The sequence below is a fragment of the Marmota monax genome, unplaced genomic scaffold (genome assembly GCF_021218885.2).
Source record: "Marmota monax isolate L192 unplaced genomic scaffold, Marmota_monax_Labrador192_F-V1.1 WCK01_AAM20220418_F8-fsc01580, whole genome shotgun sequence".
Classification (NCBI taxonomy): Eukaryota; Metazoa; Chordata; class Mammalia; order Rodentia; family Sciuridae; genus Marmota; species Marmota monax.
This window is the reverse complement of record NW_026692784.1, coordinates 1-55,599: the sequence shown is the minus strand read 5'-3', so window position 1 is coordinate 55,599 and position 55,599 is coordinate 1. Positions and strand designations below refer to the sequence as shown.

The window sequence follows — 55,599 nt, the reverse complement described above, 5'->3', positions numbered from 1 at the left end:
TGTCATAAACAAACCTATAGAAGGGCATTTTGTAAAAGGAATGAACTAAGTGGTTAGATTGTGGGCATCAAAAATAAATAACCTCTTTTTGGGGGGGCCCTTGGGATTAAAAATAAAAACTTTCTAAAAAATTGTAATAGACATCTCTCCAAAGAAGACATACAAATACATGAAAAGAGGCTCAATATCATTAGTGATCAGGGAAACACAAGTGAAAATCATAATAGGATACACTTCATCCCCACTAAGATAGCTTTTTGACTAAAATCAAAATCACAGACAATAAAAAGCGTCAGCAGAAACGTGGAGAAATTGGACCCACGATGCACTGCTGGTGGAGATAGAAGATAATGCAAATGCCGTGGAAAATAGTTAGGTCATTACTCAATGATAAGCATGATAAGCACAGAGTTATTATGTGACCCAGCAACTCCACCCCTATGTATATAACTAAGAGAAATGAAAACAAAAAACCTTGCACATGATTGTTCATAGATGTATTATTTATAATGGTTAAAAAGAGGAAACAACACAAAAGTTCATCAGTGAATGAAAAGGTAAATTAAATGTGGCATATCCATACAATGGAATATTATTCATCAATGAAAAAGAGTGAGGTGCTGGTAAATACTATGACATGATACATAAAGAAGCCATTCACAAAAGGTCATTTACATGGAATGGCCAGAAAAGGTTTTTCCATAAAAATAGAAAGTAGATTAGTGTTGCCAGCGGCTGGAGAGACTGACTGCTAATGGGACAGAGTTTCTTTTGGAGTGATGAAACATTTTGCAATTAGTAATGGTGATGATTGCACAATCTGAAAAACCAATGAATTGTGCATTTTTACAGGGTAAAATTTATGGAATGTGAATTATTTCTCAAAAAGGCTGTTATTAAAAAATAAACACCTTCTGGATTAATAAGAAACAGCCAATTCTCCCTGGACTATAGGGATGGAGGTATGTGCAGAACCAAGAACTGATATAGGAGGACCCTAGTGTTGAGATGGATGCTGGCATCACAGACGGGCAAACTGCTCAAAGCCATCCATATCAGGGAGCATTGGGGAATGCAGTATTTTTAAGATAATGTATTGTTTTATATAGTATGTGATTTAAAAGGTCCGTCACTAAAATAATATAGAAAATATTATCCTAAAAGTTTACATATTCAAATTAATGTTTTTCTTTTTTTAAAAGCCCTCCTTATTAGGAGAACACTCAGGTGCATGCTGTATACATTGAATGACGCCCATGTGTCTGGCACCAGGCTGCATCCTGGGGCAGCGATCATGGCCATCAGAACAGTGTGGTTCTGTTGTCCACTGGGCTTTCAGCCTGGAATTAAAGAGGAGCCCAAGTTTATGGCCATGGGTATGAATGGTCTGTAATGCTGCTAACATCTCATAAGAGGCCTTCCTAATCTTTATGGGTCACATGCTCCTTGGAGAGTCAGATGAAAGCTATGAACTTTTGCATTTGCCCAGAGGTTCATGTATACAGTCTCCCAACAATATATACAAACCCCAATAATGGTATACCCCCAATAAAATAAACGATCTCTTAACAATGCATACAGCACCCCAAACATTACATACAACCTTCCAATGATGTACACTACTCCTAACAATGTATATAACCCCACTTCAACACCTATAGTCCCCCCATAATGAATGGAACCACTAACAATGTATACACCCCCCCTCAACATAGACCTCATAAGATGACCCCAGGGGCCACTATGGAGAGGAGCTGGGGCATCTCCCCTCCCCACTTCAGCTCTGGATGGGTCTATTCTCACCTGGTTTATATACTGGGATTCCACCTACCATCTGCTTTGAAGAAAGCTTTCCTCTTGTTAAAAAGTTCCCAACCCCCTTATCGAGTACAAAATGAGAATCCTAAGGCTCACTTAGGCTTTCTCAGGTGACCCATGCAGGAGCTTGTGGTAGGATGGCCAGAAAGCAGCCATTTACCCAGAGATCTCTGTCCCATGTCCCCAGGGGTCCTGGGTGAGAACACAGTGCGGGGTGGGGATTGAGCGTTCAGCACATGGGTGAAGGAGAGTCAGGTAAAGATAGAGGCAGAGGGCCCAGCGGTCACACTGGGGACAACGGAAGCCTCCTCTATAGATAAGGAAGTTAATGTACATGGAGTGTTTTCACCTCTTGGGAATGGAGGAGCTGAGGGCTCAGAGTCCAGGGACCATGGCAAGTCTGTGCACACTGCTAGGTCAAAGTCCAGGTCACTAAAACCTTGTTTCCCTACCCCCACGAGTCTCTCTCCTGTTTTCCCACTGCAATTTCACCCTCAGTTGGGGTGAATTTCACTCCCACCAGCTTCCTGTCTCCTGTCATTCACCAGGGCCCAGAAGGACTCAAAGCCAGAGGACAAAAGAGAAGAGAGAGCAGGACCTCACAGATGGGGAGACTTGGGGGCAGATCCATGACTCCTCTCTGGGCTACCGGAAATCTCCACCTTCAGGAGGGGTTAGGAGGGCATCCTATCCCTGGGGCGAGAACTCAAGAGGCTTGGGATACGGTCCTTGCCGGTCCTTGCCGTGTGGATGTCGAAACTGGCTGTTGTGACGCCCAGTGCAGGGAATGCGGAAGAGGCTGAGGGTGTCTGTGCAGGTGAGCAGGCATGAGTGTGCAGCGGGGGCGGGGTCCTACTTCTGGGCCCAGGGAAATGGAATCGCCTAGCCCGGCAATTTGAGGACAGAAGGAAGGAGAACAACACGAAAAGTGTTTCCCTGTCTTGGGGGAATTTGGCAGCAGGCTGAGTTGATATATGTTGGGAGTTCAGGGGACACAGAGAAGCCTGGAGGCGGCAGTGGAGCTCGGGTTTGAAGGGGTGGGCCTGCCACCGAGTCCTGAGGGATGAGTATGCAGGACTGGGGGCTGGGGCACACAGACAGGGCTGGTGCTCCAGGCAGGACCCAGGACTCTGCAGAGGTTTGATGGTCACCAGTGAGCACAGCAGGCTGGCTGGGGTGAAGGGCTTCCTTTGGAAAGTACAGGAACATTGGGTTAGAAGGGGATATTAAAGTCAGGGTAAATTTAAGGGAATCTAGATCTGACTAGAGGCACTGGGGAACTTTCGAGGGATCCAAAGAGAAGCCCTTAGGAACTATTTAGTAACATGAGGTAATAAGGCCTGGGCTTGAGTAAGGAAGGAAGGAATGAGAGGCATGAAGAAAGAATCTGTGGGACTTAGTGATGGGCAAGATATGAGCAGAGAAGAGCAAAGGCAGAGAGGTAGGGGAGAGACAGCCATGGTTTCCGACCCAGCCTGCGGGAGAACAAGCCCCGCAGAGGGAAAGGCAGATTGCAGGAGGAGGACATGCTCTGAGGAGAGAGAAAGACAGGTCTCATTTCCAAGCTGCAGCATTTAAGATGAGCTTCTCAAGTGAGGCCGAGGAGGGCCTGGGGGAGGCGGAACCTGGGAGTCATCAGCACCCAGCGCCTCCAAGGTGAGCCCCCCCCCCCTCCCCCGGAAAGGGACATAGGTGTGAATCGAGAACATGGAAGAAAGAGAGAATTCAGGAGAACTGGGAGATTACCTATAGAGCCTACACCGATTGATGTTCCCACGAGCCTATAGTTTTCTAATTCGTCAAAGAACCAACTTCGGCTCTGAGAAAGTAGAAGCTTCCAGGTGATACACAGAAACCATTCAGACCCCACGATCAACCCAAGCCACACAATGTATTCACTCTCAGGACCTGAGCCACTGCGAAGTCCCTTATCCAGCAAGCGTAAGCTCCCGACTCTCCAATCCACTCCGCACCACTTCCTGAATCTGACCGAGGCCCCTCCACCCAAGGCAACAGCTCCAACAGCTCCCCACCGCTTTCCCGATAAAATCCCATGGTGTCCCACACTCCTCCGCCTCCAGATCCAGGCCACCTGACTTCCACCCTCATTTTCTGTTGTCATTTGCCACCCTGGGCTCCGCCCCAAATGAGTCACTGAGACCAGGCCTTTCCACCTCTCTGCTTTTATTTACACTCTTCTTTGACCACATCACCCTCCCAAGTCCCCACAGCTGAATCCTACCTGTCCTTTCAGAGCTTTCCCAAATGCCACCCCTCATGAGGCTCTGTCACATTTCTTAACCAGTCTTCCTGTCGTCTAATCTCATAGCACCCTGTGCCCCTGTAATGGCACTGCAAATTCACATATTGCCAGTTATTCACCTCCACGCGCTGCTTCCCATGCCAGACTGTAAACCTGCGAGGACAGACAAACTCCTTCATATTTGGATGAAAAGATGGAACTCTGAGAGTGCAGGGAAGGGACACTCAATGAAGGCCCAGAATGAGTTTCCAGGAGGAGAGGACAGTTCAGAGCAGTTCCATTACCTGGAAAAATCAGTCAAGACTCAGGCCCGCACATCACTCTGTCCCCAAACTCTTTTCAATTCCCTGAGCCAACTCCCATGAGTTTTTTTGGAACATCATCACACAAGTAGTATATTTCTTTCAAGGACCCCATAAAAGAGGTGGGACAAAGTCTTCATTTTCAAACATGAAAGGGAGGCTTAGAAGAGTAGAGACACTCAAGGTCACACAGCTAGCAGGCAGAACAAGCCAGTGCCCAGGCTGTGAGCAGGACCCTCCTTCCATTTCCCAAGAAAGCCCCGCCTGTGGCTGCAGTCGAATATGGGGCTCAGGAATGGGAACTGTGGTGAGTCCCTTGCAAAGGCCTCAACTGACAGCTCTGTATATCAGCACCAACCACCTGTGCCACAGCAAGGGGACAGACCGGATGCTGCCAAGAGTGTCTGCACAGGTGCAGCAGAATCAGCTCTCTTGGAACCTGTAAGAAGCAGGCACTTGGGGTGGTGGGTGGTGAGGCCCCATGGAAAGATTCTAGAGCTACATACTCCTGCAGAACAAAGAGGAGCTTCGGGTGCCTGAGGAAGTGGTCAGGAGAACAAAGCACACTAACTAGAAACCAGGACAAGGCATGCTACCTCCTCAAGGGGCCAGGACTGCAACCTGGCCTTTCCCACACAGCTGGGACAGGAACCCCTGAAGATCAAAACCACCCTGGGTGCAATTCCCAGAGGGGCTGAGAGGAGCCTCCTGAACCCTGTGGGCACCAGAAGGACTGCCCTAGCTTGAGGAAGTCCCATAGAGTCAGGTGGAAGACCCTCCACAAGAGAAAGAGTGTGGAAAATGGGGAGCCCTAAGCCTGGGTGGGAGAGCTGGCCCACTGTGGAGGGAGACCTGTCCTGTGGTCAGTGAGTGATCTTCTTGTTGCCAGATTCTAGGGGTGGGGGCTCAGAACATTAAAGGAAGAGACAACTGGAGAGGGAGGAAATGTTAGTGACCCTAGACAAGATGCAAAACAGGAACCCTCTTCCTTCCATGGATGTTGGTGGCTGTGGATCTTGGCTCCAATCCCGCCCTTAACATGGGCAAAAGGGAAGAGCTGGAGAAGACCCCAAAACCTAGAGCAGTGCCCATCCCTGCAGCCCACCTGGAGAGTCTCTTAAAAATAAAACCATGCCGTTTTCTTCATCTGCCCATTGCATCTAGGTAAAAAGTGCATCAGAATATGCAGCCTGGAGTCTGCTCTCTTAATCAAACTGTCATCGTGAGTAATAATTATACCTTGGGAAACAGCAGAGTGACTCAAAAAGCCGTCCCCTCCCCCAACCCACCCCCTCACCCAGCTCAGAGCTTTGCACACAGTATGAAGAGGCCCAGAAAGGACAGGCACCATTTTCTCCTGTCAGCTCTCTGAATACTTTCAATGATCACTGGGCTCCAGTTCCTGATGGGCATCGCTGGACAGTGTCTTTGCTGGCTAAAGAGTCAATTAGGCCTGGCTATTCCCAAGGTGCAGTGGACTGGGAGGGGGACGGGCAGGAGTAAATACTGTGAAGTGCCTGATGTGTGCCCATGAGGCAGCTCCCAGGGAAGATGTCTTTGCCTCCAAGAAGGTGGCCCACAGCCTTAGGAACTAAATAACTAACTAACTAAATAAATAAATAAAGTGCTTCCCACAAGCTCAGATATAGCTACAACAGAACAGCTAACATTCACTCGGCACCCACCGTGTGCCTGTTACCGGACTGAATGTTTCATGTGCAGCTGAGGATATTAAACTGTGAATAGGCCCTCTGGGTGTCAAAATGTTGAAATAATAGTCTGTACTCATTGGTACATGTCACAGCCCCCTGAAGACCTGCCTCTTCCACCCCCATAGTCCCCCTGATCTGGCACTATTTGGTGATCCTGAAACAGCGGAGTGCCTGTCCCGTCTGCTTAAGGTCATGCTAGTGTCATCTCTGGTGTGTGCCCCCAGTGTATACTATCTCACCCCAGCCTTACCAAAGCCCCATAAGATAGGGATATCTTACAGATGAGGAAACTACAGCTAAACGACCTGCCCAGCGTCATACAGAGAGTCCCAGGGCTGGGCTTGGAACCCAGGCATGCTGATTCCTAGCCTGGGCTGTTGACCACTGGCCTGCTTAGGAGGGAAGCACACATGAGACTTGTAGAGACTGTGCCCCTGCTCTCGCTCCTGTGCCCTGCGACTGGTCTATTCTACGAGGAATGGTCATGAAGCCAGACTGCTCAGGACCATACCCTCAAACAGCTGACTTCTGCTCCTGTGCTTCTCTGCTCCCATCTCCCCTGTGTAACCACCATTCACCCGGGAGGCCAGGCCCACATGGGGAAAACTAGATCTGAGAGACCCCACACGCAGGTCCATGGGGGGACCACCATATCCCCTCCCCTAGCTTTATCAGCATCTTTAGGGATGTGGAAATACTGTTATCAGGGACAGGGACATAAGCTGCAGGGGAAGGGTTAGGACAACACAGGGAGAGTCTCTCAAGGGAGGATGTTGATGCCAGGAGAGTCGCACACAAGAGCTTGTTCCCCAACGATCTCTGAGGTGGACACAGCTAAGTCCAGGATGAGACAGGCTGGTCCTGGGTAGAGGAGGAACAATACCTTCAGAAGTCCTGTGTGACACCTGCCCTGTGCCCCCATCCACACTCACTTTAGAAATTTTCAAGGTTTCTAGGCTGCCTTCAATGAGTGCTTGCATAAAACCAGTGACGCGTACTTTACTCAGCAGCACTTACCATAACCTTGACCATGCCAGTATGAATGACACACCTCATTTGAATGTTTTGCCAATGGGGCACCTCTAACTATCTCATGGCACAGAGTCTTTCTGAACACTCCTGGCAAATGCTGCCCTAAAGGACTAGGGACAAAAATACTTATTGCTGGGCAGGGGGATGGGGAGATTTACCACTGGAAAGAGGGACACTTTATAACCCAGCAGTTCCCACAAGGTAGACACACTTTCCATTTCCTCTTTCTCTTAACAGACTCTAAGTCCCTCCAGGATCCATTTCAGGAAGCCCCTAATTTGTCCTTACAAATGGTCTTATTAAAGTCAAAGCCTGGTTTACAAGGCACCCTTCTTCCCTCCATCCCGGAGCTCCACTTTTCTAATAAGGAGCTCATAAAACTATGAATAATCAAAGCCTCATTTTATGAAGATTTTGTCAGCATCAGGCATTGTTAGGCATCTGATGTGGATTCTCCTTTAATTCATTCACAGTTCCCTTCAGCTAATTGGGCTTTGAGTCATTCCCACTTGGCCTACCTGCCACCCTCCAAGGACAAGCCTGGGTATCTCCTGTTCTTGAAACAGGCCATGTAGATGGGTATGGTAGCCCTGAGAAAATAACACCAGCCCCCTCCCTGCCCAGGGACTATCACCTCAATCAGGAACAACCCTACACATATTCCCCCAACACTTCTGAGGGCTTCATGGATGGGAATGAAAACCAGGGAGCTCCAAGCACTCTGTGGGTGCTGTTTTGGTCACCCTCTGTGAATGTGTCATAACAATTAATATGGACCACTTTTTCCATAGTGCAATATCACCCATCCTCCCCATAAGCAGGAGCTAAGGCTCAGAGAAGTTAACTGGTTTCCACGAATTTGAATCCAGCCCTAGAGGGCCCTGAAGCCCAGTTTCTTTCTGAGGCACCACCCTCCTCCAGCTCTATAGACAAATGAGCTGACCAAGGAATTGATTTTCTTCACTACCATCATCATCATTATCATCATAGGTCACTCAGCGATGGAACTCCAAAATGGAATCCGGGAGAATTTGGTTACAAGATAAATGTATCCTGAGACGGTCTCAGGGCACCAAGGCAGTTCCTAGTTTTGACTTCCCAGAAGAACTCCAACTTAGAGAAAGGTTGCCAGACAGATACGGGACACCCAGTTAGATTTGAATTGCAAATAAATGGTGAATAAGCATAAGTATGGGTATAAGTATGTCCCAAATTTTTGAATTGACATACTGAAAACAAATATTCAAATATGCTTATTTGAAATTAAATTCTGAGTGTCCCATGTTTTTATTTGCTAAATCTGGCACCTTCATCCCAGAGTTGAAGGCATGCTGGGAAGTCTCATGCTGGGCTCCAGGTCCCAAGCTTTGCTCCAACAAGAGTTGCCATGGCAGCCTGAGCATGCCTTCAGAGGCTCTGGGGAGCTGTCTCAATTTACCTCACAGCTTCCCCTCGCCCCTGTGCTCTCTAGGCTCCCAACTAACCAAGCTACTTTCAGTTCCACCATTTGTCAAGCTGCTTCTAACTTGCAGCTTTTGGCCTCTGGTATTTGCATTTCCCTCCTCTGTGCTGTCTTCTTCCCCCTCTTCCTCTTTCCTGGCAAATTCCTATAGATCCTTCAGTCTTGACTTACAGCCACTTGTGCCAGGAACCCTTCCTGGCCATCCCTGACTGGCTCTGCTTTCCCACCCAAGCACTGGATTGATTGCACTCTACCCCTTCTCATGGCATGCCCTGATCTTCCCCACTCTGTCCTGGCAAGCAAGGGACATGTCAGACTCACCTTGCCTTCCTGCGCCTAGCCTCAGTACCTGGTTGCAGGTGAGAAGCCAGTAAGAGAATGAATGAATGCAGACTGTCCTGCCAAAGTTGGGTCTTCTGAGTGACTGCTTCCTTTCTCTCTTCTGTCCTGAGTCACTTTTTCATTGCTGCATCCTACTCTCCCCTGCCCTCCTACCCCCAGCAGTGCTTAGGTCAGCAACAGCCCTTCAGGTGAGCAGAGAACAGCTAGGACATGGAGGAAACTCCTGGCACCCCTTACCCTGTTCATGCCCTCATTAGGCCAGCCTAGCTGCAGGTCTGCCTAAACCTCTTCTGCCTCTGTTTTCCAAGTCCTGCTGGCTAAGGCCACCCTAGGTCCCAACTTGGTTCCTTAAATGATCTAAGTTGGAGCTTGCCCCTTGGGAGTGGGGACATTCTGGTGTCATATGGCCCAGGGTTAGGGCAGGTGGCAGCGTTTGGTGGGTTTCAGAACGTCACCCATATGCTCCATATTCACCCACCCAAAGCTTTGCCCACGCACAGCCTGACAACAGGAGCAAGCAGCCCAGAGCTTAACCCTTGAGGGGTATTTGGAAGACAGCTTCAGAAAGAACCAAGCACACACACCCGGAGTTAGGAGTTAGGCTTGAGTCCCCCTTGCAGTGCCCAGCCTGCTTCCAGTCAGAGCTCTGGGTTCAGAAAACTGGGAGGGAGACCAGAAATACCTGGAAGAGTGGAGTGGGATGGGGTGGGTGAAGAATGTGACCCCAGGGGGTGCTGAAGGGCCAGGAGAATGGAGCAGGGCGGGGCAAGGGCCGAGGTCCCAGGCAGGATCTTAAGTTGGATTCCCAAGCCCCCAACTGGCTCTCTGCTCTGACTCTGACCTTTAGAGGCTCAAGCTTTCCGTTCCTTCGTGCCGGTGGCCCCAGCTCCCCTGTCTATGTCAAGAGCACAAAAAAGGGAAAACACCTTTGAGACTCAAATTAACTCCAAAAATAGAACCTCTGGCCCCCAGCGGAAGGCAGAGGGCTCGGGGCGTGCACCGCACCGCGACTCCCACTTTCTGGGTCAGTCGCGCGTCTTCCTGGAACCCCAGGTACCCCGATGCCGGAACTGCCGCCCGCTCTAGCCCCTTCCACCCGGTCAAGCCTCCGAGTCTCCACCCGGCGCTGAGCCGCGAATCGCGAGAGGAAGCTCACCGAGAGCGAGGCGCGGACTCCGGAGACCGCTTCTCGGGCGCCGCCAGGTGAGCCGGGGGCTGCGCAGGTTCAGGTGAGTCGGGGTCTGCGACAGGTACGGCGCGGCGGCTTCGGAGGCTGTGGCTGAGTAAGAGGGCTGACAGGTTGGTGTTTTCCCCCTCCTCCTCCCAGTCGTTAACCACACCCCTGCTGCTCTCCTCCCCACTTCCTTAAAGGGTGGGGTGTGCAGTCTGTGCCTGCTCCAGCCTCTTACCATAAACTCTGAAATAGACGCTGCCGCCAATTCCCCGAGCTGCCGGGCTGACCTGGGGCCATCTCTGCCGTCCCCCTGACCCAAATGGGCTCCTCAGGAGCCCCCGGTTCCTACCGCCTCTCCCTCCTCCTCCCACTCCTCCGGTGGCCTTTTGGAGGCCACACTTCTTTGGCTGGCTTTGCAGTGGAAGAGGGTTACCTGTCACGCTCTCAGCACCCGTGTCCCAGTCTCTGCATCCACACTAGGCTCAGCCCCCTTGCAGGAAGGACATCAGGTGAATACCCAGGGCGCTGTCAAAACTGGTTCAGTTCCTACCTAAATGCTAAGGACCAAGTGCCTGAGCTGAGACTAGCAGACTCAGAGGCCGGAGGGGGAAGCGTCAGAGGAGCCAGACAGTTTTCTGCTGGGGTCCCTCCCCATGCCAGTTCACTTGGATAACTAAAGAAAGGGTATGGTCACCTGGTTACTCGGGACAGTGAGATTTGAAGCAGGGACTCAAGGGCAACTTGCAACACTTCTTTCATACCTCTGGAAAGATCCCAAACTTTCTCCAGAGTGGGGGGAAGTGAACTGGACTCTGCAGAAGGTCAAAATGCAGGCATGCACTCATTGTCACCCACAGTTTCAGAGTTCTTCTTCAGAGTCCCTTCCCCACGACTCCAGAAGTTGTGTCATGCTGCTCAGCCACCTGTGACAGCCAGGCATATATGGCTACTTCAAAGACATTTCCTCCCTGAACTAAGTAGATCAGACATCCCAGGAGAGCAAATGGAAAACTGGCTTTTGGCAAACATGTCCGGGATGTGACCACTGTGCTAAGGAAGCACTCATGCCATATGATTGCCTTGAATTCTCCCCATTTTCTGAGACTAAAAGGCAGACTTGATTGTTTACAAAACCAGAAAGTCAACATTTTTTTCAAAGCATATCAGTGGACAACCAGTGGCTTTTCCCTGGATGCTACTCTGCATCAACTGGATATCGGGTGCCTGAACAATGTGCCCCATGGTGGCACTCAAAACCCATTGTATGCAGCTGCTAGATTCCTCTCCTTGGTCATTATGCTCACAGATTTGTCACACTCTTTGCAGTCTTAAAGATAAAGCTATGGCTGCCAGTGGTCAAAAGCTTGTCAGGTCGGAGACTTTGACTAGGACTTGGAGAGACAAGGCAGGTGTATAGGGCAAGCTGAAAGTAGGAAGGAAGGTGCTGGGATGTTGAGGTGGTAACTGACAACACGGCCCGGAGACTCCAGAGGGCATCGGGAGGTAGATGGCCCTCCCATCCTAGCATACAAGGATGAAGGCTGAAGGCCAGGTGCTAAGAAAGTTAGATCCCTGAGTGAGGCTCTGAGCGTCTGCGGGAGGGTAGATGGTGCAGTGGGAATAAGACCAAAGCCAATGGGACCACTTCATGAAGAGGTGCGTTTGTGTGTGCTGCCCCTATGTGGCCATGTGGGTTAACTACAACTTCATCTCTACTGGACCTAATTCAGGGAGATTTCAGATTGCTTTCAGCAGTTGTTCAATTCTTCAGAACTTCTTTGTAGCTCCAAACCTAGCTCCAAGAAGCATAGGAGTATAGGGTTTTTTAAAATATAGAGACTTTGAGAAACTCCCAAGATGATCAGTTCTTCCTTCAGGTCTCCTTAGGTTCTGTCCTGTGTAGCCACAAGGTTCAAAGGTGACAGGTCACACATTTCCACCTGTCCCCTATCCTTTAAACAACCTGTCAGGAACTCTATGATTTTATATTGGTGCTCTAAAATACACTACCATGGCTCCTTGTAGATGTGATAATGACCTACGTCATGGAGAAGCAACATTTCTCCTTCTATCCACTCTGCTGCCAATGTGGGAGGCCCTGGTGGGGAGAGGACGGTGCCTGCATCACTAGGCAGAGAAAATGTAAGGAAAAGGATTCCGAGCAAACATTCCTTAGCCACTGGGCTTTCCGTTTAGATGTCCCTCCCTCGCTGCAGGCTCAGTTCTACAACCTTCATTAGACACGCCCCAATAGCTTCCCCTGCAGTCCTATCCCTGAGTGTCTCCCAAGCACCCTCTGTTAGAATCCATGACTCCCTCAGAATCCCAAAGCCATGTAGTCTCCACATCATGGGAATCTTTCCAAGCATCATTGTTTTTTAAAATTTTTTTTTCCTAATTCCGTCATCCCCACCTTGGCTCAGATCCTCTTTGTCGTCTGGACTTCTGTGAAAGGGCTCTCCTAACCTGCTCCCACCCCTGACCTGGGAGTCATCAAGACCAGAGGAGCCTGCACAGGTGACAAACTTTGGGGATGGCATTTGGAAACACAGGAATGGATAATTGTTGAGGGCAAGAGTCAGAAGGAACAGAGAGCTTGAGGCCAGACAGGCTTTATCCAGGAGCAATTGTGCAGAGGCACAAGTCAAATGGGGCGGGCTGATGAGAATCAGAAAGAGGACATGGAAGTAGCACATGCTGGCAACTCTTGTGAAGAGCTTGGCTGTCATGGGGAAATTGAGGGGAGGATTGAGAGAGGGCTGCTTTGTGATTGGTTTAAGGTAACAGCCCGTGGAGCAGGTATAGTGCACATGGGAAGGACCCAGCAAGAGGGAAGAGGCTGCAACCTTGAGCAATTGAATCCAACTCTCTGAGCTTGTGCACATTGTGCCCCTTATCTGCACTTTCCAATAAAAGAAGCATGAGTAGGATAAGATTAAATATTCTGAGAGACCATAACTCTCTCCTTCATAGCTTTTCTAATAGTGTTGTTATAATTATTCTATTTTATTATTAGTTATTGTTAATCTCTCACCTAACTAATGTGTATATTAAAGTTTCTCACATATGTATCATGTATGTATGGATAGGAAGAAAGGTTATATAGGGTTTAGCACTATTTGTGATTTCAGGCATCCACTGGGGATCTTGGAACATGTCCTCCTTGGATAAGGGGGGCCTACTGTACTTAGTAATCTAGAAGATGAGAAGAATAGTATTATCTGTTCTACTGTTATGGTTTGGATAGGAAGTGTCCCCCAAAGGCTCCTGTGTTGAAGGCTTGATCCCTAATGCAGCAATCTCCAGGGGTGGAAGTTTGGGGAAGTGATTGGCTCGTGAGGGCCTGGATCTCATCAATGCACCAATCCACGAAGGGATTCCTAGCTGAAGGGACTGCTGGGAGGTGATGGAAACTGTAAAAAGTGGAACCTAAATGGAGGGAGTAGGTCCTTGGAGGAGGACCTTTGTTCCCAGTCCCCTCCTTCCCTCTTTCTGTGCTTCCCAGCTCCCATGAGGTGAGCAGCTTTCCTCCAACAGACCCTCCTGCCATGATGTTCTGCCTCACTTCAGGTCCAAAGTAATGGAGCCAGCTGACCACGGACTGAAGCCTCTGAAACCATGAGCCCAAATAAATCTTTCCTCCTCTAAGTTGTTTTTCTCAGGCATTCTGTCACAGTGATGGGAAGCTTACTAACACATCTACCTATTTCATAGGTATTATAAAGCACAAATTAAATGATAGCTGTGAAAATGCTAAAAAATGCTATAGTTATTATTTTTAGAAATGATAGGAATTAAACAGCATAGAGTTACTGGGAGAGATTATACACATATCTGAACACAGATAAAACTTACCGAATGTTCACTGTGTGCTAAGAACCTTCATTTATCCTCTGTTGACCTCTACAACCATAGCTGAGGTAGATGGAATTATTTGCAGAAAGGAAAAGGAGGCTTGGAGAAGGGAAATGTGTCCTCGGCCATGAAAGTAGGAAAGAGCAGAGCTGAATCTAAAACCATCATTGGAGGGGCTGTTACTATGTAACTGGAGCCTCTCCAGTGAGAGTGAGAGAATTTAATTTACATAATGTAAATTTACTATTAGAATAAATTTTATTCTAAAAGGAAAGTATAGTTATAAATGTTCTGAACAGAAATGCACAAAGCAAATATTCATGGAGACAAGGGCAAAATGATTTAAGTCCCTAATCGAGGGATGTCTATCTCCAGTTTAACCAGAAACCACTGAGTTTAGTAAAATGGGCCACAATTGAGTCCAAAATAAAGAACTCAAAAACACATTCTGAACTTGAAAAGAACCCTTTTATCCCACCCATGAAAGTACTGCTTGCTAATCCCCATTATCCATTTTCTTTCCCTTCCCTTTAATAATTGAATTTTAAATTTTTGTTAGGTCACAGCCTACCCCAAATCTGGACTACATTTCCCAGTCTCCCTCACAGGTGTGATCATGAGATGAAATGCAGGACAGTGGTTGGTGAGTAGAAACTATGCATGAAACCTAAGGATTATGCCCTTCAAGAGAATGGGCACACTGTCCAATATTCCCTTCTCCACCTCCAGCTGACAAGAAAACCTGGAGCAGCCATCTTGGTCTATGATGTTGAGAATGGCTGAGTGATGTGAGATGAGATCTGGGTCCCTACCTAGCCACATGCTCACTCTGGGCAAGATCTGGACCTAGGTGAACTTTTAAAGGAGAGAAACATTTAACGTGCTCAGGATACTACATTTGGGACCTTTCTGTTATATAGCCGGAACTGCATCTGTGATACTGTGAAGTAAGAAATACATATTTCGCATCCCAGGGGTTCCTGGCTCATAGCTCCTAAAACCATTGGAATCTCCAAAGTAATAAGTGTCTTTTGTATACAAATGGGACAATTAGTGGTAGGAGGCTATATCCAGAAAGACTGAGGCAGGATAGAGGGATGGACATTGGGTGCCCTCCCCCAGCCTCTAGATAGGAGAGAAAAGTTGAGGTGATCACCTGGGGCCGTTGTAATTGGTTGATGGAATTGATCATGCCTATGAAGCTCCCTAAACACTCAAAAAGACAGAGAGCCTCCAGGTAGGTGAACACACAGAGGTGCTGGAGGGTGGCATCCCAAAGAGGGCCTAGAATGTCCACACTTCTTTCTCATGCCTCTTCACATCTCTTTCATCTGGCTGTTCATCTGTATTCTTGGTATTATCTTTTACAATAAATGGGCAAATGGAAGTCAAGTGTTTCCCTGGGTCCTGTGAGCTCCTCTAGCAAATTAATGGAACACATGGAGGAGGATCATAGAAGCCCTGGTCTACAGTCAGAATCATGGGCCACAACCTGGGACTTGCAGCTGGGCATCTGAAGTAGGGGCAGTCTTGCATGTCTCAGAGCTCAACCTTCAGGATCTGGTTTTATCTCCAGGTAGTGAGCATCAACATTGGGTTGAACTAGAGGACATCCAGTTGGTGTCCTACATCAGAGAATTGGTTGTTGGTAGGGAGACTTAACACCTGCTGTCCAAAGTGACTGTTGAATGGGGTGTGAGAGTAGAAAGAAGAAAACAATGTTGTTGCTTTTTCCTTCAGAGTTTCCCAACTAATATACCATCATGTAGCCGTTGTTCTAGCCTCACATTAAGGCAGAACCTCAATGTCCTCGTCTACTAAAAGGGGATTTACCTTTGAGGGTTGTTAAAAGGACGAGAAGTGGTGCATGTACATTTCCTTGCTAGTACTATAACTCATACATGACAATCCATGGAGATTATGGCCTATTGTTAAAATGGGTTCCTGAAAACAAAACAATGTTATTTTAAAATGTTCTACCTCTCTGGCTTCAGGGGGACGAAATAAAAAGGTGGAGGGGGGAGACGAAAGAAAACAGCAAAGTTGAAAATGAATGATGGGAATTTGGGGTTAATTATCCTGGTCTTTTCCAAATATTGAATGTATTTTAAAATGTTCACAATGAAATATCTAAAATAAATGAACAAAACAAAAATCTTCCTACAGAGCAATGAAGGGGAGGGGGTACCTCATGGACGTAATCCAAAATGAAATTCCTTGGGAAAAGTGAAAATGTATTTAAGCTGCTGAGCTGTTGATTTGGGCCCCCAAGAGGGAGAGGGATACAGAAAAGGCAGAAGTGTTTTTTATTTTTCCATTAAAGAACAGACAGAGTGCGCTCAGTGCCAAGAGGTCAAGTGCCTCCCATAGATGGGCAGTGCCTCCAGCCCTGTGGCTCCCCAGGTGGCCAGAGGACTGTAGCTGCAGGGGAGAGGCACCTGCCCTGTGGTCCTGCCTGCTCCAAGTCAGCTCTATGACTTCTATGGCTTTGGTCTTCTTGACTATCAGTCCCTTATCTCATCTGTGGGTGGGCTCTTCTGTTACCCCACCTCATGGATAAGCTGTGAAGCAATGATGAGACTAGGGGAAACTTGTTTTGCCACTTTTGACTCTGACAGTTCTAGTAAACCTTGCTGCCTGGTCCCAGCCCACAGTGTGCTGAAAGCATCAGCTACCAAGCGGAGGCAGACTGCTACAGGCAGATGTACTGCTGGTAGCAAGAACCTCTAGGAAGGGAAGAAAAACAAAAATTCCCTAGCAAATGCAAGAGCCTGGAAACACACACGTCTGTGGCCATTTACGAGACAATGATAAACAACTCTACATAGTTCACTAACTCCTGAGGGAGTTTCTTTATCACCCAGCACAGGATGGGGTCATTACTGTCTATTTTGTTAAATCACAAAGAATAGTTTTGTATTCTGCATCCTGTTGTACAGAAAAACACACAATATGTTGCTGAAGTTTTTCTATTCTGAATGGTTGCAATAAATTAATTGGGTGTTTACAAATCATTTCAGGAGCATGGAAAATCAGATTTGATTTTGTTTTGTTCAGTTGTCAAGGTGCCTGCCTGTTCCAGAGTGTTCTACCATTCTAGCTCCTTCCTAATGGATAGCAGCAGTGTGTACCCACCGCTGTGGATGATCTAAATAAGGGGTAGAAGGCACAAATGCCTGCAGGGGGCAGGCAGGGAATGTGAGGGGAAGCTGGCCAGACAGGGGCTGTAGCAAACTGGAGAACAAATGTCCTCCTACAAGGAGCAGCTGCTGTTCAGCTCAAAACCTGCTGCCATGCAGGAAAGTCAGCTGATGGAGCCAGATTTTCTTCTTATTTTTAAATAAAAGCAAAAGTGGACAATGAACTATCTGAAAAGGAAATTATGAAAATAATTTCATTTACAATAGCATCAAAAAGAACAAAATACTTAAAAATAAACTTATCCAAGGAAGTGAAAGACTTGTGCTCTGAGTACAATAAAACACTGCTGAAAGAAATTCTAGAAAAATGGGATGACATACTGTGTTTGTAGACTGGAGACTTAATATGGTTAAGAGGTCAGCATTGCTCAAAGCAAAACTAATAGACTGAATGCAGTCCTTTGCAGGACCCTATACGCTGGTAAAATCTCAGTAGCATTTTAAGCAAAGATCAAAAAATAACCCTACAATTTATATGGAATATCAAGGGGTCCCAAATAGACAAAACAATCTATAAAACCCAAACACCACTGAAGCCCTCACACTTCCAGATTTCAAAAATTACTATAAAGTTACAGCAATCAAAACTATATACTCCTGGAATGAGGTCAGATATACAAACCAACGGCAAAGGATAAGGAGCCCAGAAATAAACACTTGTAATCTGTGTGGTCACGTGATTCTAACTAAGGTGCTAAGACCACACAATGGGGAAAGGATGATCTCTCTGACAATGTGAATGTTAACCCACAACAAGGAAGAGTAGGGAGGGGAAAAATGGAAGTTCATTGGATTAGACAAAGGGGAATGAAGGTAGGGGACAGAGAATAGGAAATACAGTAGAATGAATCGGACATAACTTTCCTATGGTCATATATGAATACATGATCAGTATTAACTCCATATCATGTAAAGCCACAAGAATGGGATTCTAATTAGAATAAGTTGTACTCCTTGCATGTATAATATGTCAAAATATACTCATATATATCTAAAAAGAACAAATTTTTAAAAAGAAAACTGGATAGCTATATGCAAAGGAATTAATTTGTGTATCTTCCTTACTCCAAATACAAAATATAACTCAAAATGGATCAAAAATCTAAACATAAGATGTCAAACTATAAAACTCTTAGAAGGAAATGGAGGGGGAAAATCTCATGACAATGGATTTGGCAATGTTTTCTTAGATATGACATCAAAAGCAGAGGCAATAAAATAAAAAAGATAAATTGGAGTACATCAAACTTAAAAATGTTCATCAAAGGACACAAGTATCAGACTAAAAAGACAACCAATGGAATGGGAGAATATATTTGATGTGGAGTTAATATGGGATCATATATCTGACATGGGGTTAAAATCCAGAATACATAAAGATCTCTTACTCAACAACAGACTACCATCTTGGCCCTTGTGGGACCTCATACCCTGGAGCCTTAGGGTGGCAGGAATTGCCATTGGTGGCTTTGAAGGTGCCTTGGTGGACACCATTGCTAAGGGCACTGCTGGAGATGGGGGTCGTGCCCAAGAGATGGATGAGACTGTTGCCCAGTTTATCAGGAGGACCATCTTGAAAATCCCCATGTATGAAATGATGAGAACCTTAAAAGCCTGGGATTTTTTTTTTTAATCTGCAGACCATAAGTTCCATCAGAGAAAGGAATGTCTTGTTCAGGACTTGGTTCTGCTGTGTGAGAAGTATTTGAGTCTCATGGACGCAGCCCTTGCAGATGTCATTTATACTCAAGTTCATTGGCACCAAAAAGTTTGGGATGTACTCAAACTCAGATGAGTACAGAACCAGATGAAGACATTGATCTTTTTGATGTGGAACAATTCAAACATTCATTCAAGAAAATTCTTCAGAGAGCATTGAAAAATGTGACGGTCAGCTTCAGAGATGCTGAGGAGAATGTAGTCTGAATCCGAATTGCCTGGGGAACAAGATGTACAAAGCCAAACCAATACCAACCCACAAATGTGCTGCGTTACCCCCAGACTCTCTACGCCTTCCCCTCCTCCCTGCTAAAGAACATTTTGCCCTCTGGGTCAGGCACTGGCAGTTGCTAGCAAATACCATTAGATGGTGAAAGTGGACCTGAGAAGTCGATACCTGGACTCTCTCAGGCTATTGTTTTTAACAGTATAATAAGAACTTTGAAAATCACAACTCTACAACATCTCTACAGGAAAGATGACTGGGACTAGATGTAAATATGGATTCAAGGATCATTCAGGAAAACACAGTAGAAAAAGACAGATTCCAAAGAATTACTCAACCACAACTATAATTTGCATAATATAAGCTTGAAACGGAGTTCAAAAGTGACTTAAATGGGGGCATCTTGGCTTAGAGGAAAGAACCTGTCTGGTGCCTAATAAATTTCTCTAGGCCACATTTTTGGAAGCACTGAAATCCTTAGCACCAGCTGGTATTGCAGATGTACCACTTTCTCCACTGCTTACCTGCATACCCAACAAGGGAATGGATTATTTTAAAATCAGAGACAAATAAGATGTATATGGTTTTGTAAGCCCAAAGGCTCCTTGGCGATGATGCACATGCATTCCAGTTAATGGCTAACTGGACAGCTTCTGGTTATAAGCTTATACTTCAGAAATTAATCCTTGGTATTGAAAATTTAGAAGTGTTCATATGATTGTTGGGACTGATTCTTCCTTGGGCCCCCTCTCTCATTTTCCTGATAAATATAGCAGTTGTGGGCATTTGAGAGGTGACAGTATATGTATAGGCTCTGGATTGACCTTGAGTGCAGAGAATGCTCTGAAGCCAAGCAGATGGCATCATCCTGTTGGCATCATATCTAGTGTCCTTTTCCCCCACTCTTACCTCTACTCCATCCTAAGGAGGTCTAGTTCCAATTATTGGTTTCTAGGGATTTTCTTTTAAGCTTTGATCACTTGAAATGAACACCAAGGAACTATGCCCAACTCAAAACTTCCAGGAGAATCAAAAAATTGGTCCATTTAGAGAGTAGAATTGGGTCCACTAAGTTGTTACTGAAGGAAGTTACATATCCAATGACTCACTTATTTAAAACAATTGTTTTATTGTAAATACGATACTTTTCATAATTATTTTATCATAGGTATTATATCCAAACTGACCATTATAATACTGATTTGTGATTAAAGATACTGAAAATCTGGTAAAAAAAAAATCAAATAATCCAATTAAAAAATGGGCAAAACACTCAAATAGACATTTCTCTAAATATGATTTCTAAATGCCAAGAAGTATTTGAAAAGATATTCAGAATCACTAATAACTAGGAAAATGCAACTCAAAACCACAATGAAATATCACCTTATTCTCATTAAAAGATGGCTACTATGGAAAAAAACTGCAAAGTAATATATGTTGGCAAGGATGTGAAGCAATTGGAATGAAAAATAAGGCAGTCACTATGGAAAACAGGATGGTGGTTACTCAAAAAAGTAAAAATAGAATTACTGTATGATTTAGTAATTCCACTTCTGGGCATATACCCAAAAGAATTGAGAACTGGGTCCTAAAGAGACATCTATATACCCAAACACATAGCAGCATTAATCACAATGGGTAGCAACCCAAGTGTCCATCAACAGATGAGTGGATAAACTGCATGTGGAAGTCTGATTTCCTATATCATACAACAGAATATTATTCAGTCTATGATAAAACAATAGGGGCTACAGCATGGATGAACTTTGAGGACATTGTGCTAAGTGAAATAAACCAGCCACAAAAAAACAAATAACATGATTCCACTTACGTGAGTTACAGTAGTCAAATTCTTAGAGACAAAAAGTAGAATGGTTGTTTCTGGGTGCTGTGGGAAAGGGAAATTGGGGAGTTGATTAATGGGTTTTGGTGAAAAATTTTGCAAGGTGAAAAGTTCTGGAGACCAGTTGCAAAGAATGAGAAAATAATACCACCAAACTACATACTTAAAAATGATTAAGATGATAAATTTTTGCTGCTTTATCTCAATTAAAAATCTAAAAATGAAAAAAAAAACAGCAAAGGTGCAAAGGTAGAACTATAAATTTTTATGTGAAATCTTCCAATTTGTAAACATTGGCAACTGTCCTGAGCCTGTAGTTGCCTGCTGTGTTAGTTAGCCTTTTCATCACTGTGACCAAAAACCTGACAAGACCAACTTAGAGGAGGAAATGTTTATTTTGGCTCAGGGTTTCAGAGGTTCAGTCAATGGTTAGCTTACTCCATTGCTGTGGGCCCCAGGTGAGGCAGAACATTATGGCAAAAGAGCATGGCCGAGGGAAGCAGCTTAGGATATGATATGACACCAAGGAAGAAAGAGCTGTGCTCACAAAATATAAACTCCAGAGGCGTACACTCAGTGACCTACTTCCTCCAGCCATACCTACCTTCTTGTAGTGACCATCTAGTTAATCCATGTTAGTGGAGTAATACACTAATTAGGTTATACCTTTCATAATCTAATCATTTCACCTCTGAAGATTCATGTATTGTCTCACACATGAACTTTTGGGGGATACCTCATATCACAATCATGACATTACACCCCCATACCCCCCAAACTTATGCCCATCTCACAATGCAAAACACATTTAGACTATTTCCAAGAGTCTCCATAGTCTTGAGAGTTCCAGAAATACTCCAAAGTCCAAGTCCAAAATCTCATCCGAGACTCAAGGCAAACTCATGGATGTTTTCCCCTATAAAGAACAAATTGGATATTATATATATCCAATATAGTGGCACAGAGTAAACATTTCTGTTTTAGTTAGCTTCTCTTTTGCTGCTGCGACTATAAACCTGACAAGAATAATTTTAGTGTAGGAAAAGTTGATTTGGGGGCTCACAGATTCAGAGGTCTTGGAATACAGACAGCCAAATCCATTCCTCAGGGCTCGAGGTGAGGCAGGACATCATGGTGGAAGAGTGGCAGAGATAAGCAGCTTATATGATGATCAGAGAGGGGAGAGAGAGAGAGAGAGAGAGAGACTGACTCTGACTCCACTCACCAGATACAAAATATGTAACCCCAAAGTTACACCCCTAGTGCCCACCTCCTCCAGCCACACCCTTCCTGCCTTCAGTTACCACTCAGCTAATCCATTAGGGGATCAATTCACTGGGTTAAAGCTCTCATAACCCAATTATTTCTCCTCTGAACCTTCTCAAATTGTCTCATGAGCTTTGGGGGGGGGACACCTCACATCCAAACCATAATAATCTCCATTCCACAAGAGAGAAATAGAGGTATAGAAGGAAGGGACGGGACTGAAGCAAGATCGAAATCTAAACAAAAGCTGAACAAACAAGTCCTATTGCTCCACATCCAGCATCTGGGGACATGGTGCTTTACTGTTTCTCCAAAGGGCTTATGTAACTTCACCACATGGCCTTGCTGGTTGTGCCCACGTGGCCTTTCTCTTGGCTTGTTTCTGCTTGATTCCTGCAGCTCCCTTCAGTAGGTGTCCTGTGTTGCTGGCATCTCTTAATCCCAAGGGTCTTCACTGCAGCTTTGGCTTCCTTCTCACATCTTTATGCATCACCTCCTCAGGGGCAGCCCACAGGGATATGACCCTGCTACACTTTGCCTGGCTTCCCGGGCCTTCCTTTGAAATCCCAGCAGAAGCTCCTAAACTCCAGCATCCTGCATTCCTGCAGAACCAGCACCACATGGATGATGCCAAGGTCCACCATCATCTCAAGTAGGAGCCATGGCTGCAGCATCCTCTGAGGGCCTGGGTGGCTGACTATGGTGAAAACATTTCCTAGGCCCTCATACAAGCAGGGTGCCTCATCGTCTTTATCAAAACGATTTTATACTTTTATACTCTTGAGCCTGAGATGGCTGTGGTCTTATCAATTCCGGAGTTGTCCTCAAGCCACCTTTCCAATTGTTTCTGGATAAAGTACTTGGTATTTCTTTAATGGTTATGTTCTCTTTAACAAACACACTTTCATTAGCCCCAATTTTACTCACATGGTCAAACTGCAAGATTTTTCAATCTTTCTGTTCCTGATTATCATAGTAACTTGGCTAAAAGCCAACAGCAATGTTCATGCTACCCCTGAAGGACTTGCTACTACTGAGGACTTGAAATTTAATAAGTACCTCTGAATGAAGTGTTTCTACTGAAAGAAAAGTTGGTGACAGACTGTTATAGTCACCAAAATTTCTTTTCCCTGATCTCTAGATAAATCTTTGTCACTCCTTCCTGAAATTATGTAAAGAATTAGACAGTTTCAGTGTCTGATCTGGTATACACTTGGAATTTTCTCTGCCAGATTAATTAGTTGATCACCTTTAAATTCAGCTTTATAGAAAGTCTCAAGACATGGGCAAAATGTAGACAAGTTTTTTGCCAGAATGCAACATGAATGGTTTCCAGCCCAATTTCCAATAGAGTTCTCTTCTCTGAAACATCATGAGCTCAGTATATATAGTCCTATCAACATTCTAAGCTTCTACCAGAATAACCCATTAAGCTCCATTTACAACATTCTAAAGCATCTCTAGCTTGCATCTCAAAATGTTTCAAAGTTCCCCCACCTGCAAACCAGTTCCAAAGGCTTTTCAAACATTTAGTCAGGTTAGTCATAGCATGACCCCACTTCTTGGTACCAATTTCTATTTTAGTTAGCTTTTCATTACTGAGACCAAAAGACCTGACAAGAACATAGAGGAGAAAGTTTATTTTGGCTCATGGTTTCAGAAGTTCAGTTCATGGTCAGCTGAATCCATAGCTTTGGGCCCAACATGAGGCAGAACATCATGGCATAAGGGCATGGTGGAGGAAAGCAGCTCAGGACATATCAACTAGGGAGCAGAAAGAAAGGACACCAAGGATAAATGTAATCCCCCAGGGGCATTTCCCAGTGGCCTACCTCCTCTAGTCACCTGCCTACAGTTAATATTTAGTTAATCCATATTAGTTGATTTATTCACTGATTAGGTCACAATCATAATCTAATCAATTCACCTCTGAAAATTCTTGCATTGTTTTTCACATGAGCTTTTAGGGAAATGCCTCTTAAGTAAATACTAAAACCTGCATAAAAGTGATTTTTCTCTCTTTCATAGTAAATAAACACTTTTCAATGACCATCTCCTCATCGTGTTGTCACCATAAGGGGGTTCAAAGAGGTCTATCCAGGGGCAGAGATGCCTATTCGAACCTTCTAGGTTCTTGACACATCACCTAAAAGTATTGAAGGACACATCAGGTTTTAGTAAAGAGGAAGAGCTTTATTTGAAAGGCAAAGGGAAAGACACACATTCTTAGAGCACAGTGCAGACTCTCAAGAGCAAGAAGTGCTTTGGGGATCCCGGTCTCTTCTTTTACAGGAAACTTTGTAGGAATAGGCATGAGAAGGTATATGGAAATGACTTCAGTCTGGTGAATTCAGTACTTTGATCATGGATTGCAAGATGTTCATGGTAGTCTTGTCTTCTCCCGGGATCTTCAGTTTGATATTGTCTCTTATTTAGATAACATGTGGGATGTGCCTTAAAATATACCCACTTTTGCTTTATCTAATCTGAAAATACATTGTGTAGTGACCTTCAGCTTTAATCAGAATGAGGCAGTTTTTCACAGATGAGTGAATTTATAGTAACCCTAAGATTTGTAGATTTCTCAGAATTTTTTTTTTTCTGGAGAAAAAAAAAACAGGTTTGGGGAGTAAATCTGACCATAGAGCTTTCATATATACAATTATAGTTTTTTCCTTATCTTTTATCTCCTTTTACATATCTTTATTCCTTTTCTTACTGCAGTGTGACTTGGGTCAATCCAGCAACTTGAAGTTAATCATACAAGTCTGACTCCCCTTGCCAATGACGAATTTAGAGGCAGGCATGTGACCTAGTTCGGGACAATAAGGTGTGAGAGGAAGTCTTCTAGATGGTTTTAGGAAAGGTTTCTTAGCTCTAGAAATGAGACATAACTGGGAACAAATAGGTCAATTCAATTTCTTGACATTGGTTCATATCAGGATAAGATGCCTGGAACTGCTGCTATCATTTTATTATTTATCTAACCTGAAGAGCCACAGGCAGACTAGAAAGATGAGAAGAATCCAGGGAACTGACATAACCAACCCTGAGGCCTTTTTGCCTCCAGATTTCCTGTTATGAGATAATCCATCCCCTTATTAAAATATTTCATGTCACATATTATAAATGCGTATCTTAAAAAATGATAAATGATCAAGAAATAAAAAACATATGGATAAAATAAAAGATATCTATAGCCAAATCCGGAGGCAGGCAGTTTATTATGCTGATATTTCCCTTGACATTCACATTAAACACTCATATTTCTTTTTAAGTTTCTTTTTTAGTTGTAGTTAGACACAGTATCTTTAATTTTTTATGTGGTGCTGAGGATAGAACCCAGGGCCTCACACGTGCTAGGTGAGCGCTCTACCACCGAGCCACAATCCCAGCCCCCAAAACTCATATTATGGAAGGTATCCCTGCATTTATTCAGATCAACTAGGAGACCCATATCTTCCATGTTTCCATGGTGTAGTCCTCAGAGAAGGTCCAAGGTCTAAGTCATCACTATTACTCCCCAAGTTTCAGACTAAAATGCTTTCCACCAAGATGTCCTTGAGAACAGATGAAAAAGCTCCATTAGGTCTGCAGCTCTGGCTGGCTGTCCCTAAAGGTGCTATTGTTAGCCCTGCCACTACCTTCCTTGTTCAGCATCTGGGTTCCTTATCCTTGTAATAATTTTTTGATCTGAAAGCTGCTGTGTCCTATATATACACACAGCCATGCTAGCTTTCTTTTGATTGGCACTAACATGGTGTATCTTTTTCCATCCTTGTTCTTTTATTTGTATGTTATGTGTAAAGTGCGTTCCCTGTAGGCAGCATATAGTTAGGGCTTGCTTTGTTTATGTAATCAATCTCTTCCTTTTATTTGTAGTAGTTACTTTCTAGTTCACTGCTTTAAAAAGAAAAGAGGACATTCTTCTCTGCTCTGTTTGAATGTGTCCTCTAAAATTTCCTGTGTTGGAAACTTAATCCCTAAATTCATATGCCAATGTTATTTGAAGATGCACCTTTGGTAGGTAATTCAGATTAGATGAAGATTTTATAAGATGAAGAGACCTGAGCTATCAGGCCATGTGATGTCCTCTGCCACTTTTATTTTGTACCAGGGATTGAACCCAGGATGCTTAAGCACTGAGCCACATCCCCAGGTTTTTTTTTTTTTTTTTGGTAAGACAAGGTCTCACTAAGCTGCTTAGGGCCTTGCAGAGTTGCTGAGGCTGGCTTTGAACCCACAATCCTGCCTCAGCCTCCTGAGTCACTGGGATTACTGGTATGTGTGCCCTGCTTCCCTCTGCCATGTTAAAATGCAGTAAGAGGCCCCTTATCAGGCTGGCACCATGCTTCCAGAATTTGGATTTCTCAGCCCCCAGAACTGTGAGCTAAAGAATCTATATTCTCAATAAATTTCCCAGTCTGTGGTACTCAATTATAGCAACAGAAAACATTAGTCTCTCTTCTCTTTATACCCTAACAACATTTTAAAAAATGTTGCTCCCTACATAGATTTACAAGATGATGGCAAGGAGTTTGGAAATATAGCTGTGCCTGGCTTGGGACATGTGGTAGGGAGAGTTAGAGAAAATGAGAACTTTGTAGATTACTGTAGTAGTTTAGTTACTGAGGACATGAAATTTAATAAATACCTCTGAATAAAGTGTTTCTACTGAAAGAAAAGTTGGTGACAGACTGTTATAGTCACCGAAATTTATCTAGAGATCTTATCTCTGATCTCTAGATAAAATCTTTGTCACTCCTACCTGAAATTATGTAAAGAATTAGACAGTTTCAGTGTCTGATCTGGTATACACTTGGAGCAATTAATGCTACCTTTCCTTATACAGTTAAGGAAAAGGAAATCAGAAAAGTAAAATATATGCCCCAGGCCATGCCCCTCCCTGGCTAGTGCTAGAGTCTGGAATATAACCCTTCCCTATTTCCAAAAGGACTGGCGAACCTCATTGCTCTAGTGCTAATTTTTGATTTTTAGTTAAAAAGGTACATGTTAATTTCTACTCTACATCTTTGTTTTGATTTGTGGTCCCACTCAGAATCTGAGAAAAAATAGCAACAAAACAAAGAAAATCATATAAGAACAGAATGAAACCCACAGATAGCAATATAGATAGTTTCACAGAACAAATGGGACACATGGTAAAAGGACACAATGAAAGAAAATGACAGCATTTTCCAGGGAGGTAAATGTAGTACAGGATTATCAGCCCCATCTTGTGGCTTTCTTTAGATATTGCTTCTAAGATTCATTTTTTTAAAAAAAAAATATTTATTTTTTAGTTGGACACAATATTTTTATTTATTTATTTTTATGTGGTGCTAAAGGATCGAGCCCAGGGCCTCACAAGTGCTAGGCGAGCACTCTACTGCAGAGCCACAACCCCAGGCCCTAAGATTCATTTTTGAACCACTAACCATCACTGGACACCTGACAACTTGTTGGGTGAGAAGATCTAGAACAATGACTCTCAAACTTTAGTGTGCTTGAGAATTACATGGTGATCACATGAAAATGCAGATTCCTGGCCAAGACAGGTAAGAAGGATGAAATGGGGTCTGGGAATCTCCATATACAAAGCTCCCCAGGTGAATATAGATCCCATATAAGAAATACTGAAGGCAATGAAAATTAGTGATGTGCATTCCCTATGAGGAAAGGGCTATTCTGAAAAAATTTGGAAGAAAATTATCTAGAACTGTAAAGGGTTAGAAATTTTATCCTACTTGCAAGAAGTTAGCTTGCTACAGTTTCATGAACGCTGGTAGGAGATATGAGTCCACTGGGTCAGAGATAAAGGACAATTCTTAACAGCAGTAAGTGTAGTCAGCGTTGTTACTGGGCCAATTTCCTGAGCCTCAATTCCCACAAGTCTTTGTGATAAGGGCCCCAGTAGGTTGCATTATAGAAGAGAAATTCCCAAATTTAGGAAACTGGAATCTATAATGGGGACTACTTCTGCCAGAACTTTGTCTGGACGAGAAATTATTTCTGCCTTCCAAAGTTGTTCACCTTAGAAACATCCTTGGAAAATTCAGACAGTGCCTCTGCTCTCAAGACACAGGCGCCCAACACCAAGAGTCCTTTCTCAGCAGAAACCAGGAATAGAAGCACCGCATGTGAACGGTATCCTACACGTGAAAGCTGCAAAATAATCACACTGATGCAGGAAAGGGGAATCGGAGGGGCTCAGCCCGGCAAACCCGGCAGGAATTCAGCTTGGATTCTGGTTCAAAGAAGTCCTTTATTCCTTTGCTTTAATGGAGACCTGCCTGATGTCAGGAGCATGCTCCACACTTACCTCACTTTCAGCCTCACACTTCATAGGGACGAGGTAAGTTACAGTCATTTTCCTCACAAGCAGACACATCCTGAAACACTAGACTCATTCAACCCCGGGGCAAGAACCGCGTCTTCTCAGAGGCCTTCCCACCACCCGCTTTCCTCGCTGCTGCCTCCAGGCCAGAAGACTGGCCAAAAAGAAGTGATGGACGATGGCTTGAGTGACAGGCCTTTACGAAGGCACCGCCACTCTAAGCGCGAGCCCACCGGAAGCTGCTTTAAGACCCAGCCACGACTTCGGAACCAAGTCAGGATCCCGGGTGTCTCCCATGTCGCGGGCCAGAGGTTTCCAGGACTCGGTTAAGGAAGGGGTTCCTAGACTTCATTTCCCACTTCAATAAGGACGCAGGCGTCCAGTGACACCAGGGTGCGCAGCGCAGCGCGGCTGGGGGACGCGCCCGTCGGCAGAGGGCGGCGACGACCAGCTCCGCAGCCCACCCGCTCTTCCCGCCTTCTCGCGCAAATAGGAAGTGGGGCGGAACCAGCCAAGCACGCCACTCGCGATTGGCCAGCGCCGCCGCCGCTCACCGCCGCGAGAGGAAGGGGTTGGGCACCGCCTACCGCCCGGCTGTCGGCGACTTGCCTGGCGGGAGGGACGCAAGCCAAAGTTACGGGTGCCGGATCCCGCAGCTCATGGGTCATGGAGCCCGGGCCCGCCGCGTCCCCCGGGCCTTCCCGCTCCTTCAAAGAGGAGCTGCTCTGCGCCGTCTGCTACGACCCCTTCCGCGATGCGGTGACGCTGCACTGTGGCCACAACTTCTGCCGCGGGTGCGTGAGCCGCTGCTGGGAAGTGCAAGTGGCGCCCACCTGCCCCGTGTGCAAGGACCGGGCGTCACCCGCCGACCTGCGCACCAACCACACCCTGAACAACCTGGTGGAGAAGCTGCTGCGCGAGGAGGCCGAGGGCGCGCGCTGGACAGGCCCGCGATCCCCGCGCCTCTGCCGCTTGCACCGCGGCCAGTTGAGTCTCTTCTGCCTCGAGGACAAGGAGCTGCTCTGCTGCTCATGCCAGGCCGACCCCCGCCACCGGGGACATCGCATGCAGCCAGTGAAGGACACTGCCCACGACTTTCGGGTAAGAGTGGCGGTGAGCGCCCAGTGATCCAGCGCACTCGTAGTGGCCGGGGCTGGACCGCATCCCTGCACCCGGGCTCCGCCCTCCAGCCTGCTAGCGCTGCGCGTGCTCAGGCCTCCCGGGCTCCCCGCTCCAGCTCCGGGGCTTCCTCAAGACCCCCACCGCGAATGTGGTTATCTGTTGGGTCTGCCTTCTTCAAGGCCGGCCCAGGATGGGTCAGAGAGTGCAAACAGGAAGTGGGAGACAGGGTCAGCGACCTTCTCCAGACAGCCCCGCCCCTTTCTGAGCGGCGGTGGCCAGGTCCCTCTGAGCTGCACCAGTGTGGGTAACGCCCACGAACCCTCAGTTTAGAAGTGGGAGAGGAGCCCAGGACCTGGCAAGGGATGTAGAGCCTTAAGGTTTCCGCAGCTCAGTCACCGTCCTCAGCTGATCCCAAAGTTTGTGTAACTGCGGGGAGAGGCCCTTGGCTCAGGCCCACTGGTTGATTCTCTATCATTCTTTTAGCATCTTAACGCGGAGAGTTCCAATAGCTGTGGAGCTATTAGCCAGGGGAAGGAGTGAGGGAAGGTATGTGGCAGAGACAGTAGTGTCTGGAAGGGTCTGGAAGTGGGGAAACCTGACTTTCCAGGCACCTAGAGAATTTCAGTGGTTACAACGGGATGGAGATGCAGATGGAGCCTTGTGTCAGGCCAGTGGGCCCTCAGGGTGATGCCTGAGAGGCAGGGAATGGTCTAGTCCAGGGCAGCTGAGGACAGTGCAAGCAGAGCCTGGCCACCTGACTCAGGATGCGACTCATTCATTTACCAGACAAACGTGAGCTGAGGGCCTCCTGTGTGCCAGAACCTGTTCTGGGTGCTCAGGTCCCAGAGATAGCCCCTTATCTTATGAAGTTCATGTTTTAGAGGGGGAAGTCAGGAGTTAGTAGACAAGACATGGTTCTGCATGGTTGGACATACGTGGTGGTTCTGGGGGGAGCAGTATGGGATCCCCCCTCCCATTCCACTGCCATGTGAGAAGGAGCTAGGTCAAAAGCCCTGCTGGCTGTGGGGAGCCCTGTGGGATTCTCAGACTGGGGGGTGGGGGGGGGTGGGGGTTGTGATGAGATAGTATGTTTTAGAAAAAAGTTCACTTTGGCCACCATCTAAGGATGAAGCAAAACTAAAAATCATGAGGGTGGATACTTGTTGAGTACTTGCTATATGTTAGATTCTCTTAAGCATGTGCATGTTAGCAAATGTAATGCTCACAAACGTTCAACAAGGCTGGGTGTGTTAGTTTTCTATCATTGACACAGTAAACTGGCACGAACACAGTGGTTTAAAACAGCATAAGTTGATTGTAGTTCTAGAGGTCAGAAGGCCCAAATTCAAGCTGTCTGCACAGCTGCATTCCTTATGGAGGTTTCAGGGGAGAACATGTTTCCTTGTCTTCTCCATCTTTAGGGAGCATGACTCTGACTTCTGCTTCAGTTATCTTATTACCTTCCTTGGCTGACTACCACCTCTCTCATAAGGCCCTCGTGATTACAGTGGACCCACTCAGATGATCCAAAGAAATCTCCCCGTATCAAGATCCTTAATTCCGTCATCTGCAGAATCCCTTTTGCCGTAACATTCATGGTTGTAGTGATTAGAACTTGGGCTTTGCAGGATTGTGGAGCATTTCAGCTTGCTGTAGGTAGTAGCGTTATCCCTACCTTACAGTGTAATGAGGTACAGTATAAAGACAGTCTCAGTTTAAGTAACTGCCAAAGTCACAGAGCTAGTAGCTAGACTTCCCCTGGGCCTAGTTTGGTCCCTGCTCTGGTCATGGGCTTTGAGAGAGCCTTCTCTCAGTGCTGCTGGTGCTCTGATCCCAGAGCTGTGGGCAGCCAACTGTGTTTGGATAAGCAGGCATCTGGGTGGCTGTTGATCATTGTCAATGTGCGGAGAGCAGATAGGTTGAACACCTGCAATGTGCTGGGCACAGTGTGTCCAGCAGAATACAGTCCAGTCCTAGAGACCCTGCCTGGATGAAGTTGACAGGCACAGTTGAATACTCTCACTAATAATTGAAGTTTCAGTGAAGGATGGGACATTCTAAGAGGAAGGCCTGCTTTTCTCGTCTGTTGAGTCATGGGAAGGAACCTCTGAAGATCTGATTTCACAAGACCTGAAGGCCCAGAGGAGTAAGGGAAGGCCAGTAGCAGTAGTGGGGGCATTGGGTGGGGCCTGCAGTGACCGAAGGACATTCTACATGAGGAATGAAGAAGTTTGGGACAGATCCCACAGGGCATCCAAGGACATGTTAAAGAGTTTGCCTGGTGTGAGATATGACCAGAAGGACTTAGGAAATTTTGGAATATAATGGAAATGTTTAAACAGAGCTCTGGAAAGAATACAAGTGCTTGGGGGACCTTAGGAAGTCCTGGAGCGCAGTGTTTCTCAAACCTGAACAACGTGCCTGCTCTTCTTAAAGGAAAAAGTGTTCCAACAGTGTGGCTTAAATATGTTACCATGTAGGTACACACAAGCACAAAACATATAAATTGCTCTTGCCTATATCACAGATATGCAATAAACCAAAGGAAGTTGCCAGATTAAGTCCAAGCAAAATTAGGATCTATACAATTCCAGTTAAAATATTAATTATAAGATTTTATTTTGCTGAAACTAAATCTTTACTCTTGGCAGAGATCCTTTTGATTGATTCTCTTTACTGTGTTCCAAGTGCTGGCTTGATTCAGGAGTCAAAAGCTTCCCTGTTTGAAGAACTCAGAAACTCAAACTCAGGTGATGCACATGGCACATGGTTGGCCAGCTTACAGCACCCATACACTCTCTACCTGCTGAATGTACTGCTCTTCCCTCGTTAGGCCAAGACCATGACACTCATACAGACTAGTGCCATTTACACATGCTGGTGCTGATGTTGTAGGAACCAAGAGCATGTGTCACACTGTGTATGAGGTAACTCAAGATGGGCTTATCTTGGTGGGTTTTGTTTTGTTCATCATTCAGCGAAAACACTAACTCAGAATTCTCTTAGACTACTTGCAAATCCACAAAATACTCAGACACAGACCCTTCCAGGGGACTGTGAAGATAGTTACATTTACTAATGAGAAAATGGAAACTTGGGAAAATTCATGCACTTTTTGCAGCTTTGGGGTAAACATGGTAAAATTCTGGGGTCAGAACTCAAGTTTAGTGTTTTTAATACCAGACCCACTCCAAACTCTCTCCGAGGCCCAGGCCTCTAACTGCCTTGTCTGGACCCCTTTCTTATACATGCCTCTGGACTTTGATGTCGGTCCGAAGCCTTGGTCCCCTGCCTGGGGCTACCTTCTCAGAATCAGCCTGAGAAGTGTCAACCGAGGGATTCCAGTTACTCTTAGCCACATTCAGGGGTCTCCCCACCATGGTTTGCATGTGGTTCTCCTCTCCAAAAATTCAGGTTGACATTTAATCCCCATTGCAAGGTATTAAGAGGGTAGAAACTTAATGTGACTGGTGTTTAGAGGTGGAGCCTTTGAGTAGGATTAGATAGGAGTGTCAGAGCCCCCACCATCCTGGTGGCTTTATGAGAAAGGAAGAAACAGGATTCACATGCACTTCCTGTTTCCCACTGTGTGATGCCCTCACCCATACTGGAACTCAGCTATTCTGGAAGACTATCACCAGACATGGCCCTAAGTCTCAGCTCAGAACTCTGAGCCAGAATCAGCCTGTTTCCTAATAGCTTGTCCTATGCTGTTGTATTACTGCAAACAGAAAATGGACTAAGACATTCCCCTTCTAGTTCTTTCTACCCTTTCCTAACTATTCACTACTTTCTGGGTCCTCAGCTTTCAATTCAAGCCTGGCAGATCCCTTGTTGCAATAGAGGATGGTCATTGCCTCCTTGTTAAGCCTGCGCCCCCGGCAGAGAGGGAGTCTCAATTGCCCACTGTGGCTCCTGAGTGAAGAGGTCCCAGCAGTAGGCACCATGGTAAACACCTATTTTGTGATGAGTCTGCATATCAAGGGGGAAGAAAGATCTGGAAAACAAATTGGAGTTGGATAAGGATGAGATCTAGATGAGGTTATCTTAGCATTTATGCTGTACATTAAGAAACCTGGAACATCTGGTAAGAGAATTAAATTTCTTGGCTCACAAGTGTTACTTATTGGTACTAAGAGCTAGACCTTGCAGCACATACTGTGTGCCTGCCTGCTTCTCAGCCCTTGACATGCACTGATTTGTCAACCCATGAGCTCCATAGTGATATCCCTCTTATCAGGTAGGAAACTGGTATTAAGTCATTAGCACTGTCCCTGCTACATGTAGATGCTCCATAAATGTTGATGGTAATTTACCAGTACTATTATTAGAATCATTATTATTTTTATTAGAATTAATCTCATATTAGTAATATTAGATTATTATTATTAGAATATTTACTATTTTTCCAAAAGAAAATTTATGTAAAGGTTTCTCACAATGTAGATGAAAATGTAGGAATCCAACCTAAAATTCACAGTGTTCTTCAGGGAGTCCAGAAAGTTCAGAAGCAATAATTAAAATTTAAAAAACAAAAACTACTGAAGAGATAAATATTTGAATTTGACAATTAAAGTCTGTCACATGATCTAAGCAATATGAGAATGTCAGGAGAAGGAGGGGTCTGGAGGGAGTGTTTAGAGAAGGCCTTAGGGGAAATAACTTCATTTGATGGGAAATGAGGGGGTCAGACCCCCTAAGGTTAGTGACTTCAGACCAGTACAGTCTGGAAAATTTCAAAGGGAGACTGTGGTCCCTCCGCCTGTCTTATCCCCACAGCTCAGGGACTCAGAGCTCAGCCTGGACCAGTCCCAGGCTGAGCAGGATGCCCTTCTGTGCTGTATTATGGCCAGCTTGAGAGACAACAGGCCCCTCTACCTCCTCAGCCCTGTTCCCTGTACCAGGCATAGGACAAGGGAGCTGGGCTACAGGACTTCTGAAGGCCCTTAGCATTATAAAGAAATGATTTGAGATCAGGACTAACATTCAGCTGTGCCCCAGGGGCTTGGCATGGACCAGGTTCAGTAAATGCTGTTTTCATGGTCTTGTCAAAGTGGAATTCCAGTTATAAATGTCGTGTTTGTCCTCCCTGTCTGGCCTCCAGTCCTAACTTGCCTCCCTGCCTCCTTCTCATTCCCCACATCAGGCCAAGTGTAGAAACATGGAGTACACACTGCGGGAGAAAGCCAAGGCCTTCTGGGCCATGCGACGCTCCTACGAGGCCATCGCCAAGCACAATCAGGTGAGTGCTTGGACCCAGCGTGCAGCCAGGGAGAAGCAGGGGAGGGTTGGCCTTGGCTCTGTTGATGCCGCCCATGGGCTAGCTGTGGACTTGGAAGTCTCATACAGCCTTGCTCTCAGCTGCTGACTGGGCTACACTGCCTCACTGAAGACCTGGGCATGGCACGCCAGCAGCACAGGCATGGCCTAAGAAGCCACCCGTGCCATTGCACTGTCATTTAAGAATAACCTCACTGTGTGCTGCATTTCGCCATTCACTCCGTGCAGGCCCCCGCCGACTGGGCTCCTGTGATTCCTGGTGTCCTTTCAGTGCCCGTGTCCACTCCACCACAGCCCTGTTCCCTGTCTCTGAACCACACATGTCCATAGAACTCCACCTGCATTGCTGCGCCTCCTTCCTGGCCTGCTCCCTGCTTCTGTTCTTGGTTTTCTGTTCTTTGTTCTGTTCTTTCCACTCTCTGAGCACTCCAGTGGTCTTTTGGAAAAGCACATCGCTGTGCCATTCCTCTGCTTAAAATCACTAGTGTAGTTCTGTGCCCCAGACTGCGGTCCAGACTCCTTCCCACGGCCAAGGCTATCGTCTGCCCCTTGCCTGCCCCAAGTTCATCTGCTGTTCTGTGGCTTGGTGCTCTGTGCTTCTGCCACTTCTGTGGCCTTCTCTGTCCCTTAAATGAGCTAAAGCTGTTCCCCTGGCCCTATAGTCAAAGATGCCTTTAAAATTTCAGCTTACACGTCCCTTGGGAAGCTTTCCCTGCTGCTACCCAGACTAGCCCTTCCCTTTTACCCTGCTTCAGGTCTCCCTCATTTTCTTCAAGACACTTCATTATCTTGTTGTTTTCTAGTTTGTCCCCTGTCATCAAAATACAAGGAAAGTGAGCACATTCCCAATGTCTGGAAGTTCTGGGCACCTGTAGGGGGCCAGTAATGAGCTTGTGGCTGGTTCCATAGCTAGATGTTAGGAGGCTTCCCTGAGCCCAGTCCTTGGCCACTCAGGCACTGTAGGGACTTCAGGGGAGTGCCCAGCAGCCCGAACCAGGTGTGTCAGCTGTGGCTCAGATGAGTGCAGCTTGGTGGTAATTACTAGAAGCAGTCATCTCTCAGAAGGTGAGAGACCAGAGCCAGGGGCAGCGAGACAGTCAGAAACCAGCCTGTCTGAAGCTGGAGGAGCAGAGCAGGAGTCAGGGCTGTGAAATACAGAGGCCAGGGCAGTAAGCTGCAGGCTGACCTTGGAAATCCAACCCTGTGTCTACATGCAGATCCCTCAGCCCCCACCAAACTCATGCACTCACCTGTAGAAAGAAATTCCCTCTTCCTAGGATTTTTGTGAAACTTTGAGATAAGGAAATGCATCTGAGTGCCCACAGAGAGAGGCCATTCAACGTTTGTGATGTTTTGGAGACCAAGAAGCTGAGTTGACAGAGTGACACCATTTGATCATCTTAGGTCAGAGCCATGAGTACAGACCGAGATTCCAGTCCACAAATGAGATTGCAGCCTGCCGTTTCTGGAGGACACCGTTTGTGGTGTTCTTCTGGTGCTGTCATGGAGTCATCAGGCTTCATTTCTGCCCTGTAACCCATGTCGTCATGGCCAAAGCTGTTTGGCTGGCTTTGTGTGTAAACAAATAATAAAGGGAGACACAGAGACGAGGTGCAGAGGCAGGGAAGGTGTCCAAGTGGCCACATTTATTTATACCAATAGGTTACGTTTGGTCATCAGTACCATAACTACATTATTGTTTAGAGTATCAGTAAGGTTGCTTATTCTGCAGTTAAATTTTACAGTTATAGTATGCAATGTAGGAGCTTTGTGCAGTTCTCAAGAAAGTCCATTGTCTGAAGTTACTGTTAGGCGGGCAGCTCCAGGAGCAGCAGAGCTTGGTGAAACATTGTAGTTATCTAGCAAATAATTTATTCCAAGGAACTATGTGCCTGCAATCAAGGTCGAGGTTTGATGAGCCTCTAACACAGAGGCTTCTCAGGGCGTTGCCATACCAGCTAGACATTGCATATATGTTAGCTATATTTAAGAGAGATTGCAGGGCATTCTAAAGGTGGGAAACAAGGTGCCTGTTACCCCCCAGGAGTTTGCTCACCAGGGGAATGCTTCCCTGTACATTTCCATGATCAGAATACCTAGATTTGTGGGTGTGGGGCTGGACTGGGGGGAAGTGGGGGTGCATCCATCTCTCCATGCCAGGCAGCAGAGAGCTCTTAGGCTTCTTGTGGAGGCCAGGGTTCTTAAGGTGGTCAGGTTGAGGCCTCCAGAGTTCTAGCTGGATGGGTGCTTTTCCTGTAAATTCTCTGAATCCAAGTCACTGAGTATACATTCTGTCGTTTACCCCTTTACCATGAGGCTGTCCCTGCCAGTGTGACAGTGGCTGGAGTTGCCTCAGCTCTTGCAGAGTTTTCCTCTTTGCTCCATCCTTCCTTGTCCTGTGTGAGAAGAATCAGTAGATTCCATTCTTCCTAGGAGGTCTGTTCTCGTTTGCCCATCTTTTCACAGTATGGATTTCTTCTGTGAATGATGTGAATGCCAATTCATGTCCTTTTTTTGTTCTTGGAATATTTGTCTTTTCTCCCATTGGATTTTTGGAGTGCTTTGTATATTAAGACTAATACTAGTTTGTTGAATACATTGCAAACATTTTTCCCAGTTTGTCATTTCTTTTTCAATGAATTATTTTCAGGGTTTTTTTTTTTGGGGGGGGGTCATTTATACAGTAATCATTTTGGAATTACATGCTTGTATTTAACCCTGCTTATAAGGTCTTGCCATTTAAAGCTTATCTTTTATGTACATTCATGTATCTCATTGTTTGAGTCTTTTTTGTTTCATATTATGCTAAGCAATTTCTTTCTTATTCTCAGGCAAGAAGTATTTCTTTGCTTTTTCTCTGAGTATTTGCATGGTTTGGGTCTCATTTTCTTAATATTTTTTGTGATTATGATTTAGAATGTCCACATTTTTATGGTTGAGTGTTAAATATTTCCCACTGTTTTAGTAAACCCTCTGGATCAGACATATTTAAGGGCAAAAGATTTGAAGGCAAACAAGTTTTAAAAATTGTTGCTATTTGAAATAATTCACTTCTGTCACACAGGGTTTTCCATGCTATTGAGAACCCAAATGAGATACAGACTGTTGTGTGTGAGGAGGTTACAGGACTAGGGTTATCATCAATAAGCAGTGATTTCTTTTTTTTTTTTTTTTAAAGAGGGTCTCACTAAGCTGCTTAGGGCCTTGCTGAGTTGCTGAGGCTGGTCTTGAACTTGAAACCCTCCTGCCTCAGTGTTCCAAATCACTGGGATTGCAGGCGTGCACCACCGTGCTTGACCAGTGATTTCTAAAAAATTATCAAAACAGCTTCTATGCCCTCCCATTTGAAATTTAAACTTATAAATTTGTGCTAGTCAAGTCTTGCGTCGATGCTTCATCTCTAGGGTTCTACATAGGATTCTTTCTGAAAGTCTGAAGGTCACCAGCTTGGGGACAGCAGAGGCTCCCCAGGTCTGAGTCACTGACTCTGCTCTCTGCTGCAGGTGGAGGCTGCGTGGCTGGAAGGCCGCATCCGGCAGGAGTTCGACAAGCTCCGTGAGTTCCTGAGGGTGGAGGAGCAGGCTGTTCTGGACGCTGTGGCCCAGGAGACCAGGCAGAAGCAGCTCCTGGCTGATGAGAAGATGAAGCAACTCACAGAAGAGACGGAGGTGCTGGCCCACGAGATTGAGCGGCTGCAGATGGAACTGAAGGAAGACGACATCTCTTTTCTCATGGTGAGGAGCGCGGCCGCTGCGTTCTGTGATGGGGACGGATGTTCAGGGACCAGAGAACCATGGTCACCAGCCCCGCCATGCCAGTCTTCCTGTGGCCTCCTGGCTTTGGTCCTGAGGGATGTCATCGGTGTGCTGCTAATCAGAGGCCACAGGCGTGACGGGGTGGCGTTTCCAGCCTCTTCTCTCCCCTGCCCTCCCTCTCTCTCGCTCCCCCTGTTCTCTTTGCTTTTGTGCCATCCTTGGTTTCTTCTCTCTCTACCCCTAGTAAACGGGGTCTTTCAAAATCAGATTTTTTTAATATTTAAATATGGCTTGTTCTCTCTTAAGAATGATTCCATTCTCACTTAAAAAAACAAATGCCGTTGAGTTTATTTTTTTCTCACTTTGGTTGATTGCATCGTTGGGCCCCGCAGAGAAGTTTCTGTAACTTGAAGGCTGGTTTGTAAATCAGGATGATCAGGAGGACACGCTATCCTCTTCACCACCGACAGCTCACCTTCTGGAATGGCGGGTGGGGGTGGGTGGCAAATACTGTGTTCCAGCAGTGTGTCCCATCCTGGGGAGGACCTTTGTGGGTTGACCATCTCATGTCAAGCCATGATATGCCTTTTCATCAGAGGGCCCTGATTATAGAATCACTCAATGGATTTAAATTGGTTCTTTCCTTGAAGATTCTGCTAAGGAAATCTTCATCCTGCCAATGATTTTGGTTTGTGATTTTGTTTTTCTAAATAACAGCTTTATTGAGATACAATTTACATACTGCACTGTGTAAATCACCCATTTTTGTTGTTGTTATTTAGCTTTTTAAAAGATAGGATCTCACTCTTGCTTTGGCTGGCTTCAAATTGCTGGGCTCGAGTGATCTTCTTGCTTCCCGAATAATTGGAACTACAGCCCCACACCACTACACCCAGCTTGTCACTTATTTAAAACATACAGTTCATTGATTTCAGCCCTGTACAATTGTGCAACCATCATGACAGTCTGTATTTCAGATCATTTCATCCACCCAAAAAGAAGCTCCAAATCCTTTAGCACTCACTCTCCTATCCCTCCTGTCCTGGTGCCTTTCAGCCACCAATCTCTCTTGTCTACCTAATTTGCCTATTCTACACATTTCACATAAATGGAGTCATATAATATGTATCTTTTGTGACTGGTTTCTTTCACGCAGCATATTTTGAAACTTCATCCATGTCTTAGCATCTAATAGTTCTTTCCTTGTTATGGTCGAATGATACTATTCCATTGTATATTACATTTTATTTGTTCATCAATTTGTGATTATTTGGGTTGTTTCTACTTTTTGCTCTTGTAGGTAATGGGGCTATGGGCTATAAACATTCATATACCAGGGTTTTGGTTTGTTTTGTACTGGGGGTGGAACCCAGGGTGCTTTTACCACTGAGCTACATCCCTAGTGCTTGTTTTTTTTTTTTTTTTTTTTTCAATCTTGAGACAGAGTCTGGCTGACTTGCTTGAGGTCTAAGTTGCTGAGGCTGGCCTTGAACTTGTGATCCTGTCTCAGCCTCCCAAGTCACTGGGATGACAGGCACACGCCACCACACCCAGCTAATGTACCAGTTATATGCACATGTTTTCATTTCTCTTGGATGTTGCTAGCTTCTTTGGTAACTCTGACCCTTTGAAGAACTGCCAGATTCTTTTGCAAGGCAAGTGCACTGTTTTATATTCCCATCAGCGGTGAATAATGATTCTACTTTCTCTACATCCTTGCCAACTCTTTATATATATATTTTATAAGTAGCCATCCCATTGAGTTTGAAGTGGTATCTCATTATTTTGATTTGCATTTCATGATGGCTAACGATATTTAGCATCTTTTCATGTGCTTATTGGTCATTTGTAGATCTTCTTTGGAGAAGTATCAATTCTACTTTTTTATCCATTTTTTAATTAGGTTGTTTCTTTGTCAGTTGTAAAAATTCTTTGTGTTCTAGGCACAAGTTCTTTCTCAGCCTATATTTAGGCTTTTGATGTATTTTATGTCATTTTTTTTAATATGGCATAAAGTTAGGGTCCACCTTTATTCTTTGACATGTTATTGTGTACTTTAACAATTTTTACAATTTGTTGGAAAGACCATTCCTCTCTTAAATGATTTTGCTGCCCTCATAGATAATTGGCTGACAGTGAATGTGAGGGTTTACTTCTGGACTTTCAGTTCTGTTCCTTCCATTGATCTCCCCGTCTGCCCACATGTTAGTCCTGCACTGTCTTGACTACTGTTGCTCTATAATAAGCTGTGAAATTGGGGAGTGTGAGTCCTCCAACTTTACTCTTCTTTTTAAAGATTATTTGGCTCTTTGGGGTTCCTTGAATTTCCATATGAAATTTAGAATCAGTTTCTACAAAGAAAGTACCTGGGATTTTGAAAGGAATTCTGCTGAATACCTAGATCAGCTTGAGGAGAATGGATGTCTTAACAATATTAAGTCTTCTGATCCATGAACATGGGGTGCATGGCTCCTCTTGAGGTCAGAAACTTACTATGCTTTCTCTGTGTCTGTGTCTGTGTCTTTCAGAAACACAAGAGCCGAAAGCGCCGGTAAGTTGCCAAGTCTGGTGGAGGGGAGGGGAAGAGCAGGCAGAAACACCAAAGGTGCAAAATCCAGTGGCTTCAGGGCCAGGCAGGTAACGCAGCCAGCTGATGGGATCCACAGGGAGTGGTGGGGACTGCCAGATGGAGAGACTTTTCTTTGAGGCTCTTCGATTCTGGCTGGCATGGAGGGTCTCCAGCCACTGTGAGGGGAGGGAGAGCAGCATGCATCGACTCATGCTTCTCAGTGGCCTTCTAACATTTAGACATCTTTCTTGACCAGCCTCCTCCCTCTGAGAGCTTCAGGACAGGCCCTTGGCCTGCACACTCGTGTGCCTTGATGGCTTTGGGTTCTCTGGGATGAATAATTAAGAACTATGTCCCTGTCTGAGCTGTCCAAAGATAAAAGAGAGGGCTTTGGGAAGTAGGGGAAGTAGTGAGTTCCCTGTCATTAGAGGTGCTCAAGCAAAGGACTGAGACCTCTTGGTTTTGTTGGAGTAGAGCACTGTTAAGGTCCCTTCCAATTTGTTACACATCCCATAAGCAGATGTGTAAGTGTGATTTCTGTCCACAAGGATGGCAGCCGTGTTGGAGAACCTCCTATTTCTATCTCTCCCAGCTGGGGCGGGATGAGCCCTCCTACTGAATCCTGAAGGGTGTGGCAGCTCAGTCGGTTCCTGGACCAATCCAGGTTTGTCTTGGGGAAGGCGACCAGGAAACCTAGGCCTGAGGCAAGGGAGCAAGGCCTGTTGCCCATTTCCAGTGAACCCAGATCAGCCCAGGTGCTTTGCCCCAACTGCACCCACCATGCCCAGTCCTCCTTCCACAGGCTCTTCTGCACCGTGGAGCCGGAGCCCATCCAGCCCGGCATGCTCATCAACCCCTGCCGGTACCTGGACTCCCTGCAGTACCGCGTGTGGAAGAAGATGATCAGTTCCATCAAATCTGGTAAAGGGGTGCAGGGAGGTGTTCGCGCCCAGGGAAAGTACTTCATGCTAGCTCAGAGCTGCCAAGCTCCACTCTGCCAGGCTCTGCCCATTCTCTCCACTGGCCTCCCAGCAGGCCCTTGACCCTGGTCATCTCCCTCCTGCCTGATGGCTGCAGCCCCTCCTGGCAGACCACCTTCCTATATACGCCCTGACCCTCTGTCCTCTTCAGAAAGAGAAATACTTCCTCTATTCAGAACTGTAACGTGTATAATGAAAGGCCTTCTCCGTCCAAGGTCACCAAAGGACCACACACAGGGTGCCTTAAATGACAGAAACCCATTCTCTCGTGGTTGTGAAGGCTAGATGCTCATGCTCAGGTGACAGCAGGGCTGTGGTCCTCTGAAACCTGAGGCAGGGACCCTCTGTGTCTCTTCTACCTTCTGGTGTTGGCTGGCAGGCCTGGCTGCCCTTGGCCTGTAGCTGCAGCACCTCACCCTCTGCCACATGGCTTTTCCCCTCATGTGTTGTCTCCATTCCCCTTTTTATAAGGGCACAGTCAAGGTGGGTTCAAGTTCCACCCTGCTCCAGTCTGACTTCGTCTTAACTGTATTTATAGTAACGCCCATTTCCAAATAAAGGCACATTCTGGGCCACTGGGTGGGGGCTAGGATTTCCACATACCTTTTGGCGGATACATTTGAACCCATGATTCCCATCAACCCAGGGCAACTAGAACTGAGGTGGTCATTTTGGGGCCCTGGGGACACCACCTGGTGTGGCAGGTGGGAGAGGATCAGGTTTGCTGACTGCCCCCCTTCTGCCCTCAGTGCCCTTCAGCTTCGATCCCAACACTGCAGCAGGCTGGCTCTCGGTGTCTGATGACCTCACCAGCGTCACCAACCATGGCTACCGCGTGCAGGTGGAAAACCCAGAGCGCTTCTCCTCAGCACCCTGCCTGCTGGGCTCCTGCACCTTCTCTCAGGGCTCCCATGCTTGGGAGGTGGCCCTGGGTGACCTGCAGAGCTGGCGGGTGGGTGTGGTGCGGGTGCAGCCAGATACAGGTGCAGAAGGCCACTCACACAGCTGCTACCATGACACACGCTCTGGCTTCTGGTACGTGTGCCGCACGCAGGGTGTGGAGGGGGACCACTGTGTGACCTCGGACCCGGCCACCTCGCCCCTGGTCCTGGCCATCCCGCGCCGCCTACGTGTGGAGCTGGAGTGCGAAGAGGGCGAGCTGTCCTTCTATGATGCTGAACATAACTGCCACCTATACACCTTCCATGCACGCTTCGGGGAGGTGCGGCCCTACTTTTACCTTGGGGGTGCGCGGGGTGATGGGCCCCCTGAGCCCTTGAGCATCTGCCCCTTGCGCATCACTATAAAGGAAGAGCTGGACATCTGAACTGGCCCAGGCCTGCTGGATGCTGTGCCGTGGGCTTGCTTGATTCCTGCCTCTTCCTGAAGCCCACCCCCGGCCTCAGCACCTCTGCCCACTACCTTTTGAGGTGCCAGCATCCTCTGCCATTCCGTCTTGCCTTTTTCTGTGACTCTAGGCCCTATGCCTCGTCTTTATTTTTGGTCCCTTCTCTGCTCAGTTAAAAGCCATCCAGGAAGTACCTCACTGGGTCCAGGCTCTACCCAGGGTGTGAATTTTTAAGTCCTCATTTGAGAATTTCTGGAGAAAATGTTTACTTCTAGAACAGGCCTGTTTTAAAATGTAGGTTTTATTATTTTCCAGGTATGGTTAAACCAACTAATCAGGAGATGACTGCTGTTGGAAAGAGTCTGTCACTCATTTCCCAGCCATGCCACATGGAGCCACACAGGAAAGCACTAGGGTCAGTCAAGATGCAAAGGGAAAGAGGGGAAGGTGCTGGCAAAGCCTGTGTTGTGGTTTTCCTGGGAAGGAATGGGTGGGGCAGCATAGACCAGGTGGACGCTCACCAGTCTTGAGTAGTTGCAGTGGGTGGGTTCTGGCGTGTGAGGACAGCTCCTGGTTTCTTGCACCTGCCTTAGGATGATTAGGACAGGAGATGTTGACTTGGCAGAGAGCCTGCTACAGGAAGTGGTGAGATTCCATGGTCTAGGTTGGCTGGACTCACGGGACAGGCAGCCTTCAGGCCCGTTGGCTGTCTAGGGATTGGCTAGCTTAGGAGCTGCAGTCACTCCAGTACCGGAACATCAGGAATTCAGCAAATAAGCAAACAGTGCAGGGCTCAGCTTAGCTACTGCTTTATGTTACTAATTTAAAACTTGCACAGATCTTCCTGGGGGTCCTGTAAGGTAGGAGGCAAAGCTGCCCATCCCTATCCTTCAACTCCAGTTTATCTGGTTGTACATCTAGAGCTAATCTCCTCTGAACCAAGAGCTCCTGAGCACTTAACAAACTTAAAATCATGCTGTGCACCTGTTCCCTCGCTGGGCCTCACTTTCCTCATCTGTACAATAGACAGTGGGACTAGAAGACCATGTCCTTCTATAATTCTGTGGGGTGAGTTCCTCTGGTGAAAGTATGAGAAGGGAAGGGAAGAGGTGCCCTCTCCAGTTAGGAAGAAAGGAAGGGTGTGATCCAAGGGAGGCCGTTCGGAAGACAGGTGCTGTGCAGTGGGAAGGAAGGCAGTGTCCCTCGTCCTCACTGCTGCGTGTCACTGACCTCAGCTGGCTTGCTCCCTGTTGGGTTTCATTCCTGTTTCTCCTCTCCACTGTAAACCTCCACCTTTCCTTTCTCATGCCTGCAAATGCTTTCTAATTTCCAGCTCACTGTGTCCTGGGAACTGGCAACATGGAAGGAGATACTGTCCCGTGGGTACCGTGTTATAGTTAGGGGCACGTTCCAGCCTGGATTCCCCACTTCATAACAGCTGATGTTCTAAACAGCAATTAGGAGTCCTGGTTATAAGTGTGTTGTGCACATTGGTTATGTAACTAGTGGGGAGGGACCAGGTGTGACATGCCACTGGGGCCAGCTTGGCAGTTGGCAAATGAGCTCACTTGTGTCAGATTCTCAGGCCCACCCCCCACCCCCCCCCCAAAAAAAAAAAGCTCTATGCACTTTGGGACCCAAGCAGTTGTGAGTGTGTGTGCTCTGCTGGGGTTTAACCTGTCAAGTACAGATTCTGTATGATCAGCCTGACTTGTTGGTTAGAATAAATGTTTAAAACTATTTTCACCCAAGCTATTACGAGGTTTTTTTTTTTAAGATATAGGATAATTTGGATAGCCTAGGCCTCCTTTTCAAAGAAATAAAAATGATGTGCTTTTTCTTTTGACATTATTTCTTTCGGTGTTCTTGTAAGCCAGAGTTTTTCCATGTTGTAGTATGTATTCTTATTGTAATATTCCGTTGTATGAAATGATGTACTGTGTTTTATTGTTCGCCAATTGATGGGTATTTGGCCTGTTTCCACGTTTTGTTGGTTTTGAGTAGTGCTGCTGGGAACATCTGTGTACAGATTTTTCTGTGGATCTGTCTCTCTTTCTCTTTGGTGTCCACCTAGGCATAGACATGCTGTGTCTTATGGTGACTCTTCTTAACCTTTTGAGGAACCGCCAAGCTGCTTTCCGATGCAGCCTTTGACTCCCACCAGCAGTGTGTGCAGATTCCGGGTGCACAGCACCCTTGTCAGCACTGTGATCTGTGTTCTGACTTAGCCCTCCTGTGACGGTGAAGTGGTATGGCTTTGGCTTTGATTTGTATTTCCTTGATGCTGATACCGAGTAGCTTTTTCATGTGCTTATTGGCCATTTGTATATCTGTTTGGGGGAACTGTCTTCAGAGCCTTTCCCCATTTTTAGCTGGGTTGTCTTTTTGTTGAGTTGTAAGGGTTCTCTATGTATTCTAGAGACTAGTCCCTTTGTCAGATATAGAACTTATAAACTTTCCTCTTCATTTTAGGTGTGTCCATTCACGTTCTTGGTGACATCCTTTGAAACCCCCAGTTTTTTAATTTGGATATTGTCCAGTCTGGTATTTTTTTTTTTTTTTTCGGTTGCTTACAGATCTTAGGAATCCTACTTTTGACACTACCCTTAAGACCATCTGGCCTTGGTTCTGGATATGCTCATGGTAAGGTGGCTATCCTGTTGGCAGCGAGCCCCTCTCCAAGGGTCTTCCTTGAATACTCTCCCACCTGTACCTCTTACTCCTCATTCCGGCATCCACCCTGGAGGCAGCAGCCCCCTGTACACTGCCTGTCTTATTCTCCTTTTGAATCCATCTATGTGCTGCCACCAGATGCACCATCCTTTGGTCTCCAGTGGCCACCCAGAGTGGCCCCCACTCCTGACCTGCTCATGTGCATTTCTGCAATGCAGCTTTCGGAGCTCACTGTGGCTGGACTGTGTTCTACTGGGTGTCCTGGCTCCATCTCACATGGCTCCAGGCACACCAGGCTGTCACACACGCTGCCTGGTACTCACAGGGCCATTTGTATCATAGTGACCTGCTGTTGGTTACTCGGACTGTTCTGGTTATATTTGCTGCACCACCTGTGTGCTGATGTCTCAGGTACACTTCTTACCTGCCTGGGCTTATGTCCTCATCTGCAGATCTTCCCTAACCCCTAATTGTGTGCCCTTTAGATGGGAGCCCGGGGAGCAGACTTGTGAGTGCCAAGGCAAATAGCAGGAGAGTCCCCTCTGGCTCCTTGAACTTGCTCATTGGCACCAGTGATCACTTGGTCATAACTCAGTGTGTAATAGCCATTTTCTTCCTTCTTGCTTCTGAAGGGTGAAGTTTTGGCAGAATGGGATTGTTGTTGGTTAACTATCAAAACAGTGGCAGTCTGGTGAGCCCCATGGTTAGTGATGGTGCCCGGCAGGAGTGTTCCCAATACCTTAGATATTAACAGAACTCTCCCCAGTAGGCTTCTGCCCACTTTGCTTCTGTTGTTATAGATCCTGCCCAGGGTTCCTGGGCTGCTATTGCGTGTTGCACCTCCTGCTGGAAGGCACCTGACTATATTCTCTGCTTAAGTGTAGGGACTACATCATTATCACCTTTGCTATCCTAGGTCCAGGGATGTCCCAGGCCACAGTAGGTGGTTCTTGTGTGGATGCATCATGTCAATGATGGGTCATAAAAACAAAGTAGGAGCAAGATAATAATGGGGCTGAAAAATTCTGATTAGCATCTTTCTGTGCCTTCTCTGTGTTTAGATATGTACTGTGTCACGGTGGCCGGCAGTGCCACTGCAATAGCGTGCACACAGGTTTGCAGCCTTGGAGCGGGGGCTGTACCACACAGCCCAGATGTGCAGTAGGCTGTGCCATTGAGGTTTGGTAAGCACACTCAGTGTTCACAGTGACAAAGTGGCTGAAGAGTGCACATCTCAGAACATATCTCTGTCACTAATCAACATGCAACCTTTTAGAGGTATGACCTGCAGGTCAGGCAAGCTGTCCTCAACTACTCCACAAAACAACTGGCAGCATTTGGTAAGGAACAAGGGTCAGGATCCTGGACCCAGATTCCAACCCTGCGATGGAGAAACTACCTGAGGCTTTTGGACATCTGCTGCAAGTAGAAAGAGGGTGACAGTACCTGCCTCAGGCTTCTCAGGGATCCAGTGAGGCAGACTTTGGAAAAATGCCGAGTATTCCACCCTAAACCTAGTATAGGCTTATTACTGTTGGCTAATTCTTCAGCAAGTGGGACGTTCTGCATGTTGAAATTATGATTCACAATCACGATGAATCCCAAAGAAAAGTGAGAAGCTGAGATGTGGAAGTTATGTTGGGAATGCTTACTTTCCTTCAGATTTTTGACAAGAGTATGTCTATACAACTTAACATTTGTGAAAAAGTTTCAATAACATGGAAAAGTAGTTGTAATAACCAAGAAAAGTAGGTTTCAGAGTTAAACATACAGACCTGGAATGCACTTACAAAAAAAGGCAAGCAGTAATTTGCCTTTAATTTGTGTGTGTGTGTGTGTGCGTGTGTGTGTGGCGCGTGTGCACGTACATGTGTGCTTGTGTATGTTTGATAATCTGTTTACATGGCAATAAACCCAAAGGTACAAAATGTACTAGAACAATCTCACACCTCTGCACATTCAGCTCTCCTAGTAGGCAGTCCCTCCTATCTGTTTTTCATCTTTACAGAGAGATTCTGTGTATGGCACATAGTCTACAAGAGTATTCTGCCCCTCCCTGCCCAGCACACTATAATTAAAATGCAGATTGTCCCATACTGTATCTGTAAGCAACCCAGCATGAGGAGAAAACTCCAAGCATGTTATTAAAATAGTTTTACCTTCTCAAGGGGGAGGTTTGTCTGGGATGTTTTCATGCACTCAGTTCAATTGGTGGATTTTGGTTTTTGTTTAAATATTGCATTATAATTGGTGTCTAAAACCAAGAGGAGAAAAGCTAAATGGAAACCTTAAACCTAAGACTTCAACGTAGTTTTTTAAAAATCTCTATCCTCCCAAAGGTGTCCATTGGCTAAAAGGCTGGATATGGTGTTGGACGCCCAGAGTTCAAACTGACCACCACTGTGACCCTGGGGGGAGACAACCCCTCTGCTTCTTGGTGTCATCATGTGGAAAAGACCTAAGAGTTCCTGTCTCTTAAGGTGGTTATAGACTTTAAGGGAGCACGTGTGTAAAACTCTGGAAGTTGGACAAATATTGACAGCTGAGTTCACTATCGTTACACCTGGCCCTGGTCCTCACATAGCTGCGAAGCTTTGGTAGAGCATTGAACTTCTGTAAACAGGGCAACTTGGACACTTGCATGTTTTTCCCCAGGTCCACCCGTGTCATTGGCAAGGGCTATGTGTCCCAAAGAAGAGAAGACAGCTGCCTACAGTCTTCAAGAATCTGGGTGTGGTACCAGAGGCTTTGCCTCATGTTTTGAGCCTGGAGAAAAAGAGTCATAATGTTTTGGGCATAGCAGAAGATTCTAGAGAGGAGCAGATCTTTACAAATCATAAAATTAGTCATTGTATCATGCACAATGAAATTGTGTTGTCATGTTCCAAAATGGTTCATGTAGCTGTATGCATGAAGATGATGTCAAATACTGACTCATGCCCAGTGAAGGTGATCTTAATGATAGTGATGTGGATTGGACAAAGACAATCGTTAGTGATGGGAGAAGCTGAGCTTATTAATATTCCCTTCAGGATTTCAGAAAGAACAGAACTTTGTGCCCCGGCCTGTCCCACTTTCTCCTTCCAACAGTAACCAGAGGGTGGGAAGACAGGTCAGTAAGGACTGAGTCTGATGGCAAGGGAAGCCTTCCTGCTCTGGGGTGTTGTTTGTCCTTGTTTGTGGGTGTTGCTCCGGTGGGTTTCCTTTGCCAGGGAGCAGGCTGGGGAAGATGGGAGATTTGGTTTCTATGGATACTGGCTGGCTGGGATTTGCATAATGTAGTGCAGAGAACAGACAGTCTGGGAACACTGTAGACCAGGGAGGAACACAGAGGCACATGGAAATGAGTTGGAGGGCCAGGGTAGCCAGACTCCATTCAACCCTGTTCTAGGGAAGGAAGTCTGTCCCTTGCTGCTCCCTGAACAGCAGCAGCATGGAGCCTGAGGAAGGAGGGAGGCATGTGAACAGCGCCCCCCACAGGGCATGGCACACACTGGGCTCAACCAATCCAGGGCTTTTCTGCTTCCTCCCCTGAACTCCACTGTTGGCAAAGACTGCTCTTCCATGACCACCTACTGTGTGGACCTCCAGTTTACTCAAGAGGCATTCCAAGTATGTTCTATTTTAATCCTTGCTTCCAGCCAACCACCATGTGAGACAGATGCAGGAAGCTTATCAAAGCCCCATGAGTGATCCTTCATAGAGCCAGACCAAATCCATCTCCTGGAGTTAATATCCCCAGATCTCAGAGCACCTTCTAGGCTGTACGCCAGTAAATGTGGCCTAACTGGGACAATTCAGTTTGAGGGTCTGACCCTAGGTAGGGAGTGTGGGATAAAGAGGAGAGATGCTTTTGGAAATACTGGAGCAGGGTGGGATTCCAGGCCGTGTGGACAGAGTGCTCTAGGTGAGGAAGGTTGGGAGTGTGGTGGCTGCCAGGCTTCTGGCTTGAGTGACTGGTGGTGGCCACTGAGGTAGGGACTAGAGAGCAGGTGAGTTTGTGCTGTGCTTGTGGGACTTTCCGGTGGAAGCCTGGAGAAAGCCATTTGTCACAAGAGCACTGTAACTCAGGGTCTGGATGTGAGGGAATGGGGTCAGGAGTCATTGGCACATGGTCTTGTTGAGGCCACAGGAGTCTGGGCTCTCACATGGGAAGTTAAATAAAGAGATGGACAAAATCCTGGGGAGCAATGACCCTTTAAGAAGTGTGCCCAGGGTTTGGTTAGAGAAATAAATTGAGGGCAGAACGGGAACCCAAAGAAGGTGATGTGACAAGGAAAACAAAATGACAATAATGACAAAAACCATGTTGAAGGTAGAAGGGAGTGAGCTGTCGGAGAGCCGCGTGAGACGGAGCTGGGAGATACTTCACTGACTCCACTGTAAGGCTGTGTGTGTGGTGGGCGGCCCTGGTGCAGCTGCTCCCAATTCCAGTGAAGACAGATGAAAACCCCTGTCCCCCACAAAAGTGGCACATGTCCAACATATTGGCAGAAATTGGGAGGAATCCCCTAACTATAAAGCCATGGGAGATGGAGTTTTAACGCCCACCTGGAAACAGACCCATGCCCACTTCTGCATCCTGAGGAACGGGTGCTACTGAGGTTCTGACATTGGATTTTGGGGTTCCAGCAAGGTGGTGGTTTTTGTGCTGCGGAGTTGTATCTATAGGTTAGTCCTTGGAGTCTTCCCTGTGGCTCTCAGAGGGCTTGGTCTCAGCAGTGGGAATGAACAGGAAAGGACATCGACACCAGGTGACAGAGAAGCTTGCTGAGATTAATGTCTGTTGAGTGTAAACAAATGAAGCAAGCCCCAGGTTGAAAGTAAATTTGGGAAACAAAAATTTAGGTTGTGGAAGCCGGCCATTCTCCTCACCTGGAAGAGACCTCCCAGTGGTTGAGGTTAAGGTCCCAGCATCATTTTAATTGGGGGAGTTTCCATAAGTGTCCTAACTCTACTGATCCCATGCTATCTTTTTTAAAATCGTTTTTTCACTTTATCTGATACACAAAAGTTGTACCTATTTCTGAGCTGCCAGGTGATGTTCAATAGATGCAAGTCAGGGTAAGAATCTCTGTCTCCTCAAACATTTATCATTTATCATTTCTTTGTGGGGAAAACAGTCAAACTCCTTTCGTCTAGCTTTTTGAAATGGACATTATACATCATTGTTATCTGTGGCCACCCTACTATGCATGGCGCAGCAGAGCTTCTTGCTCCTGTCTGACCATGACTTAGTCCCCCTTGGCCAACCTCTCCCCAGCCTCTGGTAACCACCTTTCTACTTGTATGAGATCAACTTTTTGTCTGAACTGCTTTTTTAAGTGGTCAGGAATACTGTTTCCTTCTGTTTGTCTTGCTGTATCCATTCAGTTACTGCAAGCCCAAGAAAACGGTGGTCAGAGGAGAGGGAACCAACGATCACATCTAGCATCCTGGGAGGTATAACTTCTTCAAAGCAGTAGAACAAAGATAGGAAGAACCCTTACCAGTGTGCATGCAGGTCTGTAGCTTATAGCTGGCTATTTATGTTTTATTTATTAATTTTTTTTAGTTTTAGGTGAGTACAATATCTTTATTTTATTTTTTTGTGGTGATGAGGATCGAACCCAGTGCCTCACACGTGCTAGGCGAGCACTCCACCGCTGAGCCACAACCCAGCTCCTTATGTTTTATTCTAATCAGTCTGCTTTTTCATAGTTGTGAGAGCTGTAGACACAGAAGACCCCACCTCCAGACAGATCACCCTACTTGATGCTGAGCGGAGCTGGGAAGGTACTCGGCATCCAATGCCCTCAGCCCTATGCATGTCTTCATCCGATGGGTCCTACTGATGGCCAGTAGGTTTATCTTTTGGTAAACCAAACTCATTTTTATTCTTTTGCAAATAACTAAATTTTTGTTGTGTTGTTTGTGCCTCCTGGTTAGCAGAGTTTACTTTGTAAATTTTTTTTGAAGATAGAAGGGAATGAGCTGCTGAACATTCCAGACCCAAACCATAGAAGGCAAGTAAGAAATTCACTTACTTTACTTTTACAAGTAAAAGGCTGGTGGAGGGAGTGTCTAAAGAACTGTAACAAGCCAGAAACTGGGAAAGAACCATGAAGGCAAATTCAGGCAGCATTGCCAGAAGTTGGGAGAGGGGCTTTTCTTTTCTATTTAAGAAAGAAAAAAGATAGAAGGCAGAAAATAAAAATCAATTTCAAAAATCAGAACGGTGTGGAACTAAAATGATGGGTACAATTAGATTCAAATTCATGGGACACATTCCGAATTACAGGATACAAAGTAAATTCTAATAATCCAGGATGGCACAAACAAAACAACAAAAATTTAGTTTTTTTGCAAAAGAATAAAAATGAGTTTGGTTTACCAAAAGATAAATAAATGGGGATGAAGGCATAGAATCTTGAGCAAAGATTGTGAATCATTGGAATTTTATACCTAGACGAGTTTTGTGAAGACAAAAAGAAAAAAGATTTCAAATATGTAAAGGTTCAGAAAATAAAATCTCCAATGAACTGTACTTGGAATAATTTAACTTTGTCAAAAAATATTTCTCGGAAGAAATGATGTATACTGTTAAGTATAATTTAATAACAATGATCTGATTAGATAACTTCAGGTCATATTAACCAGACCCTGAACATTTGGAGGCAAGGAAATATAGAATTTCTAAACTACTTCACAAAGAAGAAAAGGGGTGGAAAGGACAAGAATTTTAAAAAAAAATTTTGTTTTATTCTGTACTTTGATGCTGAAACAAGTATTAACTGAGCATTTATTTTAAGGGAGTATTAAAACACTGAGAGACTTTTAAAATAGCACAGTTTACTTCCAAAACAGGAAAAAATATAAAAGAAAAAAGAGTACATGCATTAAGACTGACATCAAGTAAATAAAGATCCACAAAATAAAGTCATTGCTGCTATGCCAACAAATAAACATTTTTAAAATGGTCTTATTTAAAAACTAAGGTTCTCAATTTAGAGTTTTAAGACAAATTATAATCAACTGTTTACAAAAATACTTCATACTAAATGACCAAATGAACCACAGTAGCAAGAAATTTGGTTCTGAACAATACAAAGCCACACAGAAAGAAAACAGGATTGACAATAATTTCAGATAGGAATTCAAAGTGGGATATAAAAGGATTTTCTTATTTTTAAAAAAATTATTTTAATATATATTAAATATATATTTTGTATAAAATATAAATATTTGTATAAAATATATTTAATATATTTATTTTTATGTATTTATATTCATACTTATATAAATATGTATTTATATGATATATATATATATATATAGCTCAATGTCACATATGCACTGCAAACGTGCTGGTATAATTATTGCCAAGAAACTGAAGAGATCCAATTGAAAACATATTAGAACTACTGCAAAACTGGTAAAGTGAAGTCTAAATCATGTTTATTTATAAATTAATACTTTTTTTTCGGAGCCCAGTTTTTTATTTGATCTCTTCTTACATTTGAAAAACTCTTTTGATGATACATTTGACCTCCCAACAAGCCTCATAGGCTGGTGACCAGGCCTTTAGCATATGGGGGACATTCACAATCCAATCCAGAACAAGGCATAACTCTACCTATAATTTTGTTTCTAATATTAGGTTAAGTGACTTTCAATTTAATTTGGAGTAACAAGAAAAGAAAGCTAACCAAAATATTTTAGGTAAAATGACAATTTCACTAAACTTGTATTTAAGAAAATAATTCATACACTGGCACAAGAAAAATGTACAAAAGAGCCTCCCTTGTTCGTGACAGACCTAAAATAGGAGTGGAAAATAACCCAAATATCCACCAGTAGGGGAAGACTTAAGTGAATTATTACATATGACGGAACACTATGAAGCCACTTTAAGAAAACAAATTTAAGACATAAAGAAATGTTTTCTCGACTAAAGCCAAACATAAAACTCCAGCCGGTGCAATTCCAACCTTGTACAATCTTTCGTAGTAATATTGTTCTCCATGGAGGTTTGGGGACGGTTTGCTTATGCACAAGTTTTGTTTTCCTCTCCTTCCTCGCCCCCCCCCCAACTTCTTCCTTTGTCTTGTAAATGAGAAAGCCTTACAACTGCAGCCAGAAAAAGGTAACCTGTAGAAAACGTGAGTCACATTCAGCAATGAGGTGCCTTTTGGTGCCCTGCCACGGGTTTTGTTTTGACAACTGTGAGGCCAGGAGGGGAAACCTGAACACAAAAGCCAGGGGGAGGAAGCGCTGGGCTGCGTCCCAACAGAAAGAGGCCAAGCGCCAGGCAACAAAAGACAGCAGTCGCCTTCACTGATTAGGAATCAGGGTTTTGTCAGCAGGACCCAGGGTCACCCGCTGGAAAACAAGCAAGCGACAGCGGTGGCCTGAAAGCAACTGGTGAAGCTGCAACAGAAGGGCTAGGAGAGGACGCGAGGCCTGGAGGGGAGCCAGGCGGGGGCTGTGTGCACAACAAGCACGCCCAAGCCCCGAAGGTCCAGGTAAGTGGGACGCAGGAGCACGGAGTGGAGACGCAGCGTGCACAGAGGGACTCCCTTCTCCAGAGCCGAGCCACACTCTCCCCACCCCCCCCCCAACACCGAGGCATCTGGGACTTCCTAGGTAGGAACGCCACGATTGGCTGCTGCCACTGGCATGATGTCACTATCAGCCAATCTAAAGTCAGTGCTACGCCTAAGCTAAGGAGGTAGTTAGGGGTTAATTAACTCTTCCTAAACCCTGGAAGCCAGAAAAAAAGATGTCCCTCCTTTTTGACTTCTCTTTGCCTAGATAGAGAAGTGAGGAGTTAGAGATGGAAATAAAGCAAATAAGAACAAATGGTGCCAAGGTGTTGTAGATACAGGTACAGACATGGAGACACACACTCACACTTGGTGGGTAAATGTAATGGAGGTCTATTTAGAAATTTGTAAAAAGGTTGATCCAGAATTCCACTATATAGGGTAGTGTTTTAAAACATTTTGATGCAGTTTCTTCCTATATTTTAAAACTTAAAAGCGTAAGATTTTTCTGTAAATTAGATCACATTTTATTTCTTGTAGCCTTCTTTATTCATTTACTGTTAGAATTTTCCTTTGGCATTTAATAGTCTTCAACTGTAGGAGGCTTGCTGCTCATGCCTGCAATCTCAGCGGCTGGGGAGGGTGAGGCAGGACGATGGCAAATTCAAAGGCATTCTTGGCAAGAATGCGAGACCCTGTCTCAAAAATAAAAGAATGAGAAGGGCTAGGGATGTAGATCAGTGGTAGGGCACCTCTGGATTCAGTCCTCAGTACCAGAGGGAAGGAAGACTTC

The 55,599-nt window shown here is 45.6% G+C and overlaps 1 protein-coding gene and 1 pseudogene across 4 annotated transcripts; both read left to right on the top strand.

Annotated features, from left to right (window-relative positions):
- Positions 1 to 18,657: 18,657 nt before the first annotated feature.
- Positions 18,658 to 20,208, top strand: LOC124094906 (centromere protein N-like; annotated as a pseudogene).
- An 8,911-nt stretch (positions 20,209 to 29,119) lies between these two features.
- On the top strand, positions 29,120 to 53,199 carry LOC124094905 (E3 ubiquitin-protein ligase TRIM35). Of its 4 annotated transcripts, XR_006852371.2 has the most exons (8): positions 29,125 to 29,655; positions 34,823 to 34,918; positions 38,460 to 38,690; positions 41,240 to 41,262; positions 42,083 to 42,201; positions 43,010 to 43,482; positions 43,924 to 44,023; positions 44,942 to 53,199. XR_006852371.2 is itself a non-coding variant. In XM_046447907.2 (7 exons), the coding sequence occupies exons 1-7, from the start codon at positions 29,221 to 29,223 to the stop codon at positions 43,585 to 43,587; spliced, it is 1,269 nt and encodes a 422-aa protein (XP_046303863.1). In that variant the 5' UTR covers positions 29,125 to 29,220; the 3' UTR covers positions 43,588 to 53,199. The 4 variants fall into 4 exon arrangements, 3 of the variants coding, with proteins under 3 accessions (XP_046303861.1, XP_046303863.1, XP_046303862.1); XM_046447907.2 differs by having other exon boundaries at positions 43,010 to 43,101; positions 43,315 to 53,199; XM_046447906.2 differs by having other exon boundaries at positions 43,924 to 53,199.
- Positions 53,200 to 55,599: the final 2,400 nt, after the last annotated feature.

Excerpts from the sequence above, each read along its gene's own strand:
- LOC124094905 (XM_046447905.2), top strand. The coding sequence starts at position 29,221 with ATGGAGCCCGGGCCCGCCGCGTCCCCCGGGCCTTCCCGCTCCTTCAAA. Across the intron at positions 29,656-34,822 it reads ACACTGCCCACGACTTTCGG|GCCAAGTGTAGAAACATGGA; the intron begins GTAAGAGTGGCG and ends TCCCCACATCAG. Across the intron at positions 42,202-43,009 it reads GATCAGTTCCATCAAATCTG|TGCCCTTCAGCTTCGATCCC; the intron begins GTAAAGGGGTGC and ends TTCTGCCCTCAG.